The 71,782-nt window shown below is 41.1% G+C and overlaps 4 protein-coding genes and 1 long non-coding RNA gene across 5 annotated transcripts; 3 read left to right on the forward strand and 2 right to left on the reverse strand.

Annotated features, from left to right (window-relative positions):
• Positions 1 to 1,053: 1,053 nt before the first annotated feature.
• On the forward strand, positions 1,054 to 4,330 carry LOC119726582 (alpha-N-acetylgalactosamine-specific lectin-like). Its single transcript, XM_038198317.1, has one exon. The coding sequence runs from the start codon at positions 1,377 to 1,379 to the stop codon at positions 1,887 to 1,889; it is 513 nt and encodes a 170-aa protein (XP_038054245.1). The 5' UTR covers positions 1,054 to 1,376; the 3' UTR covers positions 1,890 to 4,330.
• Positions 4,331 to 8,924: 4,594 nt separating this feature from the next.
• LOC119726181 lies at positions 8,925 to 9,803 on the reverse strand. The gene is made up of 2 exons (XR_005270793.1): positions 9,651 to 9,803; positions 8,925 to 9,490 (listed from the first exon to the last, which is right to left on the reverse strand). It is a non-coding gene; the product is annotated as an uncharacterized LOC119726181 (long non-coding RNA).
• Positions 9,804 to 13,668: 3,865 nt separating this feature from the next.
• On the forward strand, positions 13,669 to 24,467 carry LOC119726583 (double C2-like domain-containing protein beta). Its single transcript, XM_038198318.1, has 9 exons — positions 13,669 to 14,105; positions 16,215 to 16,412; positions 17,147 to 17,287; positions 18,461 to 18,574; positions 19,679 to 19,813; positions 21,123 to 21,238; positions 21,764 to 21,893; positions 22,852 to 22,980; positions 24,384 to 24,467. Exons 1-9 carry the CDS (start codon positions 13,890 to 13,892, stop codon positions 24,453 to 24,455), a joined length of 1,251 nt encoding a protein of 416 aa, XP_038054246.1. The 5' UTR covers positions 13,669 to 13,889; the 3' UTR covers positions 24,456 to 24,467.
• A 13,424-nt stretch (positions 24,468 to 37,891) lies between these two features.
• On the forward strand, positions 37,892 to 44,150 carry LOC119726584 (aqualysin-1-like). Its single transcript, XM_038198319.1, has 9 exons — positions 37,892 to 37,961; positions 38,505 to 38,628; positions 39,264 to 39,404; positions 39,703 to 39,829; positions 40,943 to 41,191; positions 41,538 to 41,722; positions 42,288 to 42,459; positions 42,994 to 43,140; positions 43,994 to 44,150. Exons 2-8 carry the CDS (start codon positions 38,518 to 38,520, stop codon positions 43,134 to 43,136), a joined length of 1,128 nt encoding a protein of 375 aa, XP_038054247.1. The 5' UTR covers positions 37,892 to 37,961; positions 38,505 to 38,517; the 3' UTR covers positions 43,137 to 43,140; positions 43,994 to 44,150.
• Positions 44,151 to 56,331: 12,181 nt separating this feature from the next.
• On the reverse strand, positions 56,332 to 62,564 carry LOC119726585 (aqualysin-1-like). Its single transcript, XM_038198320.1, has 9 exons — positions 62,502 to 62,564; positions 61,930 to 62,053; positions 60,740 to 60,880; positions 60,305 to 60,431; positions 59,386 to 59,634; positions 58,906 to 59,090; positions 58,287 to 58,458; positions 57,604 to 57,750; positions 56,332 to 56,530 (listed from the first exon to the last, which is right to left on the reverse strand). The coding sequence occupies exons 2-8, from the start codon at positions 62,038 to 62,040 to the stop codon at positions 57,608 to 57,610; spliced, it is 1,128 nt and encodes a 375-aa protein (XP_038054248.1). The 5' UTR covers positions 62,041 to 62,053; positions 62,502 to 62,564; the 3' UTR covers positions 56,332 to 56,530; positions 57,604 to 57,607.
• Positions 62,565 to 71,782: the final 9,218 nt, after the last annotated feature.

The raw sequence follows: 71,782 nt of genomic DNA on the forward strand, positions 1-71,782 counted from the left end.
ATGCAACTTCGTACTTAATAGGGTTGAAGGTTTTCAACAGTTTTTACCGCTCGACTAGTGACGGTTTAAATAAATTACAATGTCTGTGTCAAACTTCCCAATTTTGATTTGGTTCATCTTGTTGCTAGCGCCCTCTATGGCCGATTATCTTGCAGTTTGTTGACGCATATCACAAATCTAACTAAATTGTACTTTAAACTACTCAGGAAGATGTTGGGAAACTCAAATATAAAAAAACACCGTTATTCGGTGGCCCAAATCGGTGCTAAAATCGGGATTTAAAGTTCAGGTTTTCTCCGCAAAAAAAAATGCCGAGTGAAGAATTACGTCATTATTTTCCAACGACCAATCAGTGAGGCCCTTCTGTCGTGGTACGGTGAATGGACCAATAGCGGGCGCTGTAAACAAGAGCGCGCTCATGCGCGTAGGGGTGCATACCTGCAAATAAACTCCCATAGACACTAGTGCTAAATGCCCATACTTCAAAATTCTTTTAAAAATACTCAAAACTCTCACAGGTATTCAAGCTGCACAGAAAAATGATGATCAATGTGTCATCTTTCATTTTCTTTTCAATTTTTGGTGGGTTGACCATTGACTTTTCGAGATATTTTCACGCAAAGAAGACGACCCCTATTTTCCCCAAAGCGGAAAAGTAGCCATCTTGAAAAACGATCCCTCCACAACATGGCAAAACAGCGCCACTTTTGAGCCCAATAGCATCCAAAATGAACCAGAGGTTCATTACCATATCTCTTCAATTCCCCAATTTTACGGCGCTCAGAACTCTCTAATATAGAATATTTTGAGGGTATAACTTTTATTCATGAGCTTGGCGGATCGATTTACCGGTGTGCACCCGTAGGCACTGCTAGACAGCAAGATGGCGGACGCCATGAGCTCCCCGGACGACGGCGATTCGGACAAAACAAAAGTGCATTATATTATGCATGTTTCGAATGCCCAATCAAGCGTTTTATCGTTCTCCGAGAAAAGCTGGACAAAATTATGTGCTTGTTATCTATAAACGTACATGTGGAGCCTTTAGGAAATGTGGTGCCAGGCACAAACGTCGATTGTTTTACAAAAGCACATGCTGTTCTGTGAAAGCAATACGTAGATGATGCCATCAATCTGGGCATGATCCAAATTGTAATGGTTGAGCTACATGTCCGGTCTTAGAAAACAAACTCCGAGAATAATATTGTCTGGTATCCGGGTTTAAACATAACTGTTGCCCAGAAAGTAATGAGATGCAAAATAGCGGCCAAGAATTTTGTGAATAAAAAGAGGTACATCTCGTGTCCGTCTCCAGATCATTCATCCATCGCAACTTGGCCTGTGAACACAACAAAACTGACTTGAAGATCGTCATCATGGTTTTCAGTAAGATTTCGTGTGTGATGTTCTTTCTGGTCCTCGGTTTAGTATCCGCGGATGACTGTCCACCGTTCTGGACAGGCTACGGTAACCACTGCTACCGTTTCTTCGGTCCTCCCAAGACCTGGCAATCGGCAGAGGAGCACTGCCAAGAGTTCTTCACTCGAAATGGTCAGGGGCACCTGGCGTCCATCCACAACTCCGAGGAGAACGACTTCTTGATACAGATGTGGAGTAGCTCTCTGGTACCAAACGAGAACCGTGTGGGAGATTGCGTCTGGATTGGGCACAACGACCATGCGAACGAAGGAAGCTTCACCTGGAGTGACGGGACGGGCGTTGATTACACCGGGTGGCGTACTAACGAACCAAACAACTATGGTGGACGAGGCGAGGACTGCGGCTCTTTCTATAGAACCACCGAGCATGTTGGATGGAATGATTACCGTTGCGAAGTGGCCTTACCATACCTTTGCAAGATGCCCTCATTTTATATCAGAGAGGAGTAAAGGGGAAAACGACCGCTATTCCCCGATGGTAAAACAATAACTAACCTGTTATCCTGTCACCAGGAGAATTCACTGACAATGACGTTCACTGCAAAGACAATAACCAACAATTCACTTGGTCTTAGTGTGTCCCACGGAAACATGCAATCATATAACGACAGTCATAGCTGACGATTTCGGTTTAATAAAATTGGTCTTGTTTACAAACTTGCGAAACAGCAATTTAAACCGGTACACCCACATCGAAAACTGGATGAGTGACTGCATGATGGTTTCGAGTGATGAACGCTTTCTAAGCGCTCCTTCGAACCATAGATAGTCACCGCATTTTGAATAAATGTAATTGCAGTGATGATCATGTTTTAACAACTATTTGGATCGCATCCGTATACACTGGATTTTTGTGTACTCTATTATTAACCTTCCTGACTCTTCGGATCAGATACAGTGACAAAAACGACTTAAAATACTTTCGAGAGCCTCAGATTTATTTACACTGCAAGTTCATTTCTTAATAATTTCCAATTGCTTTTGTATCTTTCATGTGAATTGGCTTTTGAAAACTGCATAGCTATAACTTTGCTCGATATTAAAGACGGTTTGATAAGAAAAACAAAAATATATAAGCAACGCATGTATAAATGTAGGCCTATAGCTTGCCATGCATAATGAACAAAGTTATAGCTTGCCGCAGTATGTAATACTGAATATAATGCATAATATAGTGATAGTAGTACTCTGTATAAAATTGATTGTTCCATTTGATACATGGGTAGACAGAGGGGTCTCAAAAAACTTTTTTTTCTGAAATGGAGAGGACTTATTTCAGCTGTCCCTCGGACGTGGAAACAAACTCTGACGAGAGGTTTTAACAGGGAGATATGCACTGCTCAAGGTTTCTCTGAGCTAGCTAATGGAACAAACCCCACCGTCAATAGGGCAAGTCTTTCCACAAAACAAATTTGTAAGATCTTTAATTCCAGGATATTTGTACCCCCAACTGCTCAAACCAAATTTAACCTGGAGTTTGATGTTATGAAAGATGAAAGGAAAAATATTTATTCCCTGCCTTATCTTTGCAGTAAAGAAGTCAGTACGAGAATTCTTCAATACAAAATTAATATGGATTGTTTAATGACTAATGTTAGACTACATAAAATGGAAATTATCAATAGTGACGCTTGCTCGTTTTGCTCAAAATTTCCAGAGACAATGAAACACCTGTTTTTTGATTGTGAATTTATACAGCCCATTTGGACTGAGTTTGAAGCCTGGTGGAAAGGCCTGTCAAACGAAGATGTTAATTTAAGTTATAAATCCATTCATTTTTGGCACAACTCCCGACAATCAGACTTATTATTAAATCTGTGCATTTTGTTGACTAAGAAGATTATCTTTAAAGGTAGATTTAAGAAATAAATACCAAATTTCAATTCCCTTATTTATCTGGTGAAATACAATCACCATACTAGAAAAAAAAAATTGCTTCTAATTTAAATACAATGTATAAATTTACCACAAAATGGAGGTTTACGGTTTAATATTGTAGCTTGGTATTGTCCCGCTTTCTTTGTCTTTGTAGTTTTTTTTGTAATTTGTTTACTTGTGAGTACTATAAATGTGAAATAAAAAAAGTGCTTGCACTTATACAAAAAAATACTCTGTATAAAGGCCTGCATTAAAAAGAATCAAGTTATTAAATATGTAATATCTTTGACCTTCAACAAATCGTATACTTATTGGTCCTACAAGAGACATGTATTGGCAAAGTCGCTTGGAGAGCCCCCCCCCCCGTAAACAGTGTTCACAGTTTTCACAAGAGTAAGACACTTTAATATTGCGTGAGTTTTATTCCAATTTTCAAAACGTCGGCACCAGCAGACCTGCTTGTATCAAAACGTACACAAAAGAATGTTTGCACAATAGGCTATTATATAGTATACTTATATTGTAACCAGATTTTTAAAATAATATAACATCCGTAAGCTTTAATTATTGTAATCAGTATTCTTGGCAGTATCACCAGTTTTCTAAAGGGGTGAATATTGTAATTAAAACACCAAGGCGGCAAACGCCTGCAAACGTTTCTTTTAAAAAAATGCAATCCCCACAGCAGAAAGAAACGTAATAGTGCATGAGGAATACATTTTGATTTGATCTAGATACGAATTTGATTTAAATGTTCCTGCTGCCAAGACAACTCATAGCACTAAATTTGATTGTGAATTAAAAAAAACCTCATAAATTCTGTGTTAGTCTTGTTAATGTATACTGAAAATATATTGATTATATAGCACTTCATCTTTTTTGATTTGGTGGTATAGCTCATATATATTACATAGACAATTATTACTTACAAAACAATGTTTTGAGACTAAAAACAGAGCAAAGTACAGAGGGTGTTCAATAAATGCTGAGCAGTGCTAACAGTATCAATGGAATGTTTTCCAATTAGTTTAAGTACTTTTTACGCGCATGCCCTATTTTTCGCTTAAGCATTAAAGAGCAACATATTTATAACTTGATGAGGCTACGAAAATGGCTAACATGCATTACTGTGAAATATACAGAAGTTGCTGAAACATGTATAAATTGATACAAAATACATACAATAATTATATAGAAAAGAAACACAATATGAAAAAGGCACATGTGGCACTACTGAAGTGGATTGTTTTTTTTACATGCATCTATAGGTAGATGAGTAAAGTGTGATTTCTAATATAGGCCAACATATACAAATCATAACCTTCAAGTTTTACATCTTCATTTATTCATTCATTGAAAACCATCCTCCAATTTCAACTCAGTGAACACTTTGCGCGGTAACTTCAGTCGCATGAGTTGTAACTCGTGGCTGAAGTTACCACGCAGCTTAAGTTCCAAAGCCTCATTTTTTTCTCTCTCCTAAAGACAACCACCCTTTACAATCAGTTATAATTATACATGTATGCCTATAACAGCTATAACAGTCGTTATCAATAAAACTTTGGCAGTGCTATATCCGGGAAATTGCATGTGCGTGATCAAACTCATACGCATGCATTAGCTTGAATACAGTATGCTTGGAATTTCCTGGGTAGCACTGCCAAAGTTCCCAAGACTGGATTTGATTGATCTCATTGATAGCGGTGCTGCTACAGCCGCTATAACTCTTCTTTGCCCAACTTCACTGCGCTGCCTGAAAGTTAGCTGAAAAGTTGTGCTTAGCATAGCAGAAAAAATTACTAACCTTAAACACTATTTCACGGCGTGGATGTGCTAACGGTCGCGCGTGCATAGAGTTTTCTAGTGTTACGTTAAGCAAATTTTTCCTCTGAAGTAAGCGGGCCTTCTGCTGTGCTAGTATACTTACGGTCTCCATAAAATAGACAGAGGCTCTTAGCAGAAAATCGTGTGCTCAGCAGCGCCATGAAATTGGGCCCTGATGTAAGTAATACGACCTTTGTGCACAACAATCCTTCGTTGGCCTGTAAGCAACCAATTCACTTGCATGTAAGCCCAACACCTTAGGCCTACATTAGCCGAGAAGTTTGACTTTGGGGTTGACATCCCCCCCCCCGCCAAAAAAACATAGACATGTGTTTGTCAAGTGATCGGAACTAAGTTGAAGTGTAGTCAAGTTTCTGGATCTTATTTTTATGAACCCGGATCTTCCAACCGAATATTCAAGAAATGGATCATGTTTTGCTATTAATACGGATGTGATGAGTGAGGCGAATCAGAGAAGGAGGTCAAGGTGCACATTCGTCCCGGATTGCCATTTTTTTTAAAAGACTGTTTAGGCCCATTAACTTTATTTCAAAGGACTTGGGAACAGGACGTTAGGTTGTTTGCTTCCCAAAATGTATACTCTACAGAAATCATCATATTATATGGGGCCATGTGACGCACAATACGCAACCAGAGCGGTGAAAAAAAAGCAGATGGAAGCTTGCCGCGTATTTTGCATGTAGGCCTACATGTATATCATGCAGTCACAGTCATGTACAGGACCCTGGGAGAGGGTCGACACAAACATATCAATAATGTCGGCAGATGACAACAGGTCGCCTCCGAAGACGTTTCTCTTTTGATCCAAAGATGAGATCAGAAGTTTGATTTTTGAATAGGACAGCATAAGCACGAAGAAAAATACGGAAAATTCTGTGCGAAAACGTCGCCAAAACTTTCTGTATCGCAACAGGAAGAGACCCACAGTTCCAGAAGTTAGTAATCTATACCGTGGTATGACAAAACAATTGTTGCCTGCTGTGACGGGGTCCATGGGTTTTGTGCACCCTCGGGGGCAAATGGCACCCTCGGCTTCACCTCTGGTGCCATTTGCCCCCTCGTGTGTACAAAACACCATGGACCCTGCCACAGCAGGTATATGGCGTTGTTGTGCATATGTGAAAGAGCGTGAGCCCGAATATTATGCAACTGATATTAAAACGCGCACACCACCTGCACATTAGCCACTAGCACAAGGGCTATTTCGTTAGTCTCTCAACATTTCCCCCCTCCGGTCCCCCATCCCCCAACTCCCTTCACTGTACCGTGCAACTTCTTAAGCTTTAGCGTGAAATTAGTTGATCAAAAGGATTTAGTTTTACACAACGTATTTTTCCTCCAGACTCTTAGCTTGAGTCACGTATTTCACGTCGTTGGGACCGTCCCCTTTCCCCTTTTATTTTATTTTGACAGCTGTTCCTTCGCAACGGGATAGCAATGTGATATGCTGAACCTTTTGGGAATGGTCCAAATTTATTGCCAAATTTCGACAGAACCGCATGCTATGTACTGTGATGACTTCAAATTCCGAACCCTCAGTAGAACGCTACTGTACGTAACGGACACGATGAGGTCCATAAGAAACGTTCGTCGTAGTTGTTTGTTAAGCCCGGTTGATACTTCATACAAAAGCGAATGCAAAGTGAATTTGACGTCATGAAACATTCGCTGCGAAATTCGCCCGATTTGAAATATGTTTAACTTTTACGAATTCGCAACGCGAATACTTGCCATGACGTCACAAATTCGCGTTCGCTTTCGCTTTCACGCCGAGTACGAAATGGGCTTTAGAGTGATTGTGCCCAATTATAATAGAATTTAATTTTTGAGCAAAGGGGATGTTGGGTATAGCCGAATATTTGTTATATTGTGGTGTTCGTAAAGCTGTTTGACTACTAAAGTCCCCCTTGCAAGCTTGCCCCCATCTCTTTGATTTTGCTTTATATCCCCTCCCAGCCCACCTTGCCTCGAAGGTGTCCTTTCAAAATTGAGTGAAGTCGTCCGCCTCTGGTCCATCCATACACGTCCATGGATATATTGTTGCCGGTCCAATTACCCTTTTTGTAACAATCATATTCCGGTTATTATTGTGAACGAACGAGTCCCAAACATGCAGCTATTAACCAAACGATTCTCTTGGGGGAACGGAAAGAACTAACGATTTGAACACCCCCCCCCCCCTACGCCCACCACCCTTTGCGAAGGGGGAAGCAAACCCCTTGGATTATAGGACCAATTATAATGCTGGCAGTGCTCCAACCAATATTAAAGAAGGGGAGGGTTTTAGTTATACCTCCACGTACTGGCCTGGAAATAATTCACTCACAGTAAATCCATATGCCAAGTGTCATATATAAAGCTGATATAACTTTAAAACAAAAATCAGTGTCATTGGAAAATAGCCCAAACGTCATATTAGCTGTATGAGCTAAAAATAATTTACTTAAACATGCACACATAAATCGGCCCAACGGTTTAGTCGTGGCGCACATAACAAAATACCAGATATTCCCTAGAACTTGTAGTATAGGCACTTAAGTAATCAACCATGAAAATAATTATGTTTGCCAGCAGTAGTTTCTACTTTTTGGGAGTTTACTTCAGAGGATAAATGAATGCGCACTTCAATTGCGCAGAGCCAACTTGGTTATTAAATTTTCACGTGGTCAGAATTAACATATGCCGAAAGTTCAGTTCCATATGGCGCTGAACTTTATTAAAAGACGCTAAATGAATGTTCATTCTTAGATTGTAGCCATATGTTTTCCCAACAGCTGGTTTGACAGCTTATCGAATTTTTAATTTTGGAATTCTATTTTTTTGGGGGGGGGGGGGAGCTCTAATATTCCCGGTGCCGTCCCATGCCTGGTACAGGCCCGGTGTGTATTCCGGTACATGCCTTCACAAAGTGATGATGACAATTCTCTTAAACGTGGTTAAAAGTGGAACATTTCCGGGAATGTTGTACCAGGCACTATTTCACCGAACCACATGCTGCTCCGTGAAAACAAACATATCAATCAGGCCACCATGATCCAAATTAATAATGTTAATGACTGGTATTCGGATTAAAACGATATTATTACCGAGAATAATGTATCCTGGTTTAAACATACATGTATGACCATTACCGAGAAGGTAATGAAATAACAGATAACAGAACGACCAAGAATGTCGGGCGATGTAGGAACGTGGGTTTGGCTCGGGCCGAGAACAATCCGGAGTGATTTCGGGAGGGTAGGCCTGCATTCACCCGGAGTGACGGGACGGCGTATCGATGGTTTTAACAAAAATCAAAATTCAAATTAATAATTTTTGATCTATTTCAAGACATGTCTAGGAGCCATCAGTGAGCTCAAAGCCTTGAGGTCAAAGACATTTTCTCTCTTCAGCTTGAAGCCTTCATGCATCGTTTAATTAAGCAATAAGTCATTCCCGGTTTCAATTCAGCAAATGTTTAGCAGAAATCACCATTTTACCCAACAGTCGACGTAGAATTGCACTACGGAGTCATTTGATCAACACCGAGGCCTGGCGCCAACTTGAAGGACAGCCGGCCACTGCGCGGGAGTACAAGTCCATCAGGTTGCGGGTCGTTCTCGCAGTCTAGTGACATGTTACCGACAATAATCCAATTGGATAGATTGATTTAAACGTAATACACATGTAACACTAGTTTTCCCTGCCGTGCCTCTGCAAGATGCCAGCAGATGCATGCCGTAACATTTAACAATACACTGAAACCATATTCCAGATAGATTGAATTTTGATGCCCCCTTTAATACATTTTCTTGTAGAAAAAAAAAACATGGAACGATTATACACATGTTGATGAGCTTCTCTTGATCAAGACACTTTGGACAAAAGATGAAAATATGCAACTTACTATGATGTTACCTACTTTGATATCTCTTAGGCCCTATGCTAGTTTCTTAGCTTGCAAGTCGGAATACATGTACATGCATTGGCTTATAGCTGCTGATTGTAGGATAGAAGAGCCGCTTGGATATAGTTGACGAACCTTTGCGGCCTGTTGGCCTGTTTGTTGGCGCGCGTGTGTATTATAAGGCGCCTGCTACGGTGATTCGCTGCACAGCCAACAGACAGTCCAATTTAGAGGGTTGGTAAGATAGACAAGACGCACTGTAGCTTAATTATGTTTATGTGGAATGTGGGTGAAACTGGGCCCTAAGATCGCTCCATTTTGCCACGAAGCGCACAGGCATCATTTTTCAAAATGGCGATGGGCTTTTGGACTACTTTTAGAGCCGGTGATCATCGTTGGATGGACATTTTCTCCCAAATATCTTCGGATGCATGATTACCGCCTGAAATTTGAACAGAAAATGAACTTATGAAGTAAACTTTAATGTGATGTGTGTCACAAATACGTTGGAGACTTGTGAACAAAATATACATATTTTGGTGCCTTGAATAAAGCCTAACAGATGAAGCACTTTACAGCTACTATTTCTACTTACTACTTACGGTAATGGGTAATTTAATTAGGCATAGCCTTTGTGACCCCGTATCCTATCTTTTCCTCCTTCCAGTGAGAATCCAGTCTATTCTTGAATGTTCCTACAGTTTTGGCATCTACTACTGCTTGTGGAAGGGAATTCCAGATGTTTGTCACTCTTTGGGTGAAGAAGTTCTTCCTACGTCCAATGTAACATCAAAAAGCGGGTGGGGGGGGGGGAGTGTTTCAAATCTGACGATTATTAACACTATAATAATGTACATATACCCCCTAACAAGCTGGCTCTGTACGCAAGGCAGGCATTATTACAAGCAAAATTATTTGGGGTGTCGGAGCAGGGAGTGGGGGGGGGGGGGGGGGGGCGGGGTTCAGGAATTTCTATGACAAACAAAAAAATTGACAGAGCTGAGGGGGGTTTTGACCCCCAAACCCCCCTCTGGATCCGCGCCTGGAATCGGCTCTCTATCACGAACCCCCCCCCCCCCCCGTAATTGGCGCATTCGCTTTTTTGCGCCAAAGAAAGATGCTGCACGAAAGATGCATCAGCATCGCACTATACACATGAATGATGTTACGTAACTCTTTTCTACAATCATTGTTATGTACCGAGCAGTTGACTATTCAGAGTCACTACGAGCAATTAACCTTACCAAGCTCGTCCTTATTCTTTCTCATCAATTGTTTCGCGTCACGCGTCTTTCGGCCGGCACTGACATATCGCGCTGATTGTGAGAAATTCTAGCAAGTTTCCCCTACCTCAGTACAGTCATGGGCGTCGCGAGGGGGGGGGGGGGGGGGGGGGGGCAAGGGGGGCACTTGGCCCCCCCCCCCCTGGAAAAGCAAAAAAAAAAAAAAAAGTTGGGGGGGGGGGCAAAATGTCCCTGCCCCACTCTAAACTGATAAATCGAGAATGTGTTGAGAAATACATGCCATTTTTGGCAAAAGTTTTTTTTGCCCCCCTCTAGAAAAAATCCTGGCGACGCCCATGAGTACAGTGTATTTATATCAAACCGTTTACAAATATTTACGAGGGAATATTGTTTGTCTGATTCTAATTCAGATTCCTTAGCTAAAATTCATCCTTGGAAAAATTAATCTTTTCTTGTACTTACGCTAATGTCTAGGGAATGGTGCCATTATGGCAATGTCACATTAACGTCATCAGGTGGTGGCCACGCGAGTGCAATGATACGCAATGATATTCACAATGACGTAAATCTGTGCCGGCGAGTGGGGGGGGGGGGCGGAAATGACCGAAATCATAAAATTTGGGCGATTCACAATGCAGTGCGCCACCAAGAGTTTGCCATGGAGAGTCAGTTTTTCAAATTACGGTCGACAAAACAAGGCCCATTATGAGTGTCATTAAACAACTTTAGCTAATTGGCTTTACATTTGGGTATAGCGTTCTGCCGCCTTATTAAAAACACCATATTGATACAAAGAAACTGAAAAAGGCAAATTTATACTTGAATCATACGCTTACGAAACTACAGACCGGAACAAAACTAACAATTTCAAATGTCCCGCGCTGCGAATGAGTCGACCATCTCCCACAATGCACTAGGAAATAATGAACTCTCGTGGCAAACTCTTGGTGGCTCATAAAAAGCCCGAATTGCCCGGCCGTGGACATTCGAAAAGGGGGGGGGGGGGGGGGGGCTGGACACATTATACTGGGACGCTCTTTATACTCGCGCTAACATTTTTAAATGCTTTTATACTTTGTTTCTCCACTTTCCAGTGCTATTAAATACATTTTAGTTGCTGAAACGTTCGGAAAATTCCTTTAAAAATCCTCATTTTTTTTTCTCATCACAAAAAAGCGGGGGATGATTCAATAGCCTATCCCCGCGGTCAAAAACCACTCCGGGAATTACGCCCCTGATGACGGCGCACGGAGTCAACGAGCCTGCCACTCGCATGGTCTTTTTTTTCGTGTCCTGGTTGCCATACGTCTTGACTCAAGTCTACGGTCACAAGGCCTTTGAGAATGAAACAAAAATCCATGAAACTTTGGCGACTGAACGATCTGAATTGGGTTCGTATTGTGTACTTAACAAGCGAGTATAATTTTTACTATTAAACACTTGCACATGTAATTCGCCAATCGGCGGCGGCGGAACGTTTTTACAACTGGTGGCATCACCAAAAAGAGGCATTTGCTCAGAAAAAAAGGCACCTTCCGTCGGTGTGACAGAGGAGAAAATTGTGCAAGGAATAGTTACCCAAAACAAAATTTAATACCAACATTGATATACACTTTTTAAAATGTTTGCATTACATGAAAAGCGTAAGGAGCGTTATTATTTCTTGACAGGCCAGTTTTCCATTTTTGAGAGGGGCAATAGTTTTCCATCTCGAGAGAGGGTTTACTATTGTTAATACGCGAGGGGTATTTGTGTTTTTGAGGGACACTTTTGCATTACAAGAGAGGAGATCATTTTTAAATGCAACCAATCATAATGTTTTCTTGTGCGTTTGAGGGCAGTCTTATTTTCATCTCGAGGGGGCACATTTTGTGGCAAAATGAGGAATGTCCCCCAAAAGGCATGTTATGAGTAATCACGACTGGAGTTGGATACACTAGGAAAATCATGTAATAAGAACCGGAAAATGTCCCTGACTAAAAAAAACCACATAATAAAAATTTGTGGCTATAGATTATCCTATTGGGAGTGGGGGTACAAGGACGGATACAGAACACACTTTTGTTGGGGGGGGGGGGGGGAGGGGGGTACAAATCAAGCTAGGCCAAAATGGTATAGGTCCTAAACAGCCTGTTGGCACCAATCTAGAGGGCGTCATTCGCTTCTCAAAGTGGGAGTGGTAGTTTTACATGTGTATCAATCAGTATACTAATTTATTGTGCGAGTGCGAAGCCGAGGGCCCCTGAAAAAAATTAGATTCTATAGGGGCCCTGTGGTGCGATTTGAGGCAATTTCTGATGACTGCCAAAGTTTTGGCACAAGAACATCATTTAAACATCTTTTTCGAGTTTACCAATGCATAGGCCTACATATTGTACATTCTGAGAGAGACCCTCAAACTTAAAAAAAAAAATTCTCTGCGCGTGTGGTGTTTGTGGGTGTGTGTGGGTAGGCCTATGTGTTTTTGGCACACTACGGTATTTTCGTTGGCCCTTCCCCAAGTTTTCGTAGGCCCCCAAATTAAAAAAAGACCCCCCCCCTATAACTTAAAAAGAACAATAAATAAAATTCCCAAAATAACTTTCTTAAAATATCACTAAAACTTCTTGGCAGCAATAACAATATATTGAGTGAAACTGAATTGAACTCTGAAACTGAATCATCTTGCACTGTCGATTAGAATATATTTGACAAAATCAAACCGTTGGTGAATATAATACACAAGGAATGGCAGTGCCGCGCGCGCCGGCCGTTTCACCGGCACCACACCGTGCACGACTTATAGGTACGAGTTGACCAAGGTGCGAGTTGACTCGAAAGCGACGGCTGTTGCATGTAAATGTTTACATGAAAGGCTAGGCAAACACCTCTTTAAGTGGTTATCTCGCACAGGTCGGAGCGCCGGCGCAGTGAACTAAATTTTAAAGTGGGCCTTATTAACTAAGCTGAGGAGATCTAGGTGCTCAATTCCCTCTTTAAAAGCTTTGACATTGGGAGCAGAGCGAATGTTGGGTGGTAGCAGGTTCCATTCCCTTGTACTTGGGTTGAGCATGGAGGATTCCTCCATGGGTAGAGTGAATATTGATAGCACAGTTTGTTGAAATTTGGCGGGACAATGATATGAGGACCGAAGTTCTGTCTTGTTGCATGATTTTTCTTAGTGACACCTTGCTTTTATTAATCTGTCTAGGCCTACTCCTCTTAAATCTATGAGAACTATTTGATATCCCTTTGAGTTCATTTTATTGGGAAGTGCACTTAATTTTAAACAGTAAAAACTGTCCATGCTTTTCCGGACGCTTGAGTCGACTCGTACCTTTCATGTCAACATTCACATGTAACAGCCGTAGTAGTCCTTTTCATAATTCACCAAGAACACCATTGACGTCATCATCAAACAATATGGCGTCGTTAGAGTCGTAGTCGGGAGTCTCACTCGACTGTGAAACTGTGATGATTTTTAGGAACGATAAGGATTGTTTTCCATTTGCAAACTATTTCCAAATCATTACAATTCTTGTTCTCAAGCCATCTAACATATATTGAGGTTACTATTAGATAAAGAAACACCAAAAGGAAGGAGAGACAGTTTTCGAAATGGGTGGCGCAAACTCAAGTGTGGACGCGACACAACAACGGCCGCAACAGGCGTCCAGGAAGATTTCCACGCGGTCCAAGGCGGCTGACTCCAAAGTGAATGCCGACAACGAGCGGGTGTCGAGATTGGTGCAAGCCATGACGGCACACCCAAGGAAGAGGAGGCAGGGTGCGTGGACTACACAAGCTGCTGACGAAGGATTTGATGGTTACAAAGTATGTCTATTCTGACAATAAAATTAGGCCTAGGCTACTGAATCTTTCACTGGTTTTTGCCGTCTTGTTATATTTCTAAAACGCCAACCGGTATAATGATGTGTAAAATGTATTTATTCTGTTGAGTGTTGTGTCATTCTGTTTCAAAAGAATTTTTTTCAGGGTTAAAAAAAAAGGAAAAAAGCTGGACTCCTTTTGCGTAGTCATTTCGTGAAGATTATACCACAAAATAACAACTAAGTATGAATATACTTAGGCCTAGGCGAAATGATAGTATGTGCATGCGTACAAGTGCATGTACCGTACCCCCCGCGGCGCGCTCCGAGCGAACCGAAAATCATCGCTCGATCATATGCGTGCACGTTTCAAGTGTTCGGTTGGCTCAGTGCGGAAAGGGCATATTTTTCATCATTTTGGCCTAAAAACCGACAGAATCCACCTATGTTAGTTCTGCCCATGATATGTGAGTATGTCAAGAGGTAAAGTACGGAGTATAGGGGCAAACTGTGCAGCGGTTCTGTGTGAAATGTCTGCATTTTGATGGACGTTTTTGTACTTTATTAGTGTTTTGTGCTGCAGACAATTTTGCGGGCTTCTAGATCTATGAGGCTCCGCTCACGCGGAGCCTCATAGTTCTAGGAGTAGGTCACAAGCAAGAAACAGCCGTCGCATTGTAACTTGCGCGTCTGAGCGACAAGATCGATTTGCATAAATGCGATGTCATAGCTGGCGTCATTGCCTCTTACATTCAAAATGGCTGCCAAGTGCCATCAACAGATGATTTTCGTGTGCATATCGGCTCCAGAAAGAAACAAACATTTCTCAGAAAATTGGATATTAGGACACCTAAGCATTCCAGAGGAGAACAGCAGAGAGAATACAACCATTTATAAGACAATTTTCGTAATTTTTTGAGAAACTCCTCGGTAGTAGGGAGAACCTGGGGTGTGGCTAGTTATGCATAAACATAACGCTAGGATCATCCTAGCTAGGGTGTGGCCAGAGATACAGCACAGCAATATCGCGGCCACACTCGTGGGGCTAATAGTAAATAGGTCTCTAGCACTGAATGGAAAATTTAGTGATGGTCAGATATGGGAATCTTTCATGTCTTTCCGGGAAAGGAACAGTCAGCATCTGGCTGCAGCTGAACCCGCAGTTAGCCAATGCGCGAAAAAGTTATCCGAAAATTTCCCATACAAATGCACACATTCTATAGTATTTCTTTCTTTTTCATAGCAGACCATGTGACAAATTTTGAGCATCGCAAATATGCAATTTGACAATTGCATGAGTGTTTTAGGGCTCTTTTCCTGTTGGGTGCATTTTTCTTTATTTTAGTTCCTGGTACATGTTTTTTTGGTGGTGGTTGTACTGTTAAAGCCTTATCGCGGCTGACGGCTCTCGACGCAGCTCGATAAAAGCCAATAAAGTATAAGTCGGGGGGGCTGCTATTGCCGCATTCCTGCTGCATAGTGCATACATTCATACACAACGGCTGAATGCCTGCTCGAGTGCACGTGTACATGTACACATTCCACCCTCTATGGAGCCGTCCGTGGCCGACCAATACCGGTGTCAAAGGGTTAATTATATTTTGGTGTATGTTTCTCATTGTATGTTTTATCCTAATTTTTTATTGTAAAATATTTTTACATTTTTACATGCTGTTGGTTGGTAAAAAAAAAAAAAAAAAAAGTAAGGCCAAAAAAAAAAAGTCTCCGGTTTCTGGTATGGAGCTTGCCCAAAAAGTGGTGCGGCGACGCGGCGTTTTTTTTTTTTTTACCTGATTTTTTTGCTTCAAATGTGTGCTGATGACTGCAAATGGTGCCCGACTAAACTTAGTGCAAATAATTGGAGTCCAGAGAGGTCACATAAAGCTTATTCTCGACCATAACCCAATCTAAAAACACGTTAAAATTGTGCAGCAGCAGGATTTCAGTCAAACCAGTGAGTTTGGTGGTTTTGAGACATCATCTTTCTTTGAAAAAAAAATTTTTCATTTTGCCGACGCGCATGGCTACGGCGACGCGCGCGCATACCAGAAACCGGAGACTTTTTTTTTTTGGCCTAAAGTAAAAATTAAAACCGTATTCCCTTTTGGAACAGGAAAGTGTCTACATCCTGAAGCAGCTTTATAAGAAGATGGACCCAGCAGTCATGAAGACGTTAGGCGATGCCAAGGGCGAGGTTAAGCTGTCACTGAAGTATGATCAACACCGTCAGCTGCTCATGGTGAAAGTCATCGGTGCGCGGGACCTGAGTGCAAAGGACCTCCGAGGCAAGGAGTCGGATCCATATGTCAAGGTATGGATGAAAGATTTGGGCCTTTCTTGCCTAGATCCTTCAGAATCCACTAGGGGTAGATTTCACCAAAATCACCATGCACCATATACATTAACATTTTTTTGTTTAATTAAAATACTTCTTTACATCGTGTTAACTGAAACAAGGTATATGCATGTAATATACAAGATGGGTTCGCCAAAGGAAATCGCGTAGTCTTCCCCGCTAAACTAAAACTGATTAGCACCACTTCGGTTCCTGCCTAGATCCTTCAGAATCCACTAGGGGTAGATTTCACCAAAATCACCAAAATCACCATGCATGTACAATACGATTAAGAGGGGTTCTACATACAGTCGACTCTCGTTAGTACAAACTCTGTTAATACAAAATTCTGGTTATAACAAACATAAAGCCTTGGTCCCGACTGTGCATTTATATGCCCAATGAGTGGGACTGATGTTCCTCTTAATACAAAATTCTGATATAACAAACAATTTGGCTAGGTCCAAACAAGTTTGTTATAACGAGAGCCGACTGTACACGGATGCAACATTTGCAATTGCTGTAATTTTCAGAAAAGGATAGATTTTAGGGCTAGTATTTTATAGCAAATATTGTTACACTGACCTGTTTAAAGTTTTGTGTTCACATATGTAGATGCTGTCAAACCCTGCAACTCTAATGCTTCATTCCAATTCTGTTCACAACTTAATTTGGTTAAGTATTGTTGCTTAAATGTTGCTTATTTGCAGCTGGACCTCATTCCTGACAACAGCACGAATGGTTTCAAGATGACCAACTACGTGAATCACTCGCTCAACCCAACCTACAATGAGATCTTCACTTTCTCACTGGCGGATGAGGATATCCCTACAAGCCTGCTCCGTATACAGGTAACAAGTGCCCAAGGTCCAAACATCCTCGAGATTTATACCGCAGTAGTTTATTGCTAGAAACTTCTTTTTGTAGCCACAAAACTGACTAGGGGTGCATTCTTTTTAAGTGAACAAAGCTAATGTCTGCTTGCCAGTGTTTTAAAGGTACAGTCCATCATTTGCAGCTATCCACAAAGTAACAGACGTACATTTTTTGTAATTATTGTGCAAAAGCTTACTTGGTTTGAAGATAGTAATGGGACTACATTTATCTTCCTGTTAAATTATTCTTTCGTGCAAGCTGTCATTTTGAACAATCAATAAAAGAAGGCTTTTCCAATGATGTGTAAAATAAAGACGTTGTTTTTTTATTTGGCGAAGTGTGTGCAAGCATTGACACGACACACACGCGCGCAGTTGCTATTATTCATTGTTTCAGTGCGTGCCATCGCGTAGCTGCAATTGGCTCAGTAATAAAAGGTGTCTCGGGTGCTGAATTCCGGTCCAATTCAAAACACGACTCTGCAACTTTGATTTGAAATCGAGACCCTCGAGTCTATAGCTTTCTGGGAATATACAGCATTCACTGAGGTGAATTTCATTGGGTTAGTTGTTCATCACCATTCTTTAGAAGAGCACTTTTGTTGCTTCAAATGAACATAATGCACAAATTACAAATGATGGACCTACCTTTAATGTTTGTGCAAGTTGGACCAACTTTTTTGCCATGAACATCGGCAAACGGTTCCAACAAAGGTGAATGGCCCCCTCCGTGAGTCTTTCACTATATTTTCCAAAATGGTTGACGCACCCAGTGAACGCCATTAATATACAAAAGAGGAACAAAGAAACTGACTGACGCAGGATCTGAACCTGTGAAGTGCTCTGCCAAGCTCAACCAAAACTCAACAAAGTCATTGACAACGTGCAAGGCAGTCAGAGTAAGCCTGGATACAATTAGCTCAGTTGTTGGAGAATAAGCTCAGTATTCTGAAGGTCGCCTGCTCAAATCCTGCTACAGCTAATTTCTCAGGGCATGCACAGTTGCATGTTTATAATCAGATTCCATCTTATAATCAGAAAGTTGTGGCACAACGATTTATTGCCACTGATTAGATTTGTCAAGTGTACAATGTGTTTTGAATTTATATGGTTTATATTCCCCCCCCTCCCCCCCCCCCCCCTTGGTAGGTGCTGAGTCATGACCAGCTTGGCAAGGATGATTTCATGGGAGAGAAGATCATTGAGCTCGGCCAGATTGACTGGAGTGAGATCACGACTCGCTGGTTTGAACTGGAAGCTGAGGTATGCACTGCAAGTTTTTTCCTGCTGACATCATGGCTCATGAATCCTTACACAGAGCGAACAATATAAGTCTTTGTATAACTTTCCCAAGTCCTGCAAAATCCTTGTGCAAAACTTGAGGATTTTGCATGTTAGATGGCAAAAAGATTATGCTGATTTTGGAGGATGCACTGTGTCAAGGTCTTACTAAGGCCAGACCTTGTGCTGTTTACGCTCAGCCGTGCATGTATTTAGGCCTAGATTATACTTGAAATCCTCCCCACTGCTCCAGGATGTCACTGGCTCTGCCAGTGATAGCGAGATGTCACTGGTGTTGACAGTGATAGCTGGAGGATTTCGCAGGATTGACGCAGTGATCACCCCTCCAAGGACCACATTAAAAAAACAGAAAAAAAAACTGAGGATTTTGCAGGATTGATGCTGTACGTAATTTTTACATGGAGGCAGTTGGAGCATTTTGTAGGATTGAGGTTACATCCTAGTAAAATGCCTAGGGAGTTCGGCTTAACGAATTCTGTTTCGTTCAGGAAATAGTTATAAGATACCAGACCAAAATGTCCCTGATTTGTTTGGCTTGTCCTTCGTTTGCTGTTTACTTTACAGAGATGAAACTTTTCAGATTTTAATCTGAAATCAGATTTTTAAAACTTTTCCAATGAAATTTCAGATTTTTTAACCATCCCACAAAAATGATATCTTAAGGATTTTTCTACAAAATGTTTTTTTTAATTATTATTTCCAAGAAGAGTCAATGAAAATGGCACGTAAAATGTGCACAAGGGTAAAACACCTAGACCAACACTAATCAGATGCTTTCCGGCTGGAGAAAAGGTTCAATACTGACCTATGACATTGATGCGCTGTGCTGCACTGCGCTGCGCGACGCTGTGGCTCTTAACCAAGGTCCAATTTCAGATTTTTGTTGCCAAGGCCAGTTTCATCTCTGACTGTAATGCGTTACTTAAATTTGCGAAGCAGTTTTTCCATCTCCATGAATTTGGAATAAAATTGGTTTTCTTTTCTTTTGACAGATACCTGTGGCTATTAAACTAAAAGCAGATAACTGTTTCATGTCTGTTAATTATGCAACATTTATTTCTCCAGACTGATCTTGACATCAGGGGTGAACTAGAGATTAGTCTCTCCTACAAGCTGCCGGAAACATTACAGGTGTCCATTCACAGAGCAACTGAATTGGCGTGCAGGGAGAAGAACAAGCTACCCGACCCATATATCAAGGTACACGTACTTGCTGACTCTTGTTGTCGGGATGATTGATCATTTACGTCCCCCTTGGGCGTTGGTATGGCATTTTCCATGCATGGTTCCAGGACAGTATTACAGTTTGCAGTACACTTTCAGTACACATTATAATCGGGGTCAAATTTCACTCAACCATTTGCTGTCATTAGTTCAACTCGGGTCAAAAGGGTTTCCATCAACACTGTATTTGGCTATGTTTGAATGAGAAACTTGTGAAATATGATTTTTTTTTTACCCACAAATTTCAGAGTAATTAAAAATGGTGTAATACGTACTGCAAATTTTTTTAGTACTGCAGCCGATTTCACGAAACTTTACGCAATGGACAATTGATTTGGGAAGCTGTGTAACATTTCACCTATGACACATTTCACAAAAGTCTCATAGTATGTAAGTCGACGACTTGCGCAATAAATTATGCCGTAACTTGTGCAATCATTTTACATGTAGGTGGCGTAAGTTGTGGCATAGCGATTGAAAATGACATATTTTACCAGCAAATCGTGATCGTCGTGGAGCCTGTTATTGCACAACTTATCAAGGTTGATACAAGACACTCACAGCTTCTTGTTTGAAGTAAATGAATTTCTATTGTACTCATGACAGAATTTATAGAGTTGTCGCATGATTCCGATGAAAATCAGACAAAAGAATTTCCAAAATGGTGGGCGGAGGTGATTCAACGACTGTTTCGTGAACGAACAAATTCATGCATAAACAGCCATCGTAAATGCTGTTATTAACCTCGTCCAAGATGTTTAGATTATTTAAAACGGTGCGTAGCTATGCAAAGTGTCATGAAATCGATCATAAGTTTATTGCGCAGCTGCGCAACAAATTTGTTGCGTAAGTCTTCCGCAGGGTGCAAGCTGTGCAGTTTTTCGTGAAATCAGCTTCTGGTCCTCCAGCATGGGTTTAAAGTGCTCCACACCAGTAGCATCAGTTTCTGCCGGATGCATTAAGGTGCCAAGGGAACGGTTCATTACTGTTCAAATCAAACCTCACGGAATGTATTCATACATGTAGCATTGTTGTCAAATGTTTGCTGCAAGTAAATCCCAAGGTGATTAACAGAAGCGGTCATACACATGTAAATAACACGACAAAAACAGAATTAAAGGGATTTTAACAGCTTTTGACTCGACTTGGGTCTGGAGGACTTAATTGTGAGGACTTGTGATGGACTTGACTAGAACATGCTTCATAGGTGCTTCAGCGTAATCATTGATATATCTTGGATGATATGAGAGTTGCTCTTATATTAACTGTTGTCCTATTTCAATAGATAATAATTCCTGGCATTCCCAAAGTGGAGGAGACGAAGGTCCAGAAGGGCAGCCGGGAACCGGAATGGGAGGAGATATTTGAGTACAACGTCCCACGGGAAGAGTTGCCAGACAGGTGAATGGTGATTGATATTATGTGTGCTAAGGACTCTGCATAAATTCATAAATTCCCGAGACAGTTAACTTTATTCCTAGTGGTCAAGGGTCCGTCACGAGGGTGGGTTTAAACCGCTGTTTAATTTACACTAGGTGTTCAAACGGCAAAGTTAAAACCGGTGGCGAGGCCCCGCATTGCCCCATACATATTGCCCCATAACACATATACGAAGTACATGCCGCGTGCTCCGCATACTTGAGAGCCATGCACTGATATGTTTTTTACATAAGGCGAGGTTGAGCACACTGCACGTGCCGTGCGCGCCATGGAAAAGTCTTGAACGAGAAGTAAACTGGAAGAACATAATATTAATAATAAATATTTGGGAGGATTCAGGCTGTTACTTGCTTTATGCCTGTAAATGATCAGGATCAATGTTTATGCCTTTATTTCGACTAGTTTGGGTTCATGTTAAACCATGGTTAACACTTAAGTGGTGTTTAAACTCACAATCATTCTCCTTAACTTTATTGGTATGTCAAGGTATATTGTCCTGCATGTGCTGGACAAGGCCTTCCTGGGAAACACTGAATCTCTGGGTCAGGTGTACATTGACTTGACAAACCTGGACATCAATGAGGGCTACACCGGCAAGTTTCCGCTGGCTGACTTGGTGAGTAGACCCACAGTTGTATATATTTTTGTTTTACTTGTCAAGTATGTTACATTGTGGAAGTTCGGTCTTTGCTATTCCCAGAGGGCCAGCCTAGTGTCGTCTTTGTACCTTTCTATCTGACTGACTCACTGACTGTCACTTCTGACCTGGGCAGTGCTCTCGTATAGGATTACCCTGTAGCACAGTCAATGGGTTACATGTAAACCTGATCCATTGTGTTGACCAGATGCATAAGAAGACTTCAAGTGAATAGCCATTCTGAAACAATTGAACAGAATCTTACTAGGCTAGCTTCTCTGTTTCTATTAGTGATTCAGAGGCTACAATTAGATACAAAAACGGTTTGGACAAAAGGGACTTTCAACGACCAATTTTGAGCTTGTCCTTTGCACTAATGGCACATAACTTGTTTAGACAAAAAACTTGTAACTTGTAAATGGTTTGTAAAGTGTCCCTGTCAAAAGAATAGAAACTAGTCCTGCAGTCGCTGCCATCAGCTCCTATCCTGTCTTAAAAGAGTGCTGAAAGCACAGTAGTATGGTCTATGGATTCCTGTACGAATGCCCTCCACAGAAAAGGCAAAGCATTTCTGTTGATTTATTCAGGGGCACCATTATCACTGTGTGCCAATTCTCAGGTGTGTTAATGCTAATGGGAGGAAGGGGGTAAAATTAGACACACACAAAAAGCTACCTAGACAAACAACTGAGCACAATCTATTTTGCATGTTTGGAGTTGTCACAAAGTAGGGTATGGTAAATGGTCGGTAAATGTCCTACCGATACATGTATTTGTACATATATTTCACTCTCTGCAAGTTTAAGACTCCTTGTGGTTGTACACATTCGATAAAACACTGCAAGCACGCATGTTAGCTTTTGTGTATAGATCATACAGTGCCATTTACAGTTCCTGCAAGGAGAATTATTAAACTCTGTCTGTTCCTCATCATTAGAAAAATTCGGACCGTGTTCGCACCAAGTGGGCCCAGACAGCCACAGTGCAGGAGTTCAGGGAGGCCATGTATGCCCACGCTGTCTACAAGTGTCCCAAGCTGATCTTCCAGAATCACCAGGGAAACAAAGTAAGTCATTTGAGACAATAATTTTAGGCTCGGGTATCAAATGATAGCTTTGCAGTGTGAGTGGTGGCAGATTTTTGGGTGTTATCCCTTTCAATTTTTTTGGCCGTCAGTGTGCTTGTTACCAGATCAATTTATGTGGTAACAAGCATGTTTTGGCTGCCATTTTCCCCTCATTTGATACCGACCGAACCCCAGGCTGATGGCCTATTTCACATTTTAAAGAACGTTCATGTTCCATTGTTCTAATTTCAAATGTCCATCTCTTCCAATAGGGACAATATCCAAAGATCTGTGTTGCGGTGTGTGCCAGAAAAGCCAGAAAATCCAGAAAATAAAACCTTCTCAGTCATTCATTTTGCAAAAGAACTTAAAATTAACTGATGGAATGTATAGTACATTTATGCCACCAGATGACGATGCAAAAGCAGAACAGATTTAATCTAACAAAACATTTGCTGGATACATGTACTCACGAGTTCAAAAGCGTTGAAGTTTTGTAATTTCAAGCAGGCTCACTGCTGTGATGAATTGGCAATAGTATGCTGAATATGAACCACCCTTTGGAGTGTTAACATTTTATACACGTGAATGCATGTTCTCCCGCAACTGTATGATTTCATTTACAGTGGAACGTCGCTGTATAACAAACATCGTGGGATCCACAGAAATAGTTCGTACAGCGGTTTTCACACATTAGTGGCGCCCTCTTTTGACCATTGTTATAGCGTAGTGGCATTTACAAAGCACTTGCTGAGTCACTAAACTTGTCCAATCATCTTTTCAATTCCGTAAGCAGAACTTTACCCTGTACACCCTGGTAGTTACTGAAAGACCACTTTAAACATGTGCGACCATTGAATCATGTACTTACACAGTTTTTGAGCTTACAGGGGTGGCTTTTCCCTTCTATTTCTTGGGCAAATAATAGCCATTTGTTGCTCTTCCAACAACAATGGTTGGACGGTTTTGTACACAATATCAGGAGCCAAGGCTGATGTTCCTATATCCGAATGTTCGGTATAGCTCCATGGTATAACAGTGTTTGGTATAGCGACGTTCCATTGTAGTTGTTGTTGAAGATAATGTATATATTTGGCATACATTTACATATAAATGACAATTTTTTTAAATATTGCGTTAGTAAGTTGTCAAAGTCTAGTTGTTCATCTTTCTGATGGTACATGTATACATGAAGCAACTTAAGTATGTGGATTTAAATTTGTGTATACCACAGAAAAGTTTTTGAAAAAAAAGTTTTACTATTACAGAAAAATTCAGTAGTTTTTTAACTCAAAAATGTCTGATCACCAAAGAGTTTGAAACATTTGAAAACAACCATCTGTGTCTTTTTGCTTTTGATTTTAACAAAATAACCTGTTTTCTGAAATATTTCGTCATGTTAGGTGCTGACCGTCCACAGCAGGAAAGCTGGCTCGTCTGCCAAGATCAGAATTTTGAATGGTGTGGCAACATGAAAAGGTATCCACCAAAGCGGCTGCACTGATACTTTCCAAAGTTAAATTGTCATTGTGGGAATGGTGAGTTGTATATAACATGCAGACTCTCTACCTGTGTTGCATGTTCATACTTTCCCCATCAAAAAGTGTCTTTTAAAGCAAAGATAATTTGTGTGTGTGTGATCATTTGGCCTCTGTGATGATAGAGTACCAAAGTGTGCCGCATATTCTGGTTCATGCGCATAGCTTTAGTGTTTGTATGTGTACTTGTGAAGACATCAGTGCGTGAACAAGAATAAAGACATCACACTTCGGTACTCTATAGGAGCTCGCCAGAGTGAGGTTTTACTTCCGTTTCTGCATGTTCTGGAGAGTATGACATCAGTACAATCCAATGAGCACTCTACAAATTGACAGAAAATTTCATTCTTCAAAGATACAAATGTGGGAAAGTTCAGAATGTATGTAGGTGAACAAATAGAAGCAGAAAGAGCAACAATTACTTAAAACTATGGGTTTTTTGTTATGGGAAGGGTTTTTCATGTTTGTTTTGTCTTTTGAAAACTAGCAATAGTTGTATAAAATTAGAATGTTCATCAAATTCATAAATATTCACTTGGTATCAGTGTGAGGCCAACGTACCTGGCCACATTTATTGAAGGTTACACTGGACAAAAAGAAACACATATATTGTCACCATTGAATGACATCAAAGACACATTCTTTCATCGTCCAAATTCATGTGCCTGGCTCAAAAATACATGTGCAGTCAGAGCCGTCCACGGTGCTCAATGCCCAGAGTTTAATAATGACATCATAAACAAGGGATGACTGCAGGTCGTCACAACACAACATTGGTTCTTTTGCCGACACTGACCCCTTCATCTGCAAGATAACAAACCTGCGCTGGCAGGCCCTCTGCATTAACACCAAAACCTGTCACTTGCATGGAACCTTGAAGTACATGCAAATCGGTCCTGGTTGATGTGGGTTGGTAGGGTACTGGACCTGCTCTGCAAAATTCAAGTGAACATGTAATGGAATTTTACCAGTTTCGTATTTTGTGCTGATTTCTTGAGCTCCGATATCTTGATTTCTTGCGCCACTTCCCTGGACTCATTACTCTCTTACAAATGAGTACTGCGATCATTCCTTAGCAGCAGTCAGTAGGTGTTCCTCCTGGAGTTTGAGGGTGGCACTTTTTTTTCGGAATCATGGGCATTGACCAAAAGAAAAAAAGGTGGGGGGGAAACAATGAAACTTTGATTACAATTTGATTACAAGTAGAACCTTTTTTTTTTTTTTTTACAAGTAATGATATTTTGCTTCTGATTATTTCTTAGATTTCTTGCAGTGAGATCTTGGACCTACATCGTGTATACCGGTACATGTACATCTTAAACTCTGTTTTAACACAAGAAATGTTTGTGTGAGTTTTTTGTTCAATCCGTACAGTAATACAGAAATACTTGCTGTAATTTTTTGGAAAATGCACTATCACCCTCTCTGGACTGAGATGGAGTCGTCGTTGCCTTGTGTTGGACCTGCTGATGATCACTTGAACGGCTTGCCAGCTTCTGTTTTGGGAGGTGGCTGGTTATGCACAGGAATTAATTCCCTCTCCCCCCCCCCCCCCTTCAACCTTAAATATACTATGTGTACGTTTATCATACATGTAGCATGATTGATGTCTGTGTCATCGCGCGAAAACCATAAGTTCTCTTCTCTGTGAAATTGCTGCAGCATTGCTGGCTTAATGACAGACTCCAATTTTCCCCAGAGATGGCGAGATAGGCCGAATCGGTGTCCATCTCACACATCTGAAAGTCGGATGGATCTACAAACTTGAGTAGGAAGTCACAATAGAACTCCAGCATGCACAATTTGGCATATTGGTATACAAAAAACCCAATTTGGATGGGTAAATTTAGTTCTACTTTGCTTTTTGGTTTTAGCCACGTGCAGCCCTTCTTCAATTGTGTCTAGCATTCAAAAATGTGGATCCTTATTCCGCATCAGAGCTGTTTCATTGCTACAGACGTGGAGATTTGTGTGTTTGAGTTGATTGATGACAGTCTTGCCTTTTATAAGCAGAATTGCCCAGCATCCTCATAGTATCCGCCAGTAATGATATACTAGGGTCCCTGTCCCCTTCCCACCTGGCATTGTTCACCGCATTGCTAAAAGATTTTAAACATGACCTCTTTTGAAAACGAATGATCTCGTACACGTGGGGAACTTCTAAACCATGTTCAGCGTACCATTGGAAGAGTGGAGTAATCAGCTGGATCCGGTTACCAAACATGCTCCCAATAAGTGCTCTCCACTTTGTCGTCATCTGTCCCTCTTGCTCAACATATTCTTGCATGTGCCAGCCAATGTCCTCCCTACTGATGTGTGTGTTTTTGAAGACTAGTGGCATTTCGGCAAAGCGTTCTGTCATCTGGTCTGGAACCACGACGTCGTACTCGACCTTACCAAACATAGACCCTTCTATCACAACCTCTATTGTTTGTTGCTGGGTCATCTTCCTGCAAGGTGATGAGGTAGTCTGCTTGAGTCAACAAAATTCTTTGCGGCCTGATTGGGAGCCTGCACATGTCACCACTCGCACTCCCATATTTCTACGAGTCAATACCCCTGTTCACAGATGTAGGTGGATGTTTGCTCGGTCTGCTGCCTCAGCTCGCCTCTGCTTATTTTTCTTAATCGGTTGTATGCGGATGGATTTAGATGACAAGGATGTCCGTGCCAAAAACATCCTTGAAATTGGTAGACGGTGTTATTTTCTTTACAGTATCCATCTATGGGTATTCTGAATTGGCCTACTTGATACTCCTTGGCTTTGAACTTGTGCTGAATGTGATTACCCTCAGAATAGGAGACCCAGTCCATCCACTTGGCCGCCATGGTGCCCCATTTTTTACTCTTAATCGGCGTGAAGTTTTCCTCTGCCTTTCTTCTTCTGATGAAGGTGCCGACGGGCATGTCCTATATTATGGACCACAAGTAGAGCGCGTCGGCATCGAAACCAACTATGCTCTGGCAGAGTTTTGGCACGCCACGGATGGGCGTCTTTCCCTTCTCGTGGTACCGATGGAAGACAATGGCAACCCCCCTACGATGTTTTTCTTGAAGGTGTAGTAAAGGTCTTTTTTGGCTTCGTCAAAGACCTCTCTTGGCATTGTCTGGAAAAGATATTGGAGGTACAGACCGGCAACTGAGATTTCCGACTTCAGCATGTCCATATTTCTTTCCTTGTAAAATAAAAACATCTTTTTTACTGCCTGTACAAATGGAACCACATCCAGGTGGTTATACCATACAAGAAAGTCACGTACAGTTGGCATGCCGAGCTCCTACCATACACGTTGACAATACTCGTAGTCAGCCACCGTCATGTTGGTTCCTTTAGTCGGCTGTAGAAGGCCTGGTGGGTGGAAGTGTCAAGCGATCCAGTTTTGTCCAATCATCCAACCACTCGTATGGGAAAAAGCATTTGGTTTGGGGAGAGTCGTACGCCTTCAAGAATTTGGCGTAACTATACACTGGAGCTAAATAGTTTGTGATGTCGAGAAACTTGAGACTGGACGTGGAGAGGGTCATATACAAACTCTTCCTTCGAATCACAAAGTTCAGCAGGGGCAAAAGCCTCCAATACGGGTTAGAGATATTTCTTTACGACGTTGATGTCATACCACCCTGAATTAAAGCCCAACACCGGCAACTCTTGCAGGTGCTCCTCAAGCTTCTCCTTAGCCTTTTGTAGGTTATATTTCATGAACTTTGTTGGTGCTTGGTCGTTGTTATCGCGTTCGATAATCTCATCTATCCAATTTAAACTGCTCCATGAGATTGGCGTAGGAGGTTTCACTTAAGTGTAAATACTCCGCCATGTTCTTGACTAATTCTTCCGAATTTCCCTCGCTTTAATACAAAACATCTTTGGCTCCTCGTAACCTGGAACATTACTAGCAACGCTGAAGCTTAGGAGCTTGTGGAGTTAGGAGTTAGTCAGGGTTAGGGAAGCTAACTGTACAGGCTGGTAAGTACCGATATGGGGAAAATAGCATTCAAAGTCGTAGGTGGCCCAATATGCAAAAGAAAACCTAACTTTTGGAATTTGGAGTTGGAATTTTCCACGTGGGAAGCGATGCTTGAGGTTAACGTCACACACATGGTACATGCCTCACTAGATTAGATGATTTCCGAAATGCCCTCCGACACTTGGAGCAGGTATACGTACCACTGTACCGGTCCATGTTGTTGATAAAAGAAAAAATGTCTCTTACATGTATATAAATTAATGTACATGGTTTCTTTATAACGGCGCTGAGAGTGCCTCGTTAACTTTGCACGCACTCTGGTTCTGGTTTTTCTCCTTTTCTTGTTTTCTTTGGGGGTGACTTTTTCTAGGGGTTAGTCCATACACCAGAACATTCACTTCCAGCAATGTCTCTAAGGCGGGTAGGTCATCGAGAGTTACTCCATCCGTAGCACTTTTACCCGTTCGCTGTTCATAAATTGCAACCAGGGCGCGTGTCAGTCTCTCAAGATGTTTTTCACTGGTGCCGCGATGGAGGGCGAGACGGCGAAAAAAAGCGGTAGTTACGGCTGTAAGCTCCACCGGTGTGTCGATTCTTGAGACCTAACACACCCTGGTTGTTGGTGATGTTGGAGGTACAGACCAGCAACTGAGATTTCCAACTTCAGCATGTCCATATTTCTTTCCTTGTAAAAAGAAACATCTTTTTTACTGCCTGTACAAATGGAACCACATCCAGGTGGTTATACCATACAAGAAAGTCACGTACAGTTGGCATGCTGAGCTCCTGCCATACACGTTGACAATACTCGTAGTCCACCACTGTCATGTTGGTTCCCTTTAGTCGGCTGTAGAAGGCCTGGTGGGTGGAAGTGTCGGACGATCCAGTTTTGTCCAATCATCCAACCACTCGTATGGGAAAAAGCCTTTGGTTTGGGGAGAGTCGTACGCCTTCAAGAATTTGGCGTAACTATGCACTGGAGCTAAATAGTTTGTGACGTCGAGAAACTTGAGACTGGACGTGGAGAGGGTCATATACAAACTCTTCATTCGAATCACAAAGTTCAGCAGGGGCAAAAGCCTCCAATGCGGGGTAGAGATATTTCTTTACGACGTTGATGTCATACCACCCTGAATTAAAGCCCAACACTGGCAACTCTTGCAGGTGCTCCTCAAGCTTCTCCTTAGCCTTTTGTAGGTTATATTTCTTGATCTTTGTTGGTGCTTGGTCATTGTTATTGCGTTCGATGATTTCATCTATCCGATTCAAACTGCTCCATGAGATTGGCGTAGGAGGTTTCACTAATTAAGTGTAAATACTCCGTCATGTTCTTGACTAATTCTTCCGAATTTCCCTCGCTTCCAAACATCTTTGGCTCCTCGTAACCTGGAACATTACTGGCAACGCGAGAAGCGATGCTTGAGGTTAACGTCACACGTTGGTACATGCCTCACTAAATTAGATGATTTCCGAAATGCCCTCCGACACTTGGAGTAGGTATACGTACCACTGTACCGGTCCATGTTGTTGATGAAAGAAAAATGCCTCTCATATAAATTAATGTTCATGGTTTCTTTGTAGCGGCGCTTAGAGCGCCTTGTTAACTTTGTACACGCTCTGGTTCTGGTCTTCCTCCTTTTCTTGTTTTCTTTGGGGGTGACTTTTTCTAGGGGGTAGGCCATACACCAGAACATTCACTTCAAGCAATGTCTCTAAGGTGGGTACCGGTATGTCATCGAGAATCATTCCATCCATAGCATTTTTACCCGTACGCTGTTCATAAATTTCAACCAGGGCGTGGGTCGGTCTCTCAAGATGTTTTTCACTGGCGCCACAATGGAGGGCAAGACAGCGAAAAAAGCAGTAGTTATGGCTGTAAGCTCCACCGGTGTGTCGATTCTTGATGAGACCTAACACACCCTGGTTGTTAGTGATGTACAGACTGAGGAAGCCTTGAAGATTGCAGTTGTCAAATTTGTTATACTTGCAGAGTAATAAGTGACAGTGTGTCTTGTTCATCGTTAGGGGTAAGTGTGCACTGAAAAGGTACTTTGCTTGTAAGCAAGTTGGAGATATTTTCTTCTTCATCATCGAATGACTCTTGGAGTTTTGCAATAGCAACAGTATATTGAGGAAAACAATCTTCAGATGTTGTTAGTTCAACATTCTCATCCTTCACCTCAAGTGCAACAACAGTGACTCGTCTGGTGCTTGCACTTTTCTGCAAAGTTATTGCAAATCTTTACAGAATGTATAATGCAATGTTGGGAGTTGTACCTTTGTGTAGCACGTCACTATCTTTATTGTCATTACCTCCTGTCAAGAACATTTGCATACATTCATAGGATGTACAATATATAAAACACACTCATTATTTTGATTATTTAATTGTGTTCATCACATTGCCATATTATAGTGCTCCTGCTGGTGTTGTGATTGAAAATATGTCACGCTCACTCACTTATGAATACAAACATCGCATAAACATGTAAGGACTTGGCGCTCCCTACTTGCCCAGACAAAATCCAACGTTGGGACTTGAAGGCCCCCCTCTCTCTTAGTCTGCAAATAAGTAACAGGCCGTGTTTGTACATTTCTTGTCATTTTAGTGAAATGATGGAGGCTTAGGAATCTAGGGTGGAAAAGTTGAAGTTCACCCGTCTCTACATCTCCCAACACAAGTCCAAAGGAAATGTTTACCTTCGCGCGATTATACTTCGAAAGATGGCACAAAGGGCATGATCCAAGGGGACACCGGGAAGGGACGGGGCTTCATCGAACATCAGAGTTCCTAAAGTTGTAAACGTCTTGCGCAGCTTGATTGCGAGATGGAAGATTTTAACTTCCCACCTCCTCCTGTACAGTAGTTGTATGTTGTTAACGTCTGCCTCGACTGTATCCCTCTGAAAAATGGAGTGGATCATCATTCATGGGATTGGGTGGACATGGTACTGGACCAGGCTGTTAAGACGTGCCGGCTCGTCGTCCATTGGAGGGTACAGCTTGTTAGTTGGAGGGGCCGGTTTGTCCGTTGGAGTCGCTGGACTGTTCATGGTGAGACGTACCAGGCTGTTGATGATGAGAGGGATCGGGCTGTTACCGGTGACGGCTTTTAGGTGCAGTTTCATGTTGTCCTTTCTTGTGAAAAATTTGTAACATTTGGGGCATCGTATCTTAGCAGAATTATCGCGTGGAGTTGGTTTCGGCCGCTGGGGAGGGATGTCCGATGTACTTCCAGTGGGATAAGCGGCAAGTTCGTTGGGTCTGGGAACATCGGGGTGTAATCTTGAGTGCCGTCTCAAAGAATCCACAGAGTTTGAGCATGAGACAAGAGTGGCCTTGTGCTTGGTAGCAACGTGTCTCTCCAAGATGTCTCTCCGTGCGAAAGACTTGTCACACACCATACATGTACAATTCAAGGATTGATCTCTCCCACCGACGGGGTTTGCCTGACCTCCACCGACCTACGATGGGTCCTGATTAGAAAAGAAAGAAAAACAAAAGAAAGACAACCTTGAGTTTACATGTATGAATTCACGTATTTAGTTGGTGTAAATAATAAGGAAAAAATAATAACACTAATAATTCAGACTCTTTCCTTTTGAATATATATGCAGTGATAAAAAGTGTCCACAAAATTAGAGAATACATAACAAATGCTTATATTTGTATATCTTATATTTTAAGAGAAGACAATTATTTACCTGTCTTATGTCTTGTGACCTTCATTTTTTTCCCCAAACACCCGACAAACTCTGGGCTTGGAGATGTTCTTGTTTTTGACAGTACACTTCTTTTCCTTCCTTACAGTTGGGGAGGGGAGTCAGGTATGACAAGGATGGGAATGTCCGAGTGGCCGGTTGGAGATTGGTTATACTCACTTTTGCCCTGCCTTATATTTTCGTTTAATCTCGAGGTAAACATCTTGAATATGAACAGGTTTTGCTTGCATTGTTGGGCAGTTCAACCTCTTCTTCTTCATTAATATACATTTTTGAGATGGTTAGAGGTGGCAGGTTTGAAGTGGGATACTCTGACATGTCTGAGGGATATCCACCCTCAGGCTGGTTCTTTCTTGGCAGGAGCTGTATTACCCTGCTGCTGTTGCTTAGCTAGCTGTTCCTCTTGGTTGATTAATCTTGGATACGGTTGAAAAAATCCTCAAACCTCATATTTGTGTCACCTCACTAATCTGCTGAAGATAGTGTACCATTCTTTCAACAAGATCATACCGGTATGGGTCACTGTCCAACAAAAAACATCTTGCAAATTCAAGGAATGGCAAGTTGCTTGCGACACTCGCAATGAGGAGCTTGTGGCGACTGCACCGGCACCTCTTCTTCACTTTCTAGCTAGCCGTCATTTTTATCTGTCACTTGGTCAAAATAACACTCATAGTCGTACGTGGCTTGGTATAAAAAATACCTCAAATCCTCGTTGACTGTTTTGCCAGACTCTTCAGGCTTGTCAAATATTCTCTCTGGCAGATCGTATACATGTGGGCCACCGAGGAATGTGTGCTTTACGTTAATGTCTCACGTGGGTTCGTTGCGCTGGAGGCTAAGTTGCAGACCATTCTACATTTTGTGCACTCATACATGTAGTTTTGACTATTTTTTTAAAGTCCGAAATATAGGAAAAAGGGTGGGTAGAAGGGAATCATCGGAGAGAACAACGGAATAAGCTGCACTTTTGCGTGGCATTCCATCACCATCGCGGTCGTGCCCTGCAAATCTATACAATAGAATCTTCAGACCACGCTTTTGAGTTTTAACAATGAGCAGTATTAACTGCCATAACTCAATCTTTTTTGTTCATCTTAAATAGTCTTGTACACATCTTGTGCACACAACTGACATGTTTTCAGTTCTTTTCGTGAAGTCTTTTTCCTTCACACATGTCTCCTTGTTTGCCACAACCGTCGTGTGGACCATACATCTATAATTTGCAATATCAGTGCAATGCATATCCTGAAGGACCATTCCTGCCCTTTGCAAGACTAGGATCGGGAAAAGATCAGCTGGCAATCCTGTGTAAATGGTTCTTTTTCCTCGACACTTCCTATCCTTACACAGCTGCAATTCATCAACAAACTTTTCAAAAAGTCTCCCTCTGTATACAGTTGACTCTGTAATAGCCACGCTTTTAACATGAAACATAAATAGCATGAAATAAACACTTTTAATCCAAAATAGTGTACGTAAAACAGTAAATCAGCTAACCGAAGTCAAACACAATATCAAATGCATTGTGCACAAAATCCGATTCATGCTTGCATTAAAAAGTAGTGACAGATTGGATGAAATAATGCCAACTTTAAATTGATGTATTGTCCAGAGAATATTGATTTATAATCCACATAAATTATAATTGTTTTTACATTAATACAATGTACAAATGTATGTCCCTTTTTGTCCAGTGGGGCCTTTCATAAATGTCTTTATGTGGAGACCAGCCGCATATTGTTCTTTGTGATATTGTAATACCAAATGAATGAGTTTACAAATATATATATATTATATATCAATGCAATGGAATTAAACCTTTGCAAACATGCTTGGTAGAATCCTCTACATAATTAGGCAGAGATGTGTGTACGTGAAATAATTTGTTCTTGCTGTTGTTTGTGTTTTTTATATAATGGTAGAGAATATTTATTTTATATAATTGTAGAAGATGTTTAAACATCATTTTGATGGCATTTAACCATAGTTCAGATGATTTGAGTAGAAATCACACTACAGTTGACGATTGTTGGATGTAATCGCTGTCGATCACATGTATAGAACAAGGTTGGTTAGAAAAAAAAATCCAAATGGCGCCCTTATTTGTTGAAGACGTCTACTCTTGCATGTAGCGCGTTCAAGATCTACGATGTGAAAGCCCAATTAAGATGTTTTGTTTTAGTAAACGAATAATTAATATCGCTCATGTACATGTACTTTTTAAGTTATTGACTTTTAAACACAAACACAGTATTATAATTTTGTACACGGATCACACTATTAAAGGTCATTGATGTTTCAGAAAAACGAAAACAATTCACATATAAAAAAGAGACTTATGGGATTATTCTGATATCGTTTTTATGATACGACATAGTTTCATTTTACTGAAACATCACGTATCTTGAACGTGATCCGCGAACAAACTTTTAAAACTGTGTTTGTTTTCAAAAGTCGAAAAGTACATGATTTATTTCAATGATTATTTTACTTAAAGGGAAAATACAACATTTGTAAACTTCAAAAAATAAAACTACCCAATCATTTTGAAATACCTTGCTGGACTGTTAGTGAATGACAGTGTAAAGCATCCTGTAAAATCATGGCACCTGGTATACCGTCATTTTCAAGAAAAGTGGTATTTTTGTATCAATTTCCAACGCTGGTCGGCCGATCAGCGTTGGAAAAAACTGGCTTTTTTTCAAATACTGGCCCCAATTGACCATCGCACTTGTTTGCAATCGATTACACACCTATGAATGGGTACAAGCCAGCTAGACTGGTTCCCTGACCTTACAATTCCCCAATGTATGTAAACTGCTCTGTTTCTTCTTATATGGAGTCAGGGAACCAGACTACAGGAAAATGATTGTTTTTCTTGGTTTTTATATCATTTTCGAACCCAAAACCTCAGAAAAGTCAGTGTAACTATATTTGCTATATATTTCCAACCCCCCAATTCCATCCATTTCTGAAAATTACAGCAAAAGCAAATGATGTATATTCCCTTTAAGAGAGCTTACATGAAGAAGTTCCTAAAATAGGGGGTCAAATTGGTTTTCTTTTTTTTTTCTTTTTCTTTTTAAACTCATCCTGTACATACCTTGTTGGAAACCGATAGTCAAGTATATTTTGTACAGCAGGGGGACAGAACCAAGATATGGTTCACTCGGGGGGTGGGGGGGGGGGGGGCGGTGGAGGTCCTCGGGCCGCTAGCTCGCCCCGCCCCGCTCTAAAAGCTCTCTTGACATTTGATTGTACATTGTATTCGTTTGTGAAGTGTGTTACCGCCCAGAAAGCAAAATGGTTACACCTCTCTGTGGGTTCTAATAGTCTTTCATGTATATACTGTAATCATATTTGCTACGAGAACGTTGCTGTGAAAAAAAAATGAAAAATATATACAACTGTAAAAGTACGTCATTAAGTTGTGAACGTAACATTCCGTCCAATCTCGTATGAAATTTCTCTTTACCAATCAAAAGGTGTTATTTTAATATATAATTTTTTATATTTAATAAGCCAAATTATTTTGATACATGTAATAGGTTGATATTTTTGAGAAAGCCGTGTGTGAAAAATAAACTTCAACTCCACTGCTCAATTTAAAACAGAGTTTTGTCCCATTTCCTTGTAAAGAAGCACATGGGCGTGGAACGTTAGCCTGTAAACAGTGTTTAAATGAATCCTTTTCTTTTTTTTGTGAGATATGGCGCTATATGGCTGGGGTTCAAGGTTTTTTGTATTATTTTACCCTAATGTACACAAACCTCCCATTGTGTCCGCCATTATCCTGCGCAAAAAAGCTTGTGTTGGTGCCCCTGTGAATCCTATTGTTTTTCCCTCGATCCCTAGTTCCTCGACTAGTTCGGAAGACTCCGTCTAGACGTGGGTGCGTGTGCTTCACGAACATCAAATTATTTAAGATGTGGCAAGTGTAATAACATCTGCATGTGGCAATCAAGACTTCTTCAATTGATTCTAACGTTAGCAATGAATCCGGAGGCGAACGGGTTTTTGGAAAAAAAGTTCTGAAACTGGTATCCGATAATCCCAGATTTGGATAGATAGGCCTATGCGTGCCTGGTGCAGTAGAGTGTGCAATTTGACTGAATGATAATAAACAACACCCTCACAAACAAACTACCCAAAACAAGTAACAAACTTAATTCACGAGTGTTGGCGCCAAAGGTACATGTATATTCTTTATGTAATACATGTAGTCGTGTGTATGTTTTACATAATTTTGAACTTCTGTTTACATCATGGGATGATGGTCGCGAGTCGGTCGTATGCAGAAATCTCATGTTGTATCCACATGTTCCTGTGCTTTCCTATATCCGTAAGAACGCAACTGGATATAAAGGGAATATTCAGCCACAAAGTGCAAAATGTCTAGACGTGGAAGAACGCACTCACACCTTCATTAAACGTTGTCGCGTTTGCAGTGACAGACTTACATACGATAGTTATATTATACGCACATGCCTTGTACTATCACTTGTGCGCGAGTTCAAGTCTCCCTTGATATGCCTATATTATTTACGTCACGAGTCTTAATGATTGCAAAATATAAGCATATGCATTTGAAAACATCCGGATTAGTTATCAGGGAGTGGGAATTTGTCTGATGGAAATTATATGTTTAATAGCATTAAATTAATGTTTGCGATAATCGTTGTAATCTTTGGGAATGCGCCCTCTGTGGGCTTAGCTGGGCGAGTTCGGTCAATGCTATCAATATTATGCTCATTGTAAGCCTTTTTTAGCCATATTTTTACCGTCTCACTTGAAACCCTTCCATTGGAACCATCCAATGTAAAATTTAAGTGACATTTGCAATGCACTTAACGTAAAAATACTAATTGGCCTATAACACCCCCCCCTCAAAAAAAAAGAAAGTTGTCGATTTTGAAAAATCGATGAGAGTTGAAAAGTTACCATTATCATAGTATGAGCACCAACCTTGTTACCCATTACGTTTACCGTTTACAAAATCCACTCGTTCATTTAAAGACAATCGCACAGCGTTAAAAAAAAAAGGGCACTATAGTGAAAAAACAAAGCCGCTCTTGAAAAAAAGACCAGCAAAATTAAAGTGGGGAGGGGGCGACGGGGGCGATGTTTTAAGCCCCCCCCACACACACACCCTACGCCCTGCCCTTGGCTACGCCGCTGATTCTATGGAATTGAAAAATAAATTTATGAGCATTAGCATAACATGTATTATGTTTGCCCCATTTCAATAGTATACAATTGTTGCAACCCCCCCCCTCTAGATCCGCAACTGATAAGAGTGGATGAGGCGTTGCAGTCAAAGAACCAAAGGCCCGAGGAATGCATGAAGCAATGAATCAAGATTTGCAATAATGAATGATGATGTTTTCAGAGAACGAAAGAATTGAGATTATTCCAGTACATGTATGTGAATAATCCACGCTGTAACTTGGTGTCCGCCCTTGCCGTCATAACTTACTCATCTTTTTTTTTTCAAATCTATCTCAAACGTAATTTTTTTAAAACTACTATCAAACAAGACACGATGGATATAGTGTTCTTCCGCAATTGTCTGAGAATATTGGCATCTGTTTGCCAAAAAGAAAACAATATCTTTATCAGCAATTAATGTGGATAATCCGGATTTTCAAGATACCTACGCTAAAAATATTTCCGCTAGTTTCATCCCAGCGGCTATAAAAGTACAGGCCGACGGAGGAGGCAGAACACGAGCTGTTACAAGCCTGACGAACAAGGTAAGTGACTGACTATACGAGAGTATGGGATGGGTTGAGGCGCACATGATTGTATTACAACACTGTCCAGCGGGCATAGTCAGCGAAATTTCCACGGGATCGAATGTGAAATTTGGAAAACGGTTATTTTCAGTGATAGTCCTGCATCTATTTTTGTCGATATTTCTCGTATTTATGTTACGAGAGAATGCGGATAGTTGTCCAATCGGAACAACATAGTCTTGTGAATTGTTTAAACCTGCCCAGAGGAAAAGTTCAGAAATGTAGTTCAACATAGATTACGTTTGTCATCCCTTAATATTGGTCATTTCAGAGTGTTAAGAGGTGGTTGCTTCAAAATTAAAATAAAAACACAATCAATTGTTCGTTAATGAGGCAAGAAGTCAACTCATGACATTCAACGCACGTATTGTAGACGTAGATTTAGTGCCATTAACATCACATAATTATACGCATTCTTTATTTGAAGAATAATTATACCAATACAAGCACATACCAATTAGGTATACCGGTACTCTTTGTCTTGTTTGTCTTGTTCTGCAGAACCCATCTCACCATGAAGACTTTCGTGCTCCTGTGTCTGTGCGTGGCCGCGGCCAGCGCCGCCCTGGCTCCCCTCAGGAAGGTGAACCAGCACATCCCCAACAGATACATCATCAAGCTCAAGGTAAGAATGGACAACACAAACAGTAACACTAGGGCTACAATTTGGGCTAGAATATGATCAGAATTGTGTCTGAGACTCAACAGTGAAACTGAAAAATGGGATGGTACTAATTTAGCTTACATAATTATAGTGACTCAGCAAGTCGGACAGCATTAGGTTGGGTCCTTCTTTTTCAGCAGAATGTTACAAAATATCGTGAAACGTCTTTCTACCGCAAATTCGAGATGTGTTTATTCATGTTTATTCATTCGAGACGTTGTTTTCTTCGCTCGAGATTTTATCAAGATTTATGAAGAATTTTCCGACAGTTTAACCAAAATTCAGGGAAAAGGGTTGAGCAACAAAATGTTCATTTTTTTTTTTTATGTGGGTATGAAAAAAACAACGTTTTCAAAGTTTTCGAAATCTAACTCCTTTTCATCTAGAAAGACTAACCAGAAAAAAAAGGATATAGGCCTATTTGAAAAATTACTCACCGACAACCGTTCTAACCGACATTTAGGATACTCTGTTTATAATGGTTTAACCTTACAGCCATAGGCCCTGTAATAAATTGAAGTAATTAATGGTAGCATTGACATATAAGTCAACTGTGAACCAAACTGACCTACCCGTAATATGTTTCTCCCATACAGGAGGGCTCCAACTTGGATGAGTTTGTTGACCGTCTTGAGACCCGCACCAGGGGCCTGAACATCCCCGTCGCTGTCATGAAGAAGTTCCGTAAGGTCATGAACGCCTTCGTGGCTAGCATCCCAGACAGGTTCATTGATTCTGTAAGTTGATATTTTCACCATCCGTTAGGGGAGTCAGGTTGGCGTAGCGGTACTTTCCTCGCCTTCCACCTGGAATATGTGGATTGGGTTCAGACCCTAACTGAGTTTTCAGTCCCCACTTGATTCCGAGGGTTTTTCTCAGCATATTCTTCTGGGGTATTTGAACCAAGTTGAAGAGGAAAAGGAAGATGAAGGCAATTTTCATTTAATGGCCTTTTTGTTTTACAATATTTATGGTTTCGCCATCAGCAGCATGCACAATCTCATGCTATACCCCGTCCTTTTCTGTATTATGCAGATCCGTAGCTTCGATGGCGTTGAGTACGTCGAGGAGGATGGTGTCGTCAAGACCCAGGCCGTTACTTGGGGTCTTGACCGTGTGGATCAGCGCTACCTCCCCCTGGATGGCTCCTTCAATCCCGCTGGTAAGGAACCCCCTTCCATATCAAAACAAGTCTGGAATGTGCACTGATGTTGCACCAAATCACCTGTGGTAACCGGCGCTTCTAATTGGCTTGATTTCTGAGTAAAACGTCTGTTTACCGATTACTCTAAGTGCCAAGATATAAAATCCAGACGAAATTGCAAGAGACAAGTATTGCATGCATTTGCTCTCATCCCCCCCCCCCCCAAAAAAAATAATGACCTGGACTGTGAAGTCTAGAAGTATAGGAAATTTACTTCAAACGCAATATCAGACACTTTTCAGTTATTGTGAAGTCACTTGTTCGACACATAAACAACTAATGGAACTGTCGAGGTTCATTTAAAACACACCTCGAATCTGTACATTTTAGTTCAAGTTCTTTTTTAATCTTACATGATGAACACATATTAGTAGGCACAGTCGACATTTTCACCTACAAAATATTATCAACTTGCATTCAACATTTGCAAACATTGAAAAACAAAACTATCAAATTATTATGAAAAACCTTACTGGGCTATAAGTAAATGACAGTTTAAAGCACCGAATGCTGCTGTCATTTCCAAGAAAAGTGGTATTGTTGTATCAATTTTCAACACTGGTCGGCCGACCATCGTTGGAAAAACCTGACTCAGTTTTTTTCAACTGCCCCCAATTTGCCATTTTGTTTGCAATTGGTTACTCATCCGTGAACGGGTGCAAACCAGCTAGACTGGTTCCCTGACCTTACAATTTCCGAACATCTATAAATTGCTCCGTTTCATCTTAAGTGGGGTCAGGGAACCAGGCTACAAGCACATGATTGTTTTTCCTGTTTTTTCCCAGCATCTTAAACACAAAACTTCAAACAAGTCAGTGTTACAATATTTGCTATAAAACACTTACCCCCAAAGCTCTCCATTTCTGAAAATTACAGCAAAAGCAAATGTTGTATATTCCCTCTAAACTGAGTAGTACATCGAAATGAAAAGAATAATTTGTCTTTATCGTTCGTGAAATGTTATTTATCAAAATATTTATTAAAACAAATATGCACCAGTGTTATATTTTCTCTAAGAAAACACATCAACAACACTTTAAATCGATCGCTTGTATCGTTTTGTTTCTATAGGCACCGGCGCTGGTGTTAACGTGTACGTGGTCGACACCGGTGTCAACCCATCTCACTGGGAGTTTGGCGGCCGTGCCGTGGCCTGGTATGATGCTCTTGGTGGATCAGGTACTGACTGCAACGGTCACGGAACTCACTGTGCCGGTACCGTGGGCAGCAGGAGCTACGGTGTAGCCACCAGCGCCAGCCTGTACGGTGTCCGTGTGCTCAGCTGTATCGGATTCGGCTCCAACAGTGGTGTTGTCGACGGTAAGTTGTACAGAATGATTTCCTCTTATCGACTCCTTAAAAGTAAACTCTGCTTGCAAATGCTGTACCTAGAACTACTTCAAATCCTTTGGTTGCGATCTACACAAGGTTGTTACAACGCAGGTTTTTGCCATATCAAGTTGATCGATATGAACAATTAGGGCATATTGCTAAACAAGAGTAAGCCAAAACAACCACATACGCCTAGCGTAAACATGGCAGGCACCGCCTTTCCCCTCACTCCTATAATTATATTGCGTAAACGTCGCCACATTTTACATTAATTTTAAACAGGCTTTCCACAATTTCAATTCTGACGGATTTCCCTGCCTTCCTAAATCAACAGGTATTGACCAGGTTGGTCTGAACGGCCAGCTGCCCGCTGTAGTCTCCATGTCCCTGGGTGGTGGTGCTTCCACTGCTACCGATAGCGCCGTCCAGAACCTGATCAACCTCGGCTTCACCGTGTCTGCTGCCGCCGGTAACGAGAACGTGGATGCTTGCAACTCCTCCCCCGCTAGAGTCTCCGACGTAAGTTGGCTCACTTATTCTAAAATGTCAGCACTTTGCAAAATGAAATACACAGATAGTTACTTTATTAATAATTTCTTTGTCTCTTGTACCACTCACAATAAAACCCAGTTTTCATGTGTAATACGTATTTGTAATACCGGAACGTGTTGAAGATGAGTAGTTTCATCAACATGACTTGTTTCACAATGTGCGAGGAATTGCCTTTTGATAAGACCATATCGTGACTAGACCCTGGCCGGCACTTGACTGAGATGTAAAGCCACTACACGAGTTGAAGAATGTCTGTTGTTTGTCCTCAACCCTCTTCGGGGAAATTCTTTCTTTGCTTGGTTCCGCATTCCAAAGTCACAAGGGCGTTGTCAAAAGGCTCAGTGAGTCCGAATCTATGAATGTTCCATATTTGCAGTTCTCACTGCAAGCTGTGTGTTTGATAACAAACTAAGCCCTTATGAGATAGAATTTTGCGTCGGGGTGATATAAATCAAATTAGGTTTTGCCCTTCACCGACGTTTTTAAACACTGTAAACTAAGTCCTAATTCCCAAATTTGCTTGGGTCCACAGGCTATCACCGTGGGTGCCACTGACAGCAGCGATGCCCGTGCTTCCTTCTCCAACTACGGTACCTGTGTGGACATCTTCGCTCCAGGTGTGGACATCACCTCCACCTGGTACACCACCAACTGGGGCACCAACACCATCAGTGGTACCTCCATGGCCTGCCCACACGTCTCTGGTAAGACATCTTACCTCTCTTGCATAGAAACAATTCAAGTTTTTTTTTTACTAGAAGGGATTCTAGAAGGGTGGATGGGATGATTGGAAGCCTTGTGACTTTTTCAAAACTATCGTTGTTGTTTAAATAATAAACCTGTATGGCCAGTAAATTGATGTCCTTCTCAGAAAGAATTTAAAAAATGGCAAAGACTTCCTATCAAAATTAAGTCGCTTGTTTGTTGAGTCTCGTGTTCTTATTTTTCAATGAATTCTTCTTTTTCTCTAAACACTTTAATAATATACCCGAAGGGTAGATGATATTAGGGTATTGCATTAATATTGTGCATCTGGTCTACAGATTTTACACCATTTCATTGGTCTTTAAAAGACATGGATGTAAAAAAAAGTATGTCTCGTTAATTAGTGTTTATTCAATTCAGAGGCATGAATATCTACACCTAATTTTTTTTACGTAGAAAACACATGATGGGCCTTCATTAATAAAATGGCACAGGCTAACTTATGTACACCTGTTCTTATGTTCTGTCTCCAGGTGCTGCTGCCGTTATGCTTGGTAACAACCGCAGCTTGAGCCCAGCCGCCCTGAAGTCCTCCATGCTGGCTAGCGCCACCTCCAACGTGGTGTCCAACCCTGGCTGGGGCTCCCCCAACAAGATGCTGTACATCGGCAACTAAACAGGTGAGGAATTTGCACTAATCCTTGAACAGCCGACAGCGTAAAGATGCATGTATACATTATTTGCTTTTTCTGCCTTTGTTTGTACGTTTTAAACAACGACATTGCTCAAAATCGTCAGTAGGATGCATAACAAATGACCTAGTTCTGATTAAGTTTTAGCTTTGAGAAAGCAGAGACTTTTTTCCGTTATTGGGTTTCTATTATAAGATGGAATTTTGCGTCGGAGTGATATAAATCAAATTAGGTTTTTGCCCATCACCGACGTTTTTTTAAACACTGTATACTCAGTGTGTTACCTCCCGAGTGAAAGTCGGGGAAAAAAACCGTCGGTGAAGGGCAAAAACCTAATTTTATTTACTGAATTTCGTTGCTTACGTAAAAATTGTGTCCGCGGCCACGCGGGGTATTGACGGATGTTCCTTAGTAGACATGCCTTTTACGTTAAGTAACTTTTAGAATCAACTCAAAACGATTCCGTGGTACAGCGGTAATACAATACAAAGATACAATCAAACTTTTGGCATAGATAGGTTCGTAGCCAATTTTGAAACAAGGGCACGATTAAAAGAGACAATTTAACATGTGACTTGAGACTTTTACACTTACATGTAAATTCAAATCTGGATTTGGATGACGATGAGGAATTTGTAGCGCTGGGATGTGAATTCGGACCTTTATTGATCAAATTCACATCTGTGCGAACTGCAGTGAACCTTTTCAATGCAAATATACAGCATGGCTTGTCCAACTGAAATTAACAACCCAATTTATCAGGCTAGGATATCGTAAATGTCACAGATCAGTGACAGAAACCAACTAAAGGCATCCCCTTTTCAATATTCATCTTCCACAGATAACTCGACTGACAAGAACGGATGTCGACAATAGACGGAATACCAACTGACGGTTATATAATTATTGATGTTTTAGATTTCATATGCTGAATCAGTTGAAGAATAACTCTGTAGAGGTCTGAGATGGTGGAATAAAATAAGTGATTTTCAATCAAATTGAATCAAAACTCTCTGTGATTTCATTGGTGTAAATTGTTGTCAGTTGGTGAATTTTTTTCCATGCGGGTGAGTGATAAGTGGCCAGATTTTTTTTTTTGGAAAGGGGGGAAGCTTACAAAATAAAAAGAATTGTATCAGTTTAGATTAAAATTAAGGATCTCAGAATCACTCTTGCTTGCCGAACAGATTCAAAATGCATCTGAGGCATGGACGAGGAAGGGGGTGGGGGTGCAAGCTCTGCCCCCAACCAAAAAGAGGTTCTACAACACATTTTGCGTTAATTAATTGGGAGGGGTTTGCAAATGTCCCTCGCATCTGCCAACCGTAAAAAAAAACCCACAATGAGAATGTACTGAAAAAGTACAGGGAGCGGAAGCGGGGGGGGGGGGGGGCAGCTTTGCCCGATCTATCAAAAACTCCAGGCAAGTGGTGATGCCCATGAACTGACGAATATAAACTTATAAACTATCATGTGCCGTCAATTCATAGTTTTACTTCGCCAAGGTTCATTTACACTAAAGCAAGTTAAAGTGATTTTGGGGATTAGCTAGTGTAACACCCACACACGTTTGTTTGGTAAATCGAAGATATCTATTGTTTGCCTTCCTCTTTCAACACTCAGAGAAAAGTGTCTTAAACGTTTTAGGGTCTCTCTCTTAGAATTTCCGATTTCACCAACTAACGCTCTACAGCATAGGCATACATGTATAGTCCATATACGGGTTAACATGTAAAGTCTAAATGGTAAAATGATGATCTTTTGCTAAAAACAAATTTGGTTAAAGTGGTCAAAAAATTGCCCCAGAATGCACCACAGAACATCTAGAATCCATCCCTCGAGGCCCTTATAAAAGCGGGCCTCGAAACCCTAGCCGTTATAGGCTTCGCACTCATATTAGTTCCGATCAAGATTATGTATATGGGCTATATTCACAATCCCCTCCCACTTTTGTGAAGCGATTGACGCCCTTGGTGCCACGCGCGGATCCAGATGGGGGCACACCCGGCCCGTGCCCCCCCTTTTTGCAACTGTTTTTTTTTTTTTTTTTTTTTTTTAACGAGTCATCTTGGGGCGGGCGAGCATTAAATACATCCCTTTGAGAACATGGCTATCTTTTTCGTTTTTGAGGAGTCATTATGGCGGGCGGACGGGCGGTCATCAAATCAATCGCTTTGAACATAACTATTATACATAATTATCAACAAAAATATACAATGTATAATTTTTGAAGGTCGCCTGTCAATCATTGTCTCAACATTTCTTTCAAAGCAAAAATATATATTTTTATAAGACATTTTTTATTTCCCGGCTGGACTAGGGGCACATTTAATACAGCACCTGCATTTAATGCTTCATGTCAAAATGTATTCCAAAATATATTCTAGAGTAGAACCAAGGGCGGATCCGGGGGGGGGGGCGCCAAAGGGGGCCATTCCCCCCCCCCCCCCCAAAAAAAAAAACGAAACCAATTTTTTTTTTTTATGTGACATCGCAATAAAGGCAGGCAATGAGTACACCACCATCTTTTCCTCAAAAAAACAGTGGTTAAAGTGGTCAGAAATTGCCTCAGATCGCACCACAGAGTATCTAGAATCCAAAAAATTTTCGGGGCCCTTCAGCGAGCCCCGAACCCCACGCCGTAATTTTTTGGCCCACTTTTTGGGGGGACCAAAACTTTTTTTTGGGGGGGGGGGACCAACTTTATTTTGGCCCACCCCAAAATTGTGTTCTGGGTCCACCCTTGAGTAGAACATGTACCGGTACACGAAATTATGTAGGCCATGTGTTTTTTTTAATAAATGAAGAATAAAATCGCCATCCCCTTCTTTTATTTTCCCGGCCTCAGAGAGAGATTTAAGTCTGGTTCTCTACAAAAATTTTTTTTTTAAAGCAAAATGATTAAAAAAAACCTAGTTCGTTAAAGTTTGTACTCGAAGTTAATTCTTTTGTAGATTCCAGGGGAAATTTAATACGAATTATGCTCGGTTTTTCTTATTTTTAAATGAATATGATCAGGATTAACAACATCCCTCAAATAATAGCATCAAAATATATTCCAAAATATATTCTAGAGTAAAACATTTTCACAAAATAATGTAGGCCATGCATTTTATTTTTTAGATACACGAAGAATTAATCGTCATCCCTTTTATATTGCCCCAGCCTCAAATAGAGAGACATCAAATAAATAGGGGTTATTTTAATACGATTTAGTATGTCTTGTTCTCTCGATTTATTTTTAAAGTAAAACGATTTCAAACACCCTAGCCCATTAAGTTCTGAACTCTTAGTTAATTCTTTTGTAGATTTGCTTAGTTTTTCCTAATTTTAAAAGGAATACGAATAAGATTATCAACAGCCCTTTGACTTCAAACTTAATTTCAAAATGTATTCCGAAATATTTTAGAGTAACATTTACAAAAATAATGTAGGCCATGCAGTTTTATTTTTTAAATAAGCGAAGAATAAAATCGTACTACGAAAAAAAGACATCGGGAGCCTTACATTTAATGAATTATTTGGACTTGGAATATCATCCCCCAATCGTTTATCTATGTGCATGTACACAACACGGAGGTGAAATTTCACGTTCAATTCAGTTTCCCACATTTTTTCGCATAAAGGTTTCCCCTGTCTCTGAGAAAAAAAATGCCCAAATAAAATCTCAGCTCCGAAAAGCCTTTCCAGAGAATGATTGATATAGCCGCATTGTTCAAATTGATACAATGCCACTCTTGTTCGTTACAAAGCATATACATTTGGGTTCAGCTGTAGGCCACCGAACTTTAAAGCTTTTGATAACTTGCCGCCAGTAATTGGAAGATTCTTAGATGATAAACAGTGATGATAGTATCTCAACCAATGAACAGGCGCGTCGCGGGGGGGGGGGCAAGGGGGGGCACTTGCCCCCCCCCCCCCTGGAAAAGCAAAAAAAAAAAAAAAAAGGAATGAAAAAGAAAAGAAAAAAAGAAAAGAAAAAGAGGCGCGAAGACAAAGTGGTGTAAATTTAATGAGTTGGGGGGGGGGGCAAAATGTCCCTGCCCCCCTCTAAAACTGATAAATCGAGAATGTGTTGAGAAATACAAGCATTTTTGGCAAAAAAATGTTTTGCCCCCCTCTAGAAAAAATCCTGGCGACGCCCATGCCAATGAAATGAGCCGGTTCCCGGCAAATAAATATGTCATTGGTTGCTTTCATCACGGACCGTCTGCTTTCATGAATATGACTTCCTTCCACGCGCAACTGGAGTGATTAGCTATCTGAGCCACAGGTGCATGGCTGCATGCCCATCACATTCCAACCTGGTTGCTTAGAAATACTGTTGCTAGGAGGCTCCACTGTGATGCCTGGGACTGCAGGTTGCGTAGCCAGAAATCCTGTAGTGACTATTTTGAAACCTTGTAGTGAAAGCGGCAGCTCAGGAATGCTGCTGCTTTCGGGAAATTTGTGCAGACAAAGTTTTTCATATTTTGGAATTTGGAATTTGGATGCAGTTTACATTTCCTTTAAATAAAAGGTTGTTTTTTGTTTTCTTTTTAAGAAAATCGGAGCCCCCCCCCCAAAAAAAATACAAATAAACAATTTTCCTCAGGCCTTGACATTTCTTGAAGTGATTCGACAACACTTGCAGAATGCAGACGATTCATTTCGTCTTAAATTATTTAGCCTGCAGACTTCAAAAGAACATGGACAAAAATGGTGGTTAAAGTGTATTAATTATGTGACCGCAGTTACCACACATTATACTGGGACACTGTACAGGCGGCAGTCTTTTTGAAGTCTTGACTAAACATTTAAACGCTACGGGGAAATTTTGCTTATATCATCAAATTTTTTTATGACAATCGAGATGGTTTTGAAATGAAGTTTTATTTCTTCTTTTTGTTTGTAAAGACTATTCGTAAATTTTTCAAAGGAATTGGGACGGAGAAATTTTCTGGGACGGTTGATTTGCTCAGCCGTGGGGTGGGGTGGGGGTAGGGGCTGCTTGGGGCAGGCTGTCCCCTAATAAAATTCAATTTATTTTATTTTATTTGTTTGCAAGGCAAATTTCTGGGTAGAAATGTATGTTTTAATAGTAAACATGACTTTTTTTGGCTCGCTCGCTCCGCTCGCTCGCAAAATAACACATGTTCATTTTTTTCACCCGGGGGCTGTCATCAGCACCTTCTAATTTTGGGGTTCATTTTCAACTTACATCAACAGTGACTTTAAATTCTATATTTAATAGAAAAAAATAGTGTTATTAAAATTAAAAAATAAACATTGTGAATTTTGCTCCTAATGGCTTGAAATACTCATGATGTAGGAGAGAACATCTAAAATCGTAGAGCTTCCAGTGCCCTCAACCCCGCCCGCAAGGGATTTCGCGCTTCAGTCTCGTTACGTGTGCAACGCGCACAAAGTTTTTGTGCCCCCCCTTTTTGAAAATCCTGGATCCGCCCCTGCTTGGTGCCAATAGGGTTTTAGAGCTAGAACCTGTACATGTATTAGAGTATCCTCACTAGATTTGTACAGTGCTTGTACTTTATTAGCACCAACATGAAATTTTGGTCCCGGCGCCTAGGGCGCATTAAAGGGCGTACGGATCACTCAGTAGTCATAAGTACGGTGGCCCACAACTGTCACGGCAAAAGCAAAAGCGCCACGGCAAGCGCAAAAGCGCCGCGGCAAGCGCAAAAGCGCCGCGGCAAGCGCAACAGCGCCACGGCAAGCGCAAAAGCGCCACGGCAAAAGAAAAAGCGCCACGGCAAAACAAAAAGCGCCGCGGCAAAAGAAAAAGCGCCACGGCAAAACAAAAAGCGCCACGGCAAAAGAAAAAGCGCCACGGCAAAACAAAAAGCGCCGCGGCAAGCGCAAAAGCGCCACGGCAAGCGCAAAAGCGCCACGGCAAGCGCAAAAGCGCCACGGCAAGCGCAAAAGCGCCACGGCGAAGGCAAAAGCGCCACGGCGAAGGCAAAAGTGCCACGGGTTTATTGGGAAGGGGCGTAATCATACATGCCGCTACTACATCAAAAAATAACATGGGAAGGAGAATGGCCGCCACCAGGAATTCTTTTTAAGCACAGAATTTAATTCTTTGAGAAGTGATTTTATGGCTGAGAAAATAGCAAGGCCAAGGAAAACCGGTCAGGAAATAAATCGTCGATATTAATTTGTTGTAGGATAATTATTATTCCAAGAGAGTTGCTGCCGTGAATCAGAGTTTATCAAGGAGTGGGACTCGCTATCGGCACCATCAGGGCCGTTCCTCATTTCTTTACATTTCGTGGGATGCAAACAATTACAAGGACGGGAGGCTCTGTGAGCTGATGCATTTTTGAAAACATTTTTTTAGCATGCAGAGAAGAGGTCCGTTAATTTGAGCCTTTTTTCACAGGTGTGTATACCAGTGTAGGCACGAAAGTGAGCTGCCCAGAGTGTATGAGTTAATTTTTTTTTCTTTTTCAGTATATCATACACATCTATAGGAAGTCGATTAAGGCTCTCCTGCAGGGCTGCGGCAGTGGGTGGGTAAGGCTTGTCAACACGTAACTCGCCCGCGGGCCCATTAGGTTAGAAATTCCCAGAGAGCGGGAATTTCAAAACTCTTCGCTGAACGTTGCTTGCACTGACCGGTTTTCCTTGCTATTTTCTCAGCCATAAAATCACTTCTCAATTCATGGTGGCGGCCATACTCCTTTCCATTTAATTTTAGATGTAGTGGCGGCATGTATGATTACGCCCCTTCCCAATAAACACGACTGAGTTGAAGATAACTCACAAATCGAGAAATGGATCGTTCTATTAGACAGTTGCAACGCTTTCGACAGAGGAGGTTAGGTCGTGGATTTCATGTAAGGAACGTAACACAGGCGAAGACTTTGGATATAGAATAAGAAAGAAAGAAATTAACTTTTAAAAGGGGGGGGGGGTAAGGGAGAGACACTAAACAAAGGAGAAGTGTTATCGTTGAGATGCACAGTTCTAAGCTCTTCTATGAAAATTTGGTGAATCTGAAAAGAGCCGTTTGCTTTGTTTCGAGTGAATACGGAACTATTTGATGCCGGAAACAAGCCCTCTTTCTGCCCTGCAGGCTGATTCTGCGATGATGTGGAAGACTGTCCACAGGGCAACTCATCATCGCTATCGCTAAGCATCATGAGGTCTTGTTCGGCTTGTTGGTTTCTTGAGCCGGGGGTGGGTGGGCCAATGAGTTCTAGGTTCTGAGTTAATTTCTTTCTTTCTTATTCTATATCCAAACTCTGGGCAGCTCAATTGTGTGCCTACACTGGTATACACACCGGTGAACTCATGGGCGTCGCCAGAATTTTTTCTAAAGGGGGCAAAACATATTTTTCCCAAAAAATTCTTGTATTTCTGAACAAATTCTCGATTTCTCAGTTTTAGACGGGGGCAGGGACATTTTGCCCCCCCCCCCAACTCATTCAATTTACACCACTATGACTTCGCGCCTCTTTTTCTTTTCTTTTTTTTCTCTCAGTTTTTTCCCCTTCCTTTTTTGTGTGCTATTCCAGGGGGGGGGGGGGGGCCCTTGCCCCCCTCGCGACGCCCATGGGTGAACTAAGTCTCAAATTAACGGAACTCTTCTCTGCATGCTAGTCGGAAGGAAAAAAAATCTTCAAAAAAATGCATCAGCTCACAGAGCCTCCCGTCCTCGTAATAATGTTTGCATCCCAAAAAATGTAAAGAAATGAGGAACGGCCCTGATGGTGCTGATTCACGGCAGCAACTCTCTTGGAATAATAATTATCCTACAACAAATTAATATCGACGATTTATTTCCTGACCGGTTTTCCTTGGCCTTGCTATTTTCTCAGCCATAAAATCACTTCTCAAAGAATTAAATTCTGTGCTTAATAAGAATTCCTGGTGGCGGCCATTCTCCTTCCCATTTTATTTTTTGATGTAGTAGCGGCATGTATGATTACGCCCCTTCCCAATAAACCCGTGGCACTTTTGCCTTCGCCGTGGCGCTTTTGCTTTCGCCGTGGCGCTTTTGCGCTTGCCGTGGCGCTTTTGCGCTTGCCGTGGCGCTTTTGCGCTTGCCGCGGCGCTTTTTGTTTTGCCGTGGCGCTTTTTCTTTTGCCGTGGCGCTTTTTGTTTTGCCGTGGCGCTTTTTCTTTTGCCGCGGCGCTTTTTGTTTTGCCGTGGCGCTTTTTCTTTTGCCGTGGCGCTTTTGCGCTTGCCGTGGCGCTGTTGCGCTTGCCGCGGCGCTGTTGCGCTTGCCGCGGCGCTTTTGCGCTTGCCGTGGCGCTTTTGCTTTTGCCGTGACAGTTGTGGGCCACCGTACATAAGGGCCTACGAAACACTTCATCCAGGCCTGTGTTGCACCTGAAGCTTATCAAGCTGAGATTGAAACATAGCGAATGATTATATGGCGGGGCGCGCTTAATTCAAACGAGATTGAGAACGAATTGGCAGAAGGAGAGGAACTTGTCGTTTAAAAACACACGCACAAAATACGTTACGCAACAGAGAACAACTGTAATAGGCCTTTCTTTTGTTTGTAAACATTAGCGCCATTTTGTATGGGCTGCCGTACGCGCATAAATTGAAGCCGTGGTTGGCAACATATTTTTCCAAAAAAGTCTTCATAACGCCATCAACACATGTATAGTACAAAGGTATATGAAAGAATTATTCTGTATCTTTGTTGAAAATGTTGTATTTTCAAGTATTAAATAATATTTTGGTGAACTATAATAACTATTCTCCATTTTTGCAGTGTTGGACCTTCCATAGTTTTGCAGGCCGTGGTTGGCAAAAATGCAGTTTGCCAACCAAGCGCAGAAAGGTCTATTGGCGTGCTGCGCCGTCGCTCTCTACAACGGAAAGGACAAAATAACCCGTCAACAATTAAAACTCATTCAACGACCCGATCTTAAGAATACAGTGCATAGTACATTAGGTTTGAAGCGGGAACTTGCATGCGATTAGTGAAATGGCATAGTGGTTAAATTGCTGACCCATCACGGTTGGAGAGTTGGGGGTTCGAATCCCGCGTGTGTCAGGTATTTTAGTTTTTACGCACTCCCCGACAATTTCTATAAAAGATTTGATTTCCAGTCCTAAAATACCAATAGTACCTTAGCTCAAGGGCGGATCCAGAACACAATTTTGAAGGGGCCCCAAAAAACGTCGAGATCCCGAAAGAGTCCTAAGGGATTGGGATGGGGCATCGTAATGGCCCATCCAATCCCTGAATGCTTGGCTAGCACATAGCTTGTTGATATTTTTAAGCCTCTGTTTTTTTTAAGCTTTTGTTTAGTTTGATATTTACATCTGATCGGCTTGTATCCGGTAGTATTAAAAACGAAACAAAAGTCCATGTCATAAATCAATGAATATTAATTGACTATAAATAAAATTAAGTTTTGTTCCATCAATATGACTACCATTATCAATGGTGTAATTTCCAATTGACGTAATATAAGAAATTCAATAAACGCCATACACAATATACATCTTTTAAATAACGTTTCTTTAATTGTGAACATTCCCAACAAAATAGCAATTCGCAAAATATGAAAAACGAAAGAAAACAAAGCCCTCACTCTTAAAATTGGAAAAACAAAATTGAAAAACAACGTCAAGTAGAACACAAGAAATGTACATCAAAGATTGAATTCTAAAATGCCATTACATGGGGAATTTTTTTTTTGGGGGGGGGGATTCGAACCCCTGCTCTGACTCAATAAAATAACGCTATTCTGCAGCGGTTATTATGTATCTTTTAGGCGCCAGATGAGTGGCAACATTTTTTTCTTTGGAAAGGGGGAGTTTACATAAGAGTAACGCTGGACGTTGTGGAACCCCACTCATTAAAAGCGTTGCTCTTTGATAGGGAGGGTGCAATGGAAGGGTATTGTTTCATTTAGGTAAATTTTAGTACAAACGAATTAATCTAACAAAATGGAACCCTCCGTTTTGTCCACGATATTTTGCTCTTGAATCATAATCATCATAAAATATAATTCGATTTTGATAAATGACACATTACACACCTAAGTCTGTGGGCGGAACCTGGGGGTGGAGGAGCGGGCAACAGCATTTCAAAGGGGCCGCCAAGGGCGGATCTGCAACAATTCTCACAAATATTTAAAGTAAATTCGAGAAAAAAAAAGAGAGGGGGGAGGTGATTGTGGGCTTGGGAGGAGCTGGAACTCAATTAACGCCACGAGGGCGCTCTAAGAGCTCCGTGCGCTGAAGAGGGCACCCTTTTACCTAACGACGCCCCATGAGCGGGACATTTCACTGGTTGACGCGCACCATCCCTTGTGTGTGACGCACGCACACCAGGGGATTTGTTCTATTAACACGCAGTGGCCGCGCTTCGCGGCAAATGAATTGCAATCAGGCAAGATGGCGTCAGTCAGTCACACCAACTGTACTTTCTTTGCCGGTGAGGGGGTGCTTGTGAACGGAGCGGATAGCCGTGGAAGCTGCCCATTATGTTCAGGCCTGATATCAACTTCAAACATTTTTTCTTTTATTTTTTGACGAAACAGAAGTTGTGGATTCTTCCTCTTGCCGTAAAATTGTTTGTGGAAAATAGCGAAATTTCGGGTATATTACGGGGTGCACACCAGAAAATAGGCCGGAAATTGTCCGCCGAGCTCACGAATAAAAGTTACACTTTCAAATTATTGTATATTACAGAGTTTTACGAGACATTGTCCGAGTCTGTGTCCGTCAAAAAGTGGAGTGGAGTTCAGAATCGAGTCAGTCCTTCAACCATGCTAGTCGCTCCGGTGCTAACACCAGAGAAATACCTACCCACATTTTAAGACACGTAAATGTGCGAACTCCGCATCTGCTTTGTAAAGCACTCGACTACAAGTTTCTGGACAGCCAATATACGTTAGGGGCCTCCGATATTAGGCAAAAAAAAAAAAATATTCGGTCTCTGGTCAGACCAAAGTTCCGGAATTGACGCGGCCACGCGGCTTTTTTTTTTTTTTTTTTTTTTCCTTCACGCTTGGATTGTACAGACAAGATGGGTACTATTTTGCTTTTTTTGGTGTCCTCATGTTCATTGGTGTCCTCCATAATTTGCCTTGGTGCTTTCGATCATTTGCCTTGGTCCAATTTCCCATTCCTTGGTCCCCTTTGGTAAAAAAAATTGAGGAGGTGCGGAAATAGAGGGCGCTGTTGGAGCTACTGTGGAACATTTTGGAAAAAAAAGATCGACGCGCATGATTAAAATCGACGCGCGCGCTGACCAGAGACCGACTTATTATTTTTTTTGGCCTTATGGGTGATGGGCAGAAAAGGAGGTGCAGCCATGGTGTCGTTAATGGAATTCGATGTACAATGCAATTCAATGCAATGCAGTACAAAGGTCATTGCTAATTAAGCGCTCTTACTTGTATGGTTTCACAGTGCTGAACAATAAGTATAGACCATTATGAAAACGTGATTCATTAATGACATAAATATGTCTTAATGATCTTTCCAAAGACAGCCAAGGAAGTTCAATACATGCGGGAGATCATTCCAGAGCCGAGGTATGTGTCTCGTGGATACAAGCACATGTTCTGGGCAAATGGGACTGGCCAGGACTTGCAGAGTGATGCGGCATGATGAGAGAGCCAAGATAGGTCTTGTAAACAACAGTCAGAATTTTAAATATAATACCTTGATTTATTATGTTTAACTAAATTCCTAGCCAAATTTTTAATAATTATAGTAAAACCAGTCGATATTTTGACTAGGTTGTTTTGAGAGTGTATTTTAACAAGGAAGTGACGTGATCGCGTTTTGGAGTCTGGAAGACTACACAATTTGCTTTGCTGCACAGAATGAACCATTTGTTGTTTATTTATAAGAAGAAACCCCGTGCAGAAACAGGTAAAATTGTTCAGATGTTTGCAGTAAAATGTTGATTGTCTTTGCAAAAAAACTTTCTCCCCGAATTACGCAGTATGAATGCAGGAAGTTAAAAAAAAAATTAAAGTGTAAAATTATTACAATTTGTATGAATTAAAATTAGACCATCGGCCTCGGTCCAAAATATAAGCCATTTGTATCAAATGAGGGGAATAATCATTATAGCGATTTTTGGCAAGGTATACACTTCCAAAGTTTGAAAATATGTGATAGCATTGCAGCAGTGGCAGCTTTTTGGATATTATCACTTTTTTCCAAAATGTCCTTCAAAATGCGTGTTACTACTCTAGGGGCGGTATATACCTTGCGAATGCGCACTATAATCATTTATGCCCTGATTTGATACTGATATGACCGAACCTCCTGGCAGATGGCCTAAATGACATACAGGGTGAGTCAAAAAGCACGAAACCCAAATGTCGGGACTATTGTTTTAGTGAAGTTCTGCATTAGCACTTTCAAAATCTCGGATATGAGAGCCAAATTCATAAGCTTTCTTTTAGTACAAGAAGCATTCCATTCAGTGTACTTTTCAAGTTACGAGATTTTAAACACAACCACCGTTTTAAAGTTCTGTCCACGGATCACACAATATGTGTGCGTCCTTTCGGCAAAACGAAAACAATTCACACACATCCCTATGTGATTTGTTCTCATTTTGCTGAAAGAACAATTACCTTTTTGTGATCCGTGGACAGAACTCTAAAACGGTGGTTGCGTTTATAAGTCAGTAACTTAAAAAGTACATAAGTGATTTGAATGATTCTTATACTAAAAAAGCTTATGAAGTGAGCTTTCATATCCTAGATTTTAAAAGTGCTACATTTAGAACTTCACTAAAACAATGGTCCCGACATTTGGGATTCGTTTTTTTTTTACTCACCCTTTATAACGGATATCATCGCTGTAGCCACGCGAAGTCAACCGAACGTTGTTGGATCATATGTTGTTGAACGGACAGAAGTTGACTAAGAGGGAGGTCGTACTCTGATGTTGCTAGATTTTTCGGTCTTGGGTTTGCACAACTTGTAATCTATTTTCATGTTGTGCCAATATAAATTTGGAAATATCGGCTGCTTTGATTTTAGGATGTTGACAATTTGCCACGATGTCTTGCAAAACCTTATCTATCACCAGAGATGGGGTGGGAATTAAACAGCCAAAATCAAAACGATTTCACCAAAACAGTATAAACGTTTCATAGCATTCTGTGCATAAAGCTGATGTGTAAAGAATAGCTGCAACAAAATTAAACATCAATGAAAAAATCTCTTAGACAAAATGTGGTTTACTTTTAATACATCAATATTTATTTCATCCTTTCATTTGTTGAATTATTTATTCAAAAATATGGCAGCTATAATTATACTTGGCATCCAGAGATAGGAAAATAATTCTTTAATCAGGAAATTTCAAACTTTAATCCCACTTTTTTGATCACAAGAAGTAGTGCGTCACGCCAATCTCACCCTTCCGGTAATACCTGAAAAATGAAGGAGATCAAAAAGGAAAACAAATTAGCAAACTATGAAATGTGAGCTGCTCAATTCAAAGATGTTTCCAGAATGGATTAAACTCACTGTTTTCCAAATGAATAGGTGAAAACATTTGTCACCTAATAGTTAAATAAACACCGCGGGAAAAAAGGAGAAAGTCCACACTCATTGGAAGGATATAATTTTGAATCTGATCGTCTTACATGTATGATGACACAATGTAGCTATCAAAATATCCCAAAAGGTTTATATAAACGACGTCATCATTAGACAATCAGATTAAAAGTAATAACCCCTTCAATGAGTGTAGACTTTTTTTGCAGTGTTTAGTTAACAGTGGGAAGACGAAAAACCGTCCCTACTAAAATCCATCATTAAGATCAACGAATACATGTATTTTGTCACATTGACTATAATGACTTTGTTAATAGGTTGCATCTTTACCGAGGACGCACAACTAACTGCAATGAAGTCAAAAGGACACAGTCTGACTCGATGGCTAGATAGCCTTTTGACAAGGCCACAATGGTTAGCTTCGAATAGGCCAGTTCGGTATTCCAACTGCGCATGTGCACATTTGCCGTTTTTTCTTTCGGGATAAAAATTTCATCGTATCCGTGCAAAAGCATAGCGGGGTACCAGCAAAATTGAAGAGATCGTCGTGTTCTTAAATATTCCATTTTGAAAAAAAAAACAAAAACATGTGGACAGCGAAGTGTTTTTAGGTGTCTTGTGTGTCAAAACGTTTTGCGAACGAAGGTTCCATCTCTTTTCGATTGCACGAACAATTGTACAGAATGCAGATTTGGTTACCACGTCCCCCATTGTCTTGTGCATTTATCTGCCGCGGTCATCCCCCCAAAATCGTCGAATCTTGCTGTGCGCCAGACTATATTGGAATACCGAACTCGCTTATTGGATACCAAGGTTTGTAGACGTGAGGCACATTGAGCGGTGACTAGACGGTACTGGCCGTGTGACGTTTTCATGAGGCCTTTTTGGAATTGTTCAAGAAGTGGAAAGTCATGAGTAGCTAGCTAAACTTGTGCAAACTCCTCACCTATTTAGTTGCCGATGTACAGCATCTTGTTGGGGGAGCCCCAGCCAGGGTTGGACACCACGTTGGAGGTGGCGCTAGCCAGCATGGAGGACTTCAGGGCGGCTGGGCTCAAGCTGCGGTTGTTACCAAGCATAACGGCAGCAGCACCTGGAGACAGAACATAAGAACAGGTGTACATAAGTTAGCCTGTGTCATTAAATCAATGAAGGCCCATCATGTGTTTTCGACGTTAAAAAAATCTGGTGTAGACATTCATGCCTCTGAATTGAATGAACATTAATTAACGAGACATAATGGGTTTTTTTTACATCCATATCTTTCAAAGCCCAATGTAATGGTGGTGTAATATCTATAGACCAGATGCACAGTAAAGGAAATGCAAGACCCTAATATCAACTACCCTAAGGGTATATTATTAAAGTGTTTAGAGAAAAAGACGAATTCATTGAAAAATAAGAACACGAGACTCAACAAACAAGCAACTTCATTATGATAGCAAGTCTTTACCATTCTGAAAATTCTTCCTAAAGAGGTCATCAATTTACCTGCCCTTTAAACATAGATAGTGCCGAAAAGGTCACAAGGCTTCTAATCATTCCTCCACCCTTCTAGAGTCCCTTCTAGTATTCTATTTTTTAAAAATCCATAAGTCGTTTCCAGGCAAAAGAGGTAAGATGTCTTACCAGAGACGTGTGGACAGGCCATGGAGGTACCACTGATGGTGTTGGTGCCCCAGTTGGTGGTGTACCAGGTGGAGGTGATGTCCACACCTGGAGCGAAGATGTCCACACAGGTACCGTAGTTGGAGAAGGAAGCACGGGCATCGCTGCTGTCAGTGGCACCCACGGTGATGGCCTGTGGACCCAGGTAAATTTGGGAATAAGGGCTTAGTTATTTATCACTTGCAGTGAGACAGCAAATATGTAGCATTCATAGAACCGGGCTCATCGAGCTTTTTGAAAAGGCCCTCGTGACTTTGGAATGCGGAACCAAGCGAAGAAAGGATTTCCACCAAAAAAGGGTTGAGAAATGACAAAAGACATTCTTCAACTGGCGTTGTAGCTATACCTCTCAGTCAAGTGTAGCCAGAGTCTAGTCACGATGGTCTTATCAAAATGCCATTTCTCGCACATTGTGAAACAAGTCATGCTCATGAAGTCATGCTCCTCTTCAACACGTTCCGGTATTACAAATATGTGTTATTGTGCGTGGTACAAGAGACCAGGGAATTATTAATAAACTATCTGCGTTCTTCATTTTGCAAAATTGTTCAGACTTTTTGAAATAAGTGAGCCAACTCACGTCAGAGACTCTAGCGGGGGAGGAGTTGCAAGCATCCACGTTCTCGTTACCGGCGGCCGCAGACACGGTGAAGCCGAGGTTGATCAGGTTCTGGACGGCGCCATCGGTAGCAGTGGAAGCACCACCACCCAGGGACATGGAGACTACAGCGGGCAGCTGGCCGTTCAGACCAACCTGGTCAATACCTGTTGATTCAGGAAGGCGGGGAAACCCGTCACATTTGAAATTGTGGAGAGCCTGTTTAATGTAAAATGTGGTGACATTTTACGCAAGTAAAGAGTGAGGACAAAGGCGGTGCCTGCCATGTTAACGCTTAGCCTATGTGGTTATGTTTTGGCCTTATTCTTGTTTTCCATTAGGACACAATTTTTAATATAATAACCCAGTTTAGATCGCAATCTGAGGATTTGAAGTATTTGCTGGTTACAGCATTTGCAAGCAGAGTTTCAAGGAAGATCACTTCGTTTTTGTACAACTTACCGTCGACAACACCACTGTTGGAGCCGAATCCGATACAGCTGAGCACACGGACACCGTACAGGCTGGCGCTGGTGGCTACACCGTAGCTCCTGCTGCCCACGGTACCGGCACAGTGAGTTCCGTGACCGTTGCAGTCAGTACCTGATCCACCGAGAGCATCATACCAGGCCACGGCACGGCCGCCAAACTCCCAGTGAGATGGGTTGACACCGGTGTCGACCACGTACACGTTAACACCAGCGCCGGTTCCTATAGGAAGAACACACGGACAGAAATACATTAATTGCTTTATTTCTGTAAATAATAGGTTTTAAAAAAGTGATCGGAACCCAGTCAACCCACGATTTTCTTTGTTCTCGTATAGTTTTTCATAATAGTAGAAGAGCATTATACTCTGCTTAATATTATTCAGTTCCATTCAGCATTCGGTTCGACATCTGAACACATTCAGCTCCTATTTATTTACATTGTGTTAAATATGGAAGAACAAAAAAGTCTGCAACTCTTTTTGTTTATAGATTGGATTGCGAATGAACAAAACCATTTTGAACTGAGTCGAACCTCATCACTTTCAACTCAATCTATCGAATCTGTGACTCGACAAGATTCGAGAAAAAAAATGAAAACCGTCTTAAAATACATTGTAAATTAGTAACCCAAGACTTCCAAAATGGGAGTCACACACTCACAGTCAAACATTAGAGATGAACTTAGGCCCCAAGTACATGTACAGGATGCTTTTGGAACAAAGAGTTATTATCATTTTATAATATAAAAGAGACGTTTTACTCAGAAATCGAGCTAATATGTGATCAGAAGTGCAAGTTACTGCGGGTGCAATTGAATTAAACCACGGGTGCTTTGGTGCAACACCAGTGCACATTCCAGATTTGTTTTGATACAGAAGGGAGTTTCTTACCAGCGGGATTGAAGGAGCCATCCAGGGGAAGGTAACGCTGATCCACACGGTCAAGACCCCAAGTAACGGCCTGGGTCTTGACGACACCATCCTCCTCGACGTACTCAACGCCATCGAAGCTACGGATCTGCATGGTAAATAATACAGTAGGGCACGAGGTATGGTATAACATGGTGCTGCTGCTGATGGCGATAACCATAAACATTGTAAAACAAAAAGGCCATTAAATGAAAATTGCCTTCATCTTCCTTTTCCTCCTAAACTAGGTTCAAATACCCCAGAAGAATATGCTGAGACAAACCCTGGGAATCAAGTAGGGACTGAAAACCCAGTGAGGGTCTGAACCCAATACACATATTCCAGGTGGAAGGCGAGGAAAGTACCGCTACGCCAACCTGACTCCCCTATTATCGGATGGTGAAAATATCAACTTACAGAATCAATGAACCTGTCTGGGATGCTAGCCACGAAGGCGTTCATGACCTTACGGAACTTCTTCATGACAGCGACGGGGATGTTCAGGCCCCTGGTGCGGGTCTCAAGACGGTCAACAAACTCATCCAAGTTGGAGCCCTCCTGTATGGGAGAAACAGATTACGGGTAGGTCATTTCGGTTCACAGTTGACTTATTATGTAAATGCTACCATTAATTAGTTAAATTTATTACAGGGCCTATTTTGTTGGCCGTAAGGTAAAACCATCTAGAGTGACCTAAATGTCGGTTAACCCCGAAGGGGCCGGGGGGGGGGCGGAATCCGCCCCCCCCCCCCCTCAACATTTTCCGTGAGCTGTTATGACTTTTTAGCCTCGAGCCTTGCGCATCTTTTGATACCAAAAACATAAAAATCGGACCACGGGTTGCCGCGTAGCGAAAAATTTTCCGGCGCTACGCTCCGTGAAAACTGATTTTTCGCATATACGTCGTGTACATAGAGCAGAATTGCCATTCGTACATATGAATAATTAATTAGCCATAATTCCAAAACCCTTTGGCCTATAGTCATGAAATTTCTTGGGTATGTTAAGGAAGAGTTGCTCTATGCATGTGCCGAGTTTCAACATTTTTCGTCACTCGATGGCCGAGATCTTAGGGGGGGGGGCGGAATCCGCCCCCCCCCGGCTGAGAGATGGTCAAAATAATCCGGCCCCTTTAGGGTTAAAACGATTGTCAGTGAGTAACTATTCAAATTAATCTTCTTTTTCTGATTAGTCTTTCTATAGATGAAAAGGAGTTTAGATCTCGAAACCTTGGATAACGTTTTTTTTAATACCCGCATAAAAAAGAAATGAACAATTTGTTGCTCAACCCTATTCCCTGAATTTTGGTAAAACTGTTGGGAAATTCTTCACAAATGTTGGTAAAATCTCGAGCGAAGAAAACAACGTCTCGAATGAATAAACATGCATCTCGAATTTGCGGTAGAAAGACATTGCACGATATTTTGTAACATTCTGCTTAACCAGAAGGACCCAACCTAATGCTGTCCGACTTGCTAAGTCACTATAATTATGTAAGCTAAATTAGTACCATCCCATTTTTCAGTTTCACTGTTGAGTCTCAGACACAATTCTGATCATATTCTAGCCCAAATTGTAGTGTTACTTTTGGCGTTGTCTACTCTTACCTTGAGCTTGATGATGTATCTGTTGGGGATGTGCTGGTTCACCTTCCTGAGGGGAGCCAGGGCGGCGCTGGCCGCGGCCACGCACAGACACAGGAGCACGAAAGTCTTCATGGTGAGATGGGTTCTGTGATGGGACAGAGAAATTCACCTGTCAATCCATTACCAGTTGGCTTGTTTTAATCTGTTTGATTAGGCTTTTCCTCTAGATTGAAGTTTAGTACGCGTATACATTCAGAGCATTATTTTGTCTGCTCAAAAAGGTAGAGACACTACAAGAAATAACATAAGAAATTCGGACAAAGTGCGAAAGGCATCGTGACTTCGTCACGTCGTGCGTTGTGGCTTCATCTCCCAGCCCAATGCCTGCCTGAGTCACGAGGGCCTTGTCAAAATGGTACACAAACATGTACTACAATGAAAGAACAGTGAAATGCCGCTACGAACACCGATATAACAAACATCCCTTTGGCTCCCGAAAGAGTAAATTCTACAAAACAATACTTCGAAAATGTAGACCAACATAATGCAGAAAAACAGTGACCGTGCAGCAAGCCATTTTCCCCGTCACTTACCTGGTTAGTCAGGCTTGTAGAAGCTTGTGGTCTCAATGCTCCCTCAGCTTGTCTTTTATAGCCACTCGGTCCCAACTTGCAAACGTGCTTGTCGGAATTGTAATCTTACTTTTCCGGCTTAGCTTGCGTAACTGAAGCCGCTTAAAACTTGCCTCCTGTAACAGGTGTCGCAGCTCCCATAGGCGCATAGTTTTTATGTGCGAGTGATACACCTCCAATAGCCGAATGTCCAACCCCCTATTTCCCAGTTCTTTATTCTAGTTCTGATATTTCTTGCAATAAAGCGTATATTTTTCTCGTAAGATCAGAATGACACCCTGCTTATAATTCTTCCTTCCTCTTTCAATAAATTAATGGAGACATACAAAAGAATTTTCGAGTTAGACCGCAGTTTCGAGTTAGACCGTAGTTTAAAGGGCCCATGAAAGGCATTTTTTTTAATGCAGTCCATGAAAATGCACATTTGTGTCCTATTTAACCTTTTCTTTTTCAATTTTCGTTTTGTCAACTCAATTGTATTTTGGTGCCTTTTGTGTTGTTATGCTAATGCGAATTTCCATATTCATGAGGGAACTTGTGATGTCATCGCTGTGATGTCATCATGGTCAACCTCAATTTTACAACTATTCCAGCTCAAAAGAGTTGCTAGAACTTTGGATATTTTGCTGTCGTAAATTTTCTTTCGTTTAGTGATTCGTTTGTTGTGTCAGTACATGGCAGTATTTACCAATGAACAAGCCTTTCTGACGAACTTTTTTTCAATGAGCAAATTTGTGGGTCCACAATAATATTTGAACAGAAAAACCTGAACTAAAGAGTGTCTTCCTGAATGACATCATAGCAACAACGCCCTCAGTTGTTCAGAAAATCATGAACAATTTTAAATAATTATAGAAGCGCACTCTTCAATGCCATTAACTAAAAACGGGTGTCAAATAGTTTCATACATTTAAAGAGGAGTAGAAATTTGCAACAAACATGTGTTCCCAAATAAGAGACATTCAGCGCATGAACCCTTTGATGCATATCCACGTTTTTAATGGCAAAGGCGATGCACAATTTGGCAGGAACGTCAAAATGAATATATTGGGTTGTTTTTCATGCCGGTGCACTCTAAACATGGAGTCGCCAGTATATTGTAGGGTGACGGGTAAAAGAAAGAGGAAAATGGGAGATGGGGGCGCTTTATGATAGCGGAAAACATTCAATTTCTTTTTGTTTGTAATGTTAAAAGTGGGGGAGTAACTAACACAATATTATTGATTTCGCCCTCTTTTTTTTAATTCACTTTGTAGTCTTCTTTTCTTAATCTGTGGGTTCCCCCGCGTGCACGCGGTGTAGTGAATACGATTGAAATATCGCTTCATAATATTTCTCAACGAACCATTTATTTCTCTCTCTAGTTGGCCGATCGAGACACACATTTACATCTTTGGAGGTTGGACAATTGGATGTTTTTCGCCATGAAGTAGAACGCGCTGTCACCTTGCATCAATATTGATTGATTTTTATGCAGGGATACTATTATGCAAGGACTGTCCGCAATGTAGCATGAGACAAGTCCCACCTGCTCCATCTAAATTGTTGCTTTCTGCTGATTGAGGATGCAAAATAAACTGCAAGGATTTCGGTAAAGAAGAGCCACAGTCACGAGGGAAAGAATGCTTGTACTGCTTGTCTGTCCGAATATAGTAATCGGAAGTTGTGAAGTAATTCCTTGATTAAACGTGTGGGCTGATTTTTCATCGGTCGGTGCCAATGTCTGATTTGAATGTAAATTGTACTTGTTGCTCTTACTAAACAGTAATTACAAAATGCATTTTTTTCTGTGCAAGCTCGGAAAAAGCACGGCAGGGGCGGATCCAGGAATTTTCGCAAGTGGGGGGGGGGGGGGGGACGGGGGTTCATCAAAAAGCAACAGGCCTCCGAAAATCAAATGGGGGAGGGGGGAGGGGGGGGGGAGCTCGTACCATGCTTTCAATGGAGGCGCTGTTAAAATCAGACGATTATTAACACTATATCACAGAATAGTGTACATAATGCCCCTAACCAAGCTTGCTCTGTCCGTATTTTGTGCAAAAGGCGAACATTAGTACCAGTAAAAAAAAATGTTTGTCAGAGCGGGGTGGGGGGGGGGGCGCAATTTTGTTTTAAAATGAATGTCTATGGAAATATGTTTTGCAGACAGTATTAGTATAAAATAGATAGAGTAAGAAATAAGGATTATACTTAACAGCCACTATCACAGTCAATCTTAAGCGGATAGTCTAAAAGTACGTAGTTTGCGGATTATTTGCTCATCTATTGTGGTGTTTTATCGGCCCGCTGTATTGTATCCAAAGATTAGTGTCTTTCTGAAAGGTTATTTGTCATTATAAATCCAATGTACCAACGAAAATATGTTCTTGTGTAATGGGTAAAATAGGCCATACTAATTAAAACTAGAAGGGGGAAATATGAGGCACGTGTGGTATTTTCAAACAACGATGAAAATAAAAAACCAACAGCAAAAGTATAGCCATTTTGGGACTCATCCCAAATTCCAGCAATAGCCCCTTAGCTGGTTCAATAACGCACTGCATGCCGGAGACGCCAATTTAGCCTACGGGAGTAATCAGTTGCTTTTGTGTTCATTCTCTACAAGGTTTCTAACGACGCTCTTTATTTGTAAAAATAACGGGCAAAAATAATGGGTCATTAATTCATCTACGTGGATGATTTTGTAATTATGAAGGCATTGTTCCCACCCTGCCCCTCCCCCCCCCCGGCGGATTTTTTTGACAATTTGTTTTTGTGAGCAATGATTGAAATAAATGTTATAGAGTTCTTCTGACATCAATCCTGCACCAAAGAAAATCGGCTCAACAACAGTTACAATGCGCCGTGATAATGTCCATATAATAATATTATATGTAGTACAAGTACGCATAATAATGGTCAGTTTTGAAGAGCGCCCCCATTTGGAAGATGGGTACCCCCCCCCCCCCCCTGCTTTTTGATTTTACGGAGGGCAAGTGTCTGTCCGGACAAAAAAAAACCATGTCTACATTTCGGGGCAGATGTGCGGTTGCCCCCCTGACACTAAAAGCTGGATACGCTGCTGAAGGCACTTTACCATTATTGTTTCGTCCTTCGGATGGGACGTAAAGCCGTAGGTCCCGTGTTTTGGGTAATGCACGTAAGAACCCAGTAACACTTAAGAGAAGGGGTTTGCCCTGGTGTTTCTGGCAGTGGCTGCAATATGCGCCGCAGCACCTTGTCAACCCTTATAATGTGCTACATAATGAGTCTCATATTTCTGATATACTTTATTTACCTTTCTTTGATAATAGACATAATTTCCAGCGCCTTGAGTACCTCATTGTTGGTAGATACGTGCGCTATATAAGACTCCGTTATCATTATTTATTATTATTGTATTAAAATCGTGAACATCGTCAGACCTATTTCAAAAGGCATATTCAAACTATTTACAATGAGATTTTGTAATCAAAACTTGAATCAGAACAGACGCAGAGGTAATACATGTACAGGTACACACACGTTTGTACGAGGATTTTCTTTTATTCTTCTTCCCTTTTCCTTTGTTTGTACCTTTTCGCAACAGCTCTCATTGATTTTGTGAACGTTTTCTAATCTAGGTCGTTCTCGATTTGGTTCCTGTCCTCGATTCATCTATGATGTTGCACGTGTGTGTCCTCGATTTACTCCATAAACTAACGCTGTATAACGATCTTTGCAGGGTAGTCTACTCTGCTCCAATCGCCGAATGTCCAATCTTGATATTTCGTGCTATAAAGCGTATATGTCTCTCGTAAGATCAGAATGACACCCCGAATATGATGTTCTTTTCCTATTTCAATAATGTAAGCATATACAAAAAAGTTTCCATCGAGTTTGACCGTATTTATATACATGTACATATCCAAGATTTTAATGACACGGGCGATGCACAATTTTGGCAGGAACGTCAAAATGATTGTTCAGTTGTGTTGATGGCGGTGTAGCATGGACTACCCAGGGGAGGGGAGAAGGAGGAGAAGGGGGCGGTGGGGGATGGTGGGGGACGGGGGGGGGGGGTCTTTTTCAAAGCGGGTGCATTCGATTTCTTTTTTGTTCGTAAGAGTTAAACCAGGGAGTGGGGATTCTGCTAGTATCAGTTACGAGGTGCTTTCAAACTAACCCAATACATGTATTTGATTTCGCGGGGTGACGTGCTTCGCGCGGCACCCGCTAGCTGGGTGGGGTCATATACTTTTGTATTACTTTGACCCCAATTTGACCTGAAGTGGGCGTGATAAACCTCGGTGCAGCAATTTTGCCACCTTTTTCATCATGAACGTTATGTTCTGCGTAATAGCGATACGTTTCGGAGTGTTTTCATAGAGATAATGTTGTTGGCCTAATAGTTAAGTATTCAAAGTCTGCAAGAAACAAATTTGCCAACAAACACCCCCCCCAAGTCATTTTGCACGTGCCAACCGTGACTTCAGAGGACAGTGAAATCGTAGCAAATGACTTCAGACTTGTATACATATCTTTCCATGAACTGTTGCACTTTGTGTGCTTCTGCAGACTCCTAAGGCATTTTACAAAAACGTAACCATCTTTTTGTCGAGTGCAAAATGATCAAACCGGTGGGTGAGTGGCTCAGTAAGTACCTGAGCAGTCTCAGCAAAGAAACCAACATTCCTGACGCGGATTTGCTGATCTATTCTGGATTTACCAACAACAGAGGCAAACAAATTGAATTAAAAATGGTGCGTGCTCTCAGTGCTTACAGCACGCCTGTTTGGATAACCCGATGCAAAGCATAATTATAATTTCAGCACTCGCACACTACGACAGCCAACATGATCAACATGATTAAAACTTACGGCATGTAAATCCGCGTCAGGAATACCTAGTCCTCAGACCATTTGCGTTTCCTTGTTTTTGCCTTTACAAGGACAGCTTTCCCGTTCGATATTTTACGAAATGTTCCAAGAAGAGCCAATTTTCTTTCAATTTTTGTTTCTTCCGTTAATTCTTTTGAAACACAGATGATTTAATTTCCTTTTAATTTGTGTGATTGAGATGTTTATGCATGATTACTTTTCTTAACTCATTTTGTAAATACATTTGTAAATAGATGAAATAATCTTTTCTTTTTTTGCTAAAATGCTGTTAATTATGAATGTCATGTTTTATTTATACGAATAAAACCTTTTACAAAAACACGTGACACACCGACTTCAGACATCAGCCAGAGACCGTAAGATCTTTTAATATAGGATTTCTTCCCGTCTTCTTCTTATTCAGGCGGCTCCCCACTTGACGACGATCAAAATATTGCTCCATAATATTTTCTCAGCAAACCATTTCTCATTTCTGTCGTCGTAGTTGTATCAGTCATATTTTTGTTTGTTCCCGGTCCGTTGTAAGTTTAATTAAGAGTATTTCGTGTTTAATTTTCATGGCGCATGTGCATTGAGCCTGGTCATTCATATTCCGATGTACGGGTCCGATTACGGGTACTCATTTTCTTGCACTCGTTTACTCGCATACTTGTTTTCTACGTTTCTTGTACAATTGTTTTCTTCCAAAACTAAACAAAACAATAAATTAACATAAACAAAATCTCATTATTCGGCTCAATGCACACGCATGCTCAGGTGCCCATTTCTTACAAGCTCTGCTTCTTTATGGGCCCCTCCACAGTATCTTTCATACGTGTTGTTTGCTTACCTTCGACTTTATTCAAAGTGTTTTCTGCTGTTCTCTATAAGATTGTCATTGTCACTGATATATTTTTTTGGTACTGTGGAAATAAACTGAACTGAACTGAACTGAACTCTTCGGAAATAATGGATAATATTTATCTTCTAGATCTCAGTTCGTTCCGAACGACGTATGTACATCTTTGTGGGATGGAATATGAGATTTTTTTCGCCGAGAGTTAGACCGCCCTCGCACCCTGCATCATTATTGATTCATTTTTTTATGAGGTGGTAATTCTGTGAGAAATGTCAGCAATGTAGCATGGAAAAACTCCAACCTGCTCCAGCATTACGTAGACATTGAAGAATTCCTCTCTGCTGATAGGGGATTCAGGATGTCGGTAACGAAGAGCTACAACCATTAGGAAGAATGTTATTTTTTTCCCGCAGTCATTAAGGATATAATGATGTTTTTTTCCTCCCTGCGAATTTTGACCTCAAGGTTTTTGAAGCCCTCTGCTTGTAGGCTGGCTCCAGTCCCCAAATTATCAATGTGTAAGTGGAGCGGGAACCAGTTTACCACGAGAGAACTGAATGTATGGCCGAAAAGTATCATTCCGTGCCTAGACAAATAGTCATTACAAGAGGATTGTTTTTCTGTGTAATCTCGAAATAAAAACACAACAGTCCATCTTGAACAGATAGCAGCCTATTGTATAACAAGAGCGAAAACAGCCACTATCACAGTCAGAGTTGTAAACGAGTCACTGATTTTTTGTGTGACTCGAGTCGAGTCGAGTCATTTGCTTGCAGTGACTCGAGTCGAGTTGAGTCATTTATCCATAGGAACTCGAGTCGAGTCGAGTCATTTACTCATATGGAACCCGAGTCGAGTCGATTCACTAAAAATTGTGACTCGAGTCAATTGAGTCATTACAACTCTGATCACAGTAAATCTTAAGCTGATGGTCTTTAAAAAAGGTAAAAAAAATACGTAGTCTGTGGATTATATCCAGGGATTGGCGTATTTCTAAAAGGTTCATACAGACTGTGCCAAAAAAGTGCAACATTCAGAAAACAAAAAATAAAAACTTTGTCATTGAAATTATATAGTACATTAAAGTCTGACTATTTTTCAATCAACTCCTTTTTACCCCATTCCATTTGGGTCTCTGTATCAAGAAATACAATCAATTAAGTGAAAGGGTGTAAATTTTACTTGGGCCACTCTCACCTGTGATGTCACCAACTTCAATGCCTATTCAATGCTTGGCCCAGATTCAGCTTGTCCAGGTGAGAGTGGCTCAAATACAATTTACACCCTATCACTTAATTTATTGTATTTCTTGATCTTGTGACCCAAATGGAATGGTGTAAAAATGAGTGGATTGAGAAATAGTCAGGCTTTAATGTCATATATAATTTTTTAATTATTTGTTTTCTGAATGTTCCACTTTTTTGGCACACTCTGTATGTCATTAAAATGTGTTCTTGTTTAATGGAAAAAGTAAGCCCTAAGTAAATCAGGTGGGGGCAGAATACGAAGCGCGTGTGGTATTTTTCAAACAAATGAAAAATAAAAGCCAAGTACGCACTGCATGTCAATTTACGGGAGTAATCAGGGTGTTTTTATGTTCATTCCCTACATTACAATCTCTCTAACAACCCACTTTGTTTGTGAAAATAAAGGGTAAAAAGTAATTGGGATCATTAATTCATCTACGTAGGTGATTTTATTATTATAAACTTACTGTTCCCAACTCTAAGGCCTACCACTTCTATGCTGTTTCTGATCAGTCTGTATACAAGCAGCGAGTTCCGAAAACAAGTCTGATGGAGACAGGATAGGGCCATGGGGACAAAGCACATTTCCCCCCCAGAATCACTATATTTTCCAGCATTTTCCCGATTGATCATTATTTTCGCGGGTGTGCAGGGACGTTTTGCCCCCCCCCCCCAACCCATTAAACGAACTACAATATGATTTCGCGACTCTTTTTTTTCTTTTTTCTTTTCTTTTGTTGTTCTCCTTTTTTATTTGCTTGTCGGAAGCCCCCCCCCTCGCGACGCCCATGGATAGGGCCTATAGGACTACACGTTTATTTTGTTTTTAGACAATTGATTAGCATGTTCAAATGATGTTGAACATCGTCAGACCTATCTCAAATGGATACCCAAACTAACTTTGCTCAATGTGACATTGTTATAGGTATTTGATACAGAAAAGACGCAGTGGTAATACATGGCGATCTTTGCACTGTACTCTGTTTTCCAAAGTTTCAAACTAGTGACTAGATTGAGAGTGCAAATCACTATAAATTTGGATTGAAATACTGTGAAAAAGAATCCCTTTTGTAGAAAACAACTTGAGTAAAAACTTGATCTTTTTGACAGGATTAATTTCACTATTGATTTTCTGATCCTTAATTTCATTCGCATGGAGTGTTCATTCGAGGAGAGTTATTTTCAAACAAAATTTTTCGCCAAGACCGTTCTTCGGAGACTGGCAAACGTTTGCGAACTTGTGCAGGTCCACAGGTTCACGTCTTCAAGGTAGAGTACACTCATTTGCAGCTATCCAAACAGTAACTGACGAAATTATTGTTAAAAAACATTACGTGGTTTAGTAATGGCACCAAACTCCCTGTGAAATTATTCGTTCTGGCATGCTGTCTGCACGGCAATGCTTTTAATAAAAACCAATTGGGCATAAGAGTATGATTCAATGGTTTCTCCGTGGAATCATACGTGTAACAGTATCACTAAGGAGACAAGTTATCGTAATTTCTTCGCACGATGGGAGACATCAATCATTAGGGAGACATTTTCATGTCTCCCTAATGTCACAGCCCCCTTTAGAGGCACAAGTTTGTTGTCGCAATTAGGTTACATTTGTTGCTCGTGGTATAATTAGTAAACATACCGTTATTCGTGGAAAAAGGACATGGGAATATTGGGTAAGGACACATTTAAGTTTAAAAAATTGTGTGCACAAGTCTTTGGGGATGTCTTCAAAATGTCCAATCCAGGGTAATTATAATAATAATGATAATAATAATAATAATAATAATAGTTATCGATAATTGGGTATTAGAGAGACATTCCCGTAGACTTGTGCACACATTTTTTTCCCAACTGTAATGACCCCTAACCCTAATTTTACCTGATCCTACCCCCACGAATTTCGGGATTTTTACTAATTGGACCACGAGCAATCGATCTAGCCTATTTGCGACAAAAAATTGCCTCACGGTAGGGGATATGGAATTAGGGAGACACTGAAATGTCTCCCTAATTCGACGTGTCTCTCAAAGGTATAACTTATGACGCTAAAGTGTCTCCCAAAGGGTATTACTACTATTACTGTAATAGGGCGACAGGTTTTGCGAACTCCGTCCACAATAGGGCGATACACCTTATTGAGGCGACAAAATAACTGTCGCCCTTTTATGAAAACGACCCGTAGGACAAGGAATTTTGCTGTCGCTAACCATATAGATCGATTCCTCATGGTCCAATTATTACTAATACTAAATTTCGTGGAAAAAACATAAGGTGAACTTGGGTTAGGTGACAGTTTAG

The sequence above is a fragment of the Patiria miniata genome, unplaced genomic scaffold (assembly GCF_015706575.1).
Source record: "Patiria miniata isolate m_02_andy unplaced genomic scaffold, ASM1570657v1 HiC_scaffold_2, whole genome shotgun sequence".
Taxonomy (NCBI): Eukaryota; Metazoa; Echinodermata; class Asteroidea; order Valvatida; family Asterinidae; genus Patiria; species Patiria miniata.

Bases quoted from the DNA above. Each gene is read 5' to 3' on its own strand.
- LOC119726582 (XM_038198317.1), top strand. From the start codon at position 1,377: ATGGTTTTCAGTAAGATTTCGTGTGTGATGTTCTTTCTGGTCCTCGGT.
- LOC119726583 (XM_038198318.1), top strand. From the start codon at position 13,890: ATGGGTGGCGCAAACTCAAGTGTGGACGCGACACAACAACGGCCGCAA. The intron at 14,106-16,214 runs GTATGTCTATTC...CTTTTGGAACAG, and splicing joins AAGGATTTGATGGTTACAAA to GAAAGTGTCTACATCCTGAA. The intron at 21,239-21,763 runs GTGAATGGTGAT...TGGTATGTCAAG, and splicing joins CGGGAAGAGTTGCCAGACAG to GTATATTGTCCTGCATGTGC.
- LOC119726584 (XM_038198319.1), top strand. From the start codon at position 38,518: ATGAAGACTTTCGTGCTCCTGTGTCTGTGCGTGGCCGCGGCCAGCGCC. The intron at 39,405-39,702 runs GTAAGTTGATAT...TGTATTATGCAG, and splicing joins CAGACAGGTTCATTGATTCT to ATCCGTAGCTTCGATGGCGT. The intron at 41,723-42,287 runs GTAAGTTGGCTC...TTGGGTCCACAG, and splicing joins CCCCCGCTAGAGTCTCCGAC to GCTATCACCGTGGGTGCCAC.
- LOC119726585 (XM_038198320.1), bottom strand. From the start codon at position 62,040: ATGAAGACTTTCGTGCTCCTGTGTCTGTGCGTGGCCGCGGCCAGCGCC. The intron at 59,635-60,304 runs GTAAGAAACTCC...TTCTTCCTATAG, and splicing joins TGGCTCCTTCAATCCCGCTG to GAACCGGCGCTGGTGTTAAC. The intron at 57,751-58,286 runs GTAAGACATCTT...TTCTGTCTCCAG, and splicing joins GGCCTGTCCACACGTCTCTG to GTGCTGCTGCCGTTATGCTT.